Here is a 60,948-nt window from a genome sequence, read left to right as displayed (position 1 = left end):
AAAATGTTAAAAATAAAAACCCCTGACAAACATAATTGAACCACTACATAAAAATAACTTCAAATTCATTTCAATGTAACCCACATCACTTGGTATCCATAATGATTTTAAATAAACCCAGAAGTTCAATTCCTTCATCAAAGACTATATAATTACACAAAACATTTAAGCACCTCCACTTCCACCTCCACCATTTTTTTGTTCAATTGGTCAATACAACAATGTGTTCAAATCTAATTTGGGAAACCTAATATAATGCCCCACTGAGAAATAGGAAAATAAAAGAATACTTTGAGGGTACTACAAATAGAATTAAAAGCATGAACTTGGAATCATGGAAACACAAATGCCCAACAACACATCAAAAACTTCAAGACTACTATGACGGTTTGATTCATCGGACTTACAGCTTAAACCTGCTTAGGTGATACATTTATGAAATCAAGGATGCCCCTAAATGTGGAACAAAACTCAACATGAGGGAAAATAAGGTGGACAAATTAATATTCTTCTATAAACAATTCGATATGGCTTCAGAAATTGTTTAAATACAGAAATAGTAACCCTGCAAATATAAACTAACCACAAAATAAAGATAGCTTCTAATTCATGTTGCTAAGGTGGACAAATTAATATTTATCTACACAAGTATTTGCATCCTTGAAAGTGTGATGGGGAGCTCTACCATACCGTGTCAGTGAAATCAAAGTCTACTTCAGCATTTGTTTCTAGTTCCATAATCATGTTTCTTATACTCCTGTTGCAAGCCAATAATCAACCAACTAATACTCCTCCTCCTCCTACTCCTACTCCTCTTCTCCTTCTTCCTTTCCTTCTCAACCTCTACCCTTTCTCTGTTGAGCTTTAGAGTACAAAAGAAAAACAGTCATTTTGGTATAAGCTAAACAAGTAGTCATGAAAAAAAAAGCAATATCAAGCTAATTCCATGATTCCCATAATTTAGTAACTCCAAAGACGTAAGCCTTAGCATCATGTGTTAGCAATAGTTTCATAAATATTCCTTAATTTAAAAATAACAACATATGTTTCCTTTTCAGAATATGCATTCCATCTTAAGCAATATTCATTATTCAGTTTTCTCCCTGTCACCTCAGAATGATATTTCTGCCAACTAAATAGTTTCAAAAAACTCCTAAAGCATAACCGTCTCCTGATTTAGGACTAGTTACTATTACTTCAAATTCAAGAAGATCAATTGTCCAACTTTCTGCCATTATTCATGCTATAAACAAAAAAGCTATTAAAGCAAAGAGTTCATGGTAATATCTAAAATTGAGAATTCTATCTTTAATTGTTACTGTAAGGTCCATTTTTGTAACCCAAAAAAAAATATGGGTTCCCAAGGCCCAACGAACCCATAACAATGAATTTGTAGAGAGTGGATCGAAGGTTTAGGTGCTCGCCGGCCCTCACCAGGCATGAACTCCTTTTTTTATTGAAAGATACCAAGACCAATTTACAACTGGGGGATGCTCCTCGGCCTGTGGCCGAGGAGCTTGTTCTTTTTCCCCTCCTCCTCTTTACTTTACTCGCTCCCCTTATATAGTCTTCATCGTCCTATCTTGTTCTTCCATCTGTTGATCATCCATTTGCATTCCTTCTGACCGCCCGTCCCATCAGAGGCCTTATCAGCACTCAAGTGGTTCACCTTGATCAACGTCGCCCTGCTAAGGGGTTACATCCCTATTAATGCGGCCAAAGGAGTTAGGTGAATGCATTAAGTGTGGAGGTGACAACTTGCTCTGGGTTTGTCCCCCCCCCTTAAAATTATCCTCAATATGCCGAGGACGAAGAGGTCCTCGACGTGGATCCAAAAAAGAGTCTCTCCCTAAATTAACCTCGGATGGTCATCCTTCCTCGGTGTGGGCCTTGGGCCTACTACAAGATGGGCTGAGGCTATCAAGCCCACGGGCCCCACAATAGCCCCTCAAAATCCTGCTGCACGCTCCCTCGGACGGGGAAGAGGGTTTTGATATCTACGAGCCCTTTAGACAAATTGCCCCACTTCGGCCCGCACTAATGCTGGCGACTTTTCGACTGCCCGATGTATGTTTTGGTGTTTCGAGACTCAGTGTGCGCCTGCATTAAATTTTGGCAGCTCCACGTTTCCCACTTTCAACGGTGTGATGGTAATCGTTCGGTGAGGATCTCCTGCTTTTATGGGCAGGCGGTTACATTTGGGGAACCTAAGGGGGAGTATAAGTACTTGTTTGAACCGCCTGGTTTCCTCATAGTGTCGGGGGAGTGGCACAACGGTCTTCACTGCCCAACAGTAGAAGGGGAGCCAGGTAGGGTATCCGAAGTAGGAGACGGTCTAGGTTTTAGTATTTTTATTTTTTTTTCTTACAGTTGCATATCTGCTTTGATTGATTAACCACAGGAGTTTTGCTTTTCTTTTCGCAGATCCACATGCCTTCGCACGTCATTTCCACCTGGTCAACAAGGCGGATTTGGAGGCCGTTCTTAGGACGGAACTTTTCCTGAACGAAACTGATAACCAGGTTAGAGCTGCTCACAAAATCCTCGGATGCGACCCAGCCCAGAAATCATTCCCAGTCTCGAAGCACGTAATTAGAGCTCGTGACCCTCGGCTTAGGCAGATTACCGTGGTGGAGGATGGTTTTGCATTTTTCGAGGGATCTCACATACCTGAAGGCATTCCGCTAGCAGGTTCCTCCTCATCCCACCAAGTAACGGAGACCGAGGAAGGGCAATCTAAGAAGGCAGGGGAGGTGGTTGAACTGAGCTCTTCTGAGGACGAATATAGTGTGTTCAACCTAGCTGATTAGTCCGAGGATCCTTCTGGTAATCTAGGAGATCCTCATCTGTCCAAAGCCGATCTTCGGTCCCTAAGAGTTGGTACTCAGGCCGAGATGGGTTTAAAAAGACAGCCCCAAACCAATCTTCTTGACTTGCTTGAAGGCGGCTCCAAGAAGGGTGCACCGAAAGAGTCGCAACCCAAGCCCTCAACACTTCCGCCCTAATTTTTAACTGTGCACACCAGGTCATCCTCTACCCCTCCAGTATCAGACCCTCAGACCGAGTCTTATGACCTAAAAAGGAAGAGACCTTCCAAGGGTAAGGACCCAATGGATGGGAGCAAATCCCACTCCCCGCCCGAGGAGGGTGGATTCCGCAGGCCTCCGAAGCAACTGAAGCTCGGTGGTCAACACAAAGGTAGGGAGATCGTCCAGTAGTCTGGGGCCCAAGCTTGGTTGCCCGCTGCCATGCTCCATGATCAACCCCTGATGGATGACGCATCGATACGGGAATCTCAAGGAGTTGAGGGGGCTCTCGTAGCCAACGCCCTGAAGAAGTCTCTTCTCCTTCCCACCGACATGACCGAGCTAGGAAATATGAGTGGGCCAGAGGTTGTCCTTAACCTTAAGAAATATCTAGGCATGGTGTGTCCCTTGGCACCTATTTACTTTATTTGAACTTTGTTACTTAGCACCTTCCCTTCTCTTTACGGAGTTACTTGTTTTTATTGGCAGGCTATCCAGGCTCATTTCAGGTTGGACGAGGAGGTCGATGGCCAGAGTAGCGCCTTAGTGCAAGAGCGTGACAAGTTCTTGAAAGCTGCCAGTACCCTTAAGAGATCTGAGGCCGACCTAAAAAAGGCGACCAAGAATCTGGAAGAGATGACAAAGGCCAGGGACACTGCTGCCTCCGACTTAGCCGCGGCTAGGAAGCAAGCTGAGGATCAGACCAATCGCTTGCAAGACGTTGAGGACCACCTACAAGCTGCCAAAGAGGATATTGCCGACCTGAAGAAAAAGTTGGCCGAGGCAGTCAATGAGAAAGGTATTGCCGAGTATGCCAAGGACGAGGCTGTGAGAGCCAAAGATGAGGCGGTGTTTGCAAGAATAGACGCTGAGCACTCTATAGAACAGGCGGAGGAAGAGGCTTTCGCAGATGGGGTGGCTAAGACTGAAGCCACCCTTCAAGCTCAAGTTCCTGCAGTGTGCAGGCATTTTTGTTCTGAGACCTGGCATGAAGCCCTCAACCAAGCAGGGGTTGATGCCTCATCTGACCTTAGAAGGGAGGACAGGGTATATTACCCCATTGCAATTCGCAAGACTGCCCCTGCTGCTCCCGAGGAGAGGTCCGCATTACCAGCGAGTGAGAGCCATAATAAGACCGCCGAGGATACATTTTCAGCTGACAAACCCCTCGAGGAGGTTGAACCCCAGAGAGCGTTGGGGGGAGTTAGAACCGAGGGTCAGGAAATGCCCCAAGACGTGGCGAGACCTCCTGCGGACTCCCTAGCCATACCCGCGGACCCTCCAAGACAAGGCCCTTAGGCATTGGTTAAAGCCTTTTGATCAGCTTGTCGAGTTAATTTGCCTACTGAGTTGGGGAGACTGGCGTATGACATAGGATAATTCTGTTTACTTTCTCTTTTATTTCATTTTGTTTCTTGCCTCGGTGGCGTTGTAAGGAGACTGTATATTTTCTGTTTGAACTGAATGCTCAATATTTTGCTTCCAACTATGGATATTTTCTTTTACTTGCCTTACTCTAATATTCTGCTCAATACTTGTATTCTATTTCGGAGTTAGTCTCATGAGATCACCTGTTATCCTTCAAATATAAATCTAAGGACCGTATTATAGCTTGGCTCTAGGTAACGCTTTGGTTTTTCTACAGATAGTTATTTTCTCCATAGGTTCGAGTCCTTGGATCATGCAATACCTTGTTTCTGTCTAGTATCCAGATATAGCTGAGCGGTTAGTTTCCCCATAGGCTTGAGTCCGAGGACCATGCAATGCCTTGGTTCTGTCTAACGCTTTCATTTCTCTGTAAGTATCTAGTTTCCCCATAGGTTTGAGTTTGAGGACCATGCAATACCTTGGTTCTGTCTAGTGCTTTCATTTCTCTGTAAGTATCTAGTTTCCCCATAGGTTTGAGTCCGAGGACCATGCAATACCTTGGTTCTGTCTAGTACCCAAGTATAGCTGAGCGGTTAGTTTCCCCATAGGCTTGAGTCCGAGGACCATGCAATACCTTGGTTCTGTCTAGTACCCAAGTATAGCTGAGCGGTTAGTTTCCCCATAGGCTTGAGTCCGAGGACCATGCAATGCCTTGGTTCTGTCTAATGCTTTCATTTCTCTGTAAGTATCTAGTTTTCCCATAGGTTTGAGTCCAAGGACCATGCAATACCTTGGTTCTGTCTAGTACCCAGGTATAGCTGAGCGGTTAGTTTCCCCATAGGCTTGAGTCCGAGGACCATGTAATACCTTGGTTCTGTCTAACGCTTTCATTTCTCTGTAAGTATCTAGTTTCCCCATAGGTTTGAGTCCAAAGACCATGCAATACCTTGGTTCTGTCTAGTACCCAGGTATAGCTGAGCGGTTAGTTTTCCCATAGGCTTGAGTCCGAGGACCATGCAATGCCTTGATTCTGTCTAATGCTTTCATTTCTCTGTAAGTATCTAGTTTCCCCATAGGTTTGAGTCCTTGGACCATGCAATACCTTGGTTCTGTCTAGTACCCAGATATAATGGTGTGATTAGTTTTCCCATAGGCTTGAGTCTGAGGACCATACAGTGCCTTGATTCTGTCTATCACTTCTATTTTTCTGGTGTAAGGAGCTTGTCTTCGGCTCTAAGAGCCTTACTTTTGGTATAATGATGTCCTCTGACCGCTTTATTGGAAGTGGTTTCTCCTCGGGTCGGACTGTTAGCTCTATAGTGCTCTGGGCAGGGACGGTTTGAACTCTGATCTTACATATGGCATTGACCTCGCCTTCAACTCAAGTTCTTCTCCTCTTCAATTACGAGGCGTCCCTTGATTATTCGTTTTCCGCGCTTGACGTTTCAATGCCCGAGACGCGCCCTCATCACTGTCCTCGTGAATTGATAAAAATCCAGTGGTCCATGGTCTCCTTGGGATTTGGTTAGGATTAATACCGCTGATAATTCTCTTCTCGAACTCTGTGTGGATCAATTCCCACCACTTTTCACCCTCTATATAAGGCTTTCTGGGGGAAACGTTTCTCCACACTCCATGAACCTTCCAACCCAACTAGAAACATGCCCTTTCACCTCCCCGAGCCCTTTCAACAACCCTGCCAGGATTGTGACCAGAGTTGGGAGATATGCGGCCAAGAGCCGTCGTGGCCGCAGCCCCTGCCAGACTTCCGGCGCGGCAGAGCCTGGGCGTAACCCTGATAGTGCCCTGCATGGTGTTCAGGAGGGATGTCTTTGGAGTACCTAATGCTCCTCCCCAGGGCCCACCCCTGCCGAAGGAGACGCGCAAGATCACGTCACGATCGGTGCCCGAGTGTTGCCGTCTCCAGCGGCCAACGCTCGTGAGGATTGGAGAGAATCAAGGGAACATCACGGGGGAGGGCGTCCCAGAGCCCCTGCATCTGCTCCTCACTTTGTTCAAGCTCCGCTGCACCGAGAAAGGAGTTGTTGGTGGCCTTGAAGCAAGCTAGCCTCAGCCCCCTTCCCTCGTTATATTGTCAAGTTCTCCCATTCTCTTGATGCCAATAAGGGAACGGGTTGACACTTCCCTCTAGCTAGTTCTAGGACGGGTCCACTTGGGCCTCTGATTGTAGAATTAGCTTGTAAATTTGTTTGTAAAACACACCTGCCTGAGCCTCTAATTGTATTTTGTACTTTTCTTTTTATGAAATAATATTAAGCTTTCTCTCTTTGCTATTAAATCTTCCATTTTCCTGTGATTTTTTTTTTGATACGTCGCCAACCTACTGTGAAACGACCACTTAGAACAATCGCCTGGTGCGCTGGCCAGCACACTAATCCTCCCCACAGACGGCGCCAATTGTAAGGTCCGTTTTTGTAACCCAAAAAAAAATATGGGTTCCCAAGGCCCAACGAACCCATAACAATGAATTTGTAGAGAATGGATCGAAGGTTTAGGCGCTCGCCGGCCTTCACCAGGCATGAACTCCTTTTTTTATTGAAAGATACCAAGACCAATTTACAACTGGGGGATGCTCGTCGACCTATGGCCGAGGAGCTTGTTCTTTTTCCCCTCCTCCTCTTTACTTTACTCGCCCCTCTTATATAGTCTTTATCGTCCTATCTTGTTCTTCCATTTGTTGATCATCCATTTGCATTCCTTCTGACCGTCCGTCCCATCAGAGGCCTTATCTGCACTCAAGTGGTTCACCCTGATCAACGTCGCCCTGCTAAAGGGTTACATCCCCATTAATGCGGCCAGAGGAGTTAGGTGAATGCATTAAGTGTGGAGGTGACAACTTGCTCTGGGCTTGTCCCCCCCCCTTAAAATTATCCTCAGTATGCCGAGGACGAAGAGGTCCTCGGCGTGGATCCAAAAAAGAGTCTCTCCCTAAATTAACCTCGGATGGTCATCCTTCCTCGACGTGGGCCTTGGGCCTACTACAAGATGGGCTGAGGCTATCAGGCCCACGGGCCCCACAGTTACATTATGCTACTACTCTTAAAGTTTTGTCTAATTATGGCTGCTCACCCACGTTTTACCAGTGAAATTTCCTATAAATGTCACATAGATTCTCATTAGTTATTTTTCTTTTTTCTGCTTACAACAAGTGGGGAGAGGGCATTCAAACCCATGTTCTCCCATGGGAATGACCTGATAGTGTCATTGAAAAACAAGGCTCTGGTCTCATTAATTATTCCATAAATAATGCATGCAATTACACAGAAAATATTAGTATTATACTCTATCTTGCCACCTCCTTTTGCAAGACAAAAGCCACATATAACATCGCTTTGATATCAATGACATTTGAATTACCATTACAGAAAATTATGATTCAGAGCTTTTATGAGTGTAAATTCCCTGATTTAATAAGATTAGATTTATCTCTACAACAATATTTTCAATAGTACATTTTACTTGTATCTATAACTAGAATGCTTATAAACCCATTACCCAAGAAAATAAATTTATATTTAATCGATCTAATATCTCTAATTAAATTGTTGTTTCAATAAGCATCCTTAATATTATTATGCCTTATGAGGACTCAAACCTTCATGATTTTCAATCTTTTGTGTCTACCATTTCACCACCAAGATATCTTGAAAGTAAATCGTATTCCATGAAGCACAAATAGAAACTCTTTCCTATGTTTTCATGAAAATCATTAATAAAGGTTGCAAACAAACACCCTTTTAGGACTTCAAAACTTCAAAATTAGAACTATCAATCAACAACTACAACTCTCAGCTAAAAAGGTAAAGTCCATTAAAGCAGCAGTTGAAGGCATCAGCAATTAGCTGGGTTTTGGATCTTAGATAATATATACATATAGCCACCTGATAAATAACCTAAAAATCACCTTTCTTTCATGATTGGTCTTTTCAACTCTTTTTCTTATGTGTCTTGAAAATAAATCCACCTAACAAAAACAAAAGTTTCAGAAGTTAATGACAAAAGTGAGAATAAAAGATATCAAATTGAAAGGTTTAAGTACTCTATGAATTTACAAATACTTACTTGTAGGCATGATTATCACCAAATGGTCCCTTCAAAAACAACAACTCAGAAATGCTACAACGAAAAGGAATTTCTGCATTTGCGTTTACTGCAAAAGCCCTGATAATGGCATCAACCATGCAAGAATACACACCAGGAAATCTTTCTGTAATAATTGGTTCAAGTTCTGAATGCAAGGGTAGGGATTCCAGTTTAGGTTTCTCTAACTGTACTATAATCTGTTTAACAAAAAAAAAAAACCACATACAACAACAACAAAGAATTCAAAAGAGAAACAAAAGTTTGATAATAACCTAGATGATTCTACATATTTGGTAGATTGAGTTTGTATACTATTAGAGAATAAATGATAACAAGTGTAAAAGAAAGCTTGATGCTATTGCAGAAGAAAGCCAAAAAGAAAGGAAGCAAGTCAGATATCTAACTTCTTGCAATACAATAATAGCTTTAGTTGTATAGATAAAAGCTACAAGTCGTTTAGTGTTAGTATTAGTCATTTAGTTATGTTATTAGCCACATGTCTATTTGTTAGTGTCTATTTTTGCAGTTAGTTAGAGAAGGAATCCACATAGTTTGGAGCTGAATTAGGGACTTAGGGGCAATTAACCTAATTTATTTGTATAAATACTTTCCATGTACACATTATTCATTATTGCAATACAAGATACTTTTTTCATCAAACTTGAAGCTAATCCAAGAGTGTTCTTCAATGACATCGGCTTCCCAAACCATCACCATTGATGAAAATCATCCATTTTTTCTGCATCATGGAGAAAATCCAAGTACAATTTTAGTTTCACAACCTTTAGTTAGTGAAATATATCATGCTTAGGCAAAAACAATGCGAAGAGCATTGAGTGCCAAGAATAAGCTAGGGTTTATTGATGGTACTCTCACTTTGACTCCAACAATGGCGAAACCACCTATGTTGGTTCAAGCATGGACTAGGTGTAACAACATGGTTATTTCCTAGATTCTAAACTCAATTTCTCCAAAGATCCTTGCAAGTGTGGTTCATAGGGACACAACTTTGGAGGTTTGGGAGGATGTGAAGGAAAGATTTTCTCAAGGGAATGGACCAAGAATTTTTCAATTGCAAAAATATTTGGGTGGAATTAATCAAGGGGAGCTCTTAATCACATATCATTTCACTTAATTGAAGTTCTTGTGGGATGAGATTGATAACTACAAAGCCTTTACATGTTGCACATGTGGAAGATGTACTTGTGTAATCAATCAGAAATTGATTCAGCATCAACTCCAAGATTCTGTTATGCAATTCTTAATGGGGTTGAATGATAACTATAATCAAATTTGAAGCCAGATCTTACTAATGGAAACTCTTCCCTCCATTAATAAAGCTTACTCGTTGCTAATGGACCTTTTTCCTCCATTTATAAAGCTTACTCCTTGCTAATGGAACCTCCTTCCTCCATTAATAATGTTCTTAGTTACTATATGGGCCTTTGCCCCCCCTATAGTATAGCGTATGTTAAGAACCCGGTGGTTCCTAATGGGGATTGATGGGAATTATAGGGGAATGGATGGGGATTGTAGGGAAATTGACTTAATTCGAGGTAGTCACCCTCCATAGAGAAATAGAGAGATTAAGAGAGAGAGAGAGAGATATGCACTAATGCACTAACAAATTGGTTTATTCTTCATTGATATTCATATTGGATTACAATCATGTATTTATAGGAGACTAGCTCTAATCTCATTGGCCCACATGGCCTCATCCTATTGGTTCTATTATTCCCCATGTGCATTAATAATTCCAACATGTGCTAAATGTGATTAACATGCCTCATCCTATTGGTTCTATTATTCCCCATGTGCATTAATAATTCCAACATGTGCTAAATGTGATTAACATGTTTAGAATTGTAACTAACTAACTAAATCTCAATACAACAATTATTATCCATATGCTTATAGCATTCCTAACATTTCCTCCCCTTGAAAACACCTTGCCCACAAGGTGTTGTTGTGAAATAGCATCTTCATCAAAGGAGATCTTCCAATGGACCAATACCGTAGTGACATTTTGATCACCATATTCATGCATTTCTCTTTGACAAGCAATCCCGTGCATATGAAGGTTTCTTCTTCGTAGATCTTCAAAATTTGCTCGAATTCTTGAGCCTTCAATGGTTCTTCAATCTTCAAGGTCTCATTAGTTCTCTCAACCTTGAAATGTTCTTGTATCCTCAAGACCTCATTCGATTCTAGAACCATTAAATTGTTGGCGCTTGTATCTTGGATTCTTGGATCACCGACACTTGGATTGCCACTTCTTGAATCATAGACTCTTGAATGGAAGCCTCCATTGGTGCATCAAGAATGGGTTCTTGGAACTTGATTTGTTCTTCAACTTTCATTGAATCAAGAGATTGTAACTCTTCTTTGGACATGTTTTCAAGATCCTCTTGCACTCTTGAAAGTTCTTCCTTCATGGCCATGTTAGATTCAGCCAACGCCTTCATCTTCTTTGAAATATCCTTGGATTCTTCTAAGGCTTTGTTCAACAATTCTTGTATTTTTTTCAAAAGTTTTCTTTCATCACAATTGCTCATCTCAAGATCAACGGCTCTGATACCACTTGTTAGGAACCCGGTGGTTCCTAATGGGGATTGATGGGAATTATAGGTGAATGGATGGGATTGTAGGGAAATTGACTTAATTCGAGGTAGTCACCCTCCATAGAGAAATAGAGAGATTAAGAGAGAGAGAGAGAGAGATATGCACTAATGCACTAACAAATTGGTTTATTCTTCATTGATATTCATATTGGATTACAATCATGTATTTATAGGAGACTAGCTCTAATCTCATTGGCCCACATGGCCTCATCCTATTGGTTCTATTATTCCCCATGTGCATTAATAATTCCAACATGTGCTAAATGTGATTAACATGCCTCATCCTATTGGTTCTATTATTCCCCATGTGCATTAATAATTCCAACATGTGCTAAATGTGATTAACATGTTTAGAATTGTAACTAACTAACTAAATCTCAATACAACAATTATTACCCATTAGGAACCACCGGGTTCTTAACAGCGTATAGAGATCTGTGGGTACAAAACTGAATGCTAACTCTGAATTTAATCACAAACCCTCTGCCAAGAAAAGCACCTTTCCCTTTTTTTGTCTCTAATGCCATTGTGTAATATGATTATTGAAAAAGGAAAATACATCAATATCATCTGGAAAGAAATGGGTTAGTAATAGGCTATATGAATCTACTTTTAATTGATTTGGTCTTTATTAGTTGAACAATTTTTTATTCGACATTGATTTGTGGGACTCAAAACTATAGATAAAGCCTCTCCAAGTCTCCACATACATGATTCCTTATAGTCCTCACATAACATTGTGGGAATACATAAAAAGTAAAATAGTAGCCTCCAAGCCCAAGGTCAGATTAAGTTAATGTGCCAAGAAATGTTGGAAAAGTCGGTGACTGGTTCAATGTAAAATGCAAGGGAATGCACATAAAATATTCACGAAACTGAATTTTTGTACACTTCATATTTGGGTTGGGACCATTACATTTATTGGGTTAAGTAGCTCATTCTTATTGGATTTTAAAGCCAGATATTACTAATGGAACCTCTTCCCTCCATTAATAAAGCTTACTCCTTACTAATGAAACCTCTTCCATCCTGGTTTATACCTACTGCGAAAACCGGACAATTCTACCTCTATTCCATCATTGTCCAGCTTTCTTTCCAATCACAAGTTTTTCAATTCTATGAATTGTACTCTTGTTAATTCTGTTTCCAATTTGTCAAAACTATGGCATTTTAGACTAGGACATCTCTTAATCAAAAAAAGTGCAGTACATTTTTCATCTCAAACTTGTAACGACATTTGTTGCAATGTCTGTCCTTTAGCCAAACAAAAGAGATCACCTTTTCTTTTCAATAATAATGTTTGTTCTAATGCTTTTGACTTTATTCATGTTAATATTTGGGGTCCTTATTACATTTCTACTCATGAGGGCTTTAAATATTTTCTGTCCAAAGTTGATGATGCAACTAGGTCCACTTGGGTCTTCTTCTTGATGAAATATAAATTAGAAACTATGCATTTTCTCATCTCTTTCTTTACCATGATACATACTCAATTTGGAGTCAAAATCAAAGCTATTAGGTCTGATAATGGATCAGGATTTTGTATGATTGATTTTTATAACACTCACGATATCATACACCAAAAGACTTGTGTTTGTACTCCACAACAGAATTTTGTAGTGGAAAGAAAACAGCAGCATATACTTTCAATTACTATACCTCTTAGACTCCAATCTAACATCCCTTTCAAATATTGAGGTGATTGCACACTCATTGTAGTTCATCTTATTAATAGTTTACCATCTCCTCTTTTACAAGACAAAACTCCTTTTGAACTCCTATTTCTTAAGCCTCCTTATAGCCATTTAAGAACCTTTGGTTGTTTGTGCTATGCTTCAACTCTCCAAGTTCACATGCCTAAATTTGATCCTAGGGCAAGGGTTTGTGTTTTCTTAGGCTATCCTCATAATGTCAAGGGCCACAAATTCCTAGACTTACATTCTAGACATATTTTTATGTCTAGAGATGTGGTTTTCCAAGAACACAAGTTTCCCTTCTTGTCCAGTGCTTGTGCTCCTCAACCTATCTCAGTAACTACTTCACCTTCACCTTCCACTGTTAAAGTTGAAGAAGATAGGCAACGACATGATAACTTGTCGTTTAGACAAAAGACCTTCAGAAGAACGACTGTGTTCTATGATAATAAAAAAGCATGAAACGGGGTCGTTTCATTAAATGAAGACAAAACAAATTCAGCATGAAACGGCAGCGTCCTATTAATTGAAGATTGGGTTTGTTATTGAGAACAATGACGTTTCTAGCTAATGCATTAAGTCTTCTTGCACATGATAAATGTAAATAAGTCACTGTGTTGTGACATTTGTCATTTGGCAAAGTAAAAACATTTACCTTTTCAATCTAGTACTCATATTTCTATTGCTCCTTTTGATCTTTTGCATAGTGATCTATAGGGTCCCTTTTGTGTTCCTACTCTTGAAGGTTACAATTTTTTTAAAATATAATTGATGATTTTTCAAGATGTACTTGGGTTTATTTGTTGAAAGCTAAATTTGAAACTCAATCACTATTTGAGCAATTTTCAACAATGGTCAATATTCAATTCAATTCCAAAATCAAGTGTATAAGAAGCGACAATGGAACTGAATTCATTATGCAAGATTTTTTTAAATCAAAGGGGATTTTACATCAATTGACTTGTGTGGAAACACCTCAATAAAACTCTATTGCTGAAAGCATCAGCATATACTTAAAGTAGCAAGAATTTGAGGTTTCAGTCTTCCCCTTCCTTTACATTTCTAGGGGGATTGCATCTTAACATCTATATACCTTATTAATAGATTGCCATCATCTACTTTGTGCAACAAAAGTCCCTATGAGATGCTATTTGGTCAGTTCCCCACATATGCACATCTCAAAACCTTTGGCTGTTTGTGTTTTACTTCTACACTTACACATTAAAGCCACAAATTTGCACACCGAGCCCAAAAATGTATTTTTCCAAATTACCCTTCTGGTATCAAAGGTTACAAAGTTTTAGATTTCAATACAAATATCATGTTTGTGAGTAGAAACGTCATTTTTGATGATCACATATTTCCTTTTGCAACTGTTCCTTCTACAGTTGATCTGAATTTTGATCCTTTAGTCTTTACCACTTCTATACCTAATACATATTCCCCACCTATGGAGTCTTTACTTTCTACAAATTCAGTTAATCCAACATCAGAGGTCTTGCCTTCCAATCCTTCACTTGGCTCTAATCCTCCAATTCCTAATGTCCCTGAAGTTTTTTCCTTTACTGAACCACCATGTCCACCTGCTCCTCAATCTTTACCTCCTACCAAAACATCTTCTAGAGTTAGACATCATCCTTACCCTAGGGACTATTCTTGTCTCTCAGTTTTCACTTCATTCAACCCTTAATCTGCTAAACCCTATGACATCTCCGATTCTCTTTCTTACACTAAACTCAGTCCAACCGATCACTCTTTCCTTACTGCTACTTCTTACCATAGTCTTGAACCCACCATTCACCAAGCTACGAAATATCCTGAGTGGAGAGCTACTATGGACAAAGAAATTGCAGCCTTAGAGCAGAATCACACATGGACTTTGACTACTCTACCTCATGGTCATGTTCCTATTGGTGTAAATAAGTTTATGGGATTAAGTACAATTCAGATGGCAGCATTGAGAGATACAAAGCTGGGCTAGTTGCTAAAGTTATAGTATACTCAAAGGGAAGACCTTGACTATTCAAAAACTCTCTCCAGTTGCAAAATCAATTTCAATTAGGGTGGTTTTGGTCATTGCTGCCATGAAAAGTTGCCATTTACACCAAATGGATGTTAGCAATGCTTTCCTCCATGGAGATTTGAATGAAGAGGTTTACATGACCTTGCCTCCTAGATTTCACAGCAAGGTCGCCTTCTTTGGTATGCAAGTTGAACAAAAGCTTATATGGGCTCAAGCAAGGTTCAAGGCAATGGTTTGCAAAATTCAGTGCTACCATTTTCGACATTGGCTTTAGGCAGTCTAAAGGGGATTACTCCTTTTTTACTAAAACTTATGGGACATCATTTACTATATTGGTAGTGTATGTGGATGATATCTTGCTTACAGGTAATGATCTCATTGCAATTAGAGAATTGAAGCAACAACTTGATACCAAATTTGGTCTCAAAGATTTGGGATCATTGAAGTATTTTTTGGGACTAGAGGTTGCTAGAAATGAAAAGGGAATTAGTTTAAATCAGAGAAAGTATGCTTTGGAAATATTGGAAGATATTGGTCTAATGAGTTGTAAACCTGCTAAAATGCCTATGGAATAGAATCTGAGGATGTCCAAAGATGAAGGGAAGGTACTTTCAGACCCTACTCAATACAGAAGGTTAATAGGGAGATTAATGTATCTAACCTTGTCTAGGCTTGACATTACATTTTCAGTGCATAGACTAAGTCAATACCTTGCTAAACCAAGAGAACCTCACTTATTGGCAGCTCAAAGAATTGTTCAATATATCAAAGGTTCACTTGGGTAGATCATTTTCTTTTTCAGTAGTTCTAATCCAGTGAAGCAAGTCAAATATCTAACTTGTAATACGACAGTAGCAGCTACAATTAGTTTAGTGTGTGTGTTAGTAACTTAGTATTAGTCAGTCAGTTATATTATTAGCCACGTGTCTGTTGTTAGTGGCTGTTTTTGCAGTTTAGAGAAGGAATCCGCATAGTTTAGAGCTGAATTAGTAACTTAATTATAGGTTGTTAAGCCTAATTGATTTGTATAAATACTTTCTATGTTCAAATACATTATTCATCATTGCAATACAAGATAATTTTTCACCAAACTTTTATACATACCTTAGCTCTCAATTTTTCCTTAAGGGAATCATCATCTTTTAATTCAGCCATTTCAGCTTCAATAGAAGAGTTATAATCATAAATTTCATCCATTTTCTTTTTGAAGGAAGCCTCTGTTGCATCGTTGATTGCCTGTGTAGCTCCATCATAGTGTGCATGTAAATTCCTAAGGTATGTTGGCAAAGCACTCCCATTCTTAAAAGGACGTCCTTCATGCCTATATACGTGTCCCAGCATTGACTCAGGAGTTTCATTCTCAACCTTTTTCCACCAATATGAATACCCATATTTCTGAACTTGACATCCGAAAGAGTTATAGAAATGGGTTTTGTCCTGTATACGCATATCCACAAGTGCGTGGATGAGTTTGTACTTGTCCCAATCATTGTAGATAATAGGATGAAACAATTGGAACATGTAAAACTTCTTTACCACTTGAGGTTGAAGAAATAGCTCAGAGAAACCGAGGGTGAAGTATTCTGATATATCACATGGTTTTAGATACTTCTTTACCACAGAAGCCATCATGTACCTGTAATGAACTAAATCCCTCATTCTCCCAAGATTAGCCTCACCGTCCTTAAGCACTTTAGAGGGATGATAAACCATCAGATTCTCATGCCGAATACGTAAACGGTTGAGTAAATCCCCTGAAAAACCACCCATTTCAAAATGGCCATATGATAATTTTGCAATTCCCCCAAACAATCTTCTAAAATAAGGTCCAAATTGTAGAACTTTGTTACTACCTGGATCGAACTCCCAAAACGCTTCCTTAGAATCAGTAGGAAGATGACTAAGAAAGTATTTAAATGTCTGTAACATAAGACAATATGAAAAATAAATAAATATACACATGCATATAAATATTATAGCAAATTATTAACAAAAAAAATGCCATAGACTCGAACTCCAAAAAAGGCTCTTAGAATCAGTCGAAAGATGATTAAGAAAATATTTAAATGTCTGTAACATACTAACATGAGACAATATGAAAAATAAATAAATATACACATGCATATAAAATATTATAGCAAATCATTAACAAAAAAAAATACCATAGACTCAGGATGTGGTGGATCCTCCAAGCATTCTGGGGGCAGTGATGGATACGAAGTAGGCTCAACACTTCCAAAGGCTTCTATCACGTTCACTCCATCAATTTTTGGATAGTAGTCGACTTTGGACAATGGATATGGAGAGTCCATTTGAGGTTTCCAAGCTTTCTTTCTAGCCAAAAAGTACGATTTTTTCTGTTTCTGAAAAAACCCACTCTTACACCAATCAATTAGTGCACTAAGATGCTCCACTTCCTTTCTAGCCAAAAAGTTTCCTTTTTTATCTCTAAAAGAACCCACTCTCTTACACCAAAATTTTGAAATATTGTTGACTCGTTAAAAAATGAACAATAGTAGTCTGCTTTGGAAAATGCATATAAAGAGGCCATTTAAGGTTTCCAAGCTTTCTTTCTAGCCAAAAAGTCCCCTTTTTCTGTCTCTAGATTGTGTGTTTTCATCACTCAATACTCAGAAATGTGCTCCACCACATTTTTCTCTTTTTCTTGTTGATGCTTTCTTCTTTTTCTTTTCTTTCTTTCTTTCTTTTCTTCTTCACGCTGGTTTTTCTCATTTCTTTTATATAGATAGAGTGATCTTCACGCTGGGTTTTCTCTTTTTTTTTTTATATAGATAGAGTGACGAGAACCACACTTTTTCTCTTTTTCTTGTTCACTTTTTATCTTCCAACGTATTGAAGTTCTTCCTCTTTATTCTTTCTTCTTTCCTTTTTTTCTCTTTCTTTCTTTCTTTCTTTTCTTCTTCACGAAGGGTTTTTTTTTTTTTTTTCTCTTCTTCACAAGGGTTTTTGCTCTTAGTTTCTTTCTTGTTTTTTCTTCTCTCTTTTTTTTTCTTTTTTTTTTTTCTTTCTTTCTTTCTTCTTTACTCTGGTTTTCTTCTCCTCCCATGGTTAGACTACACATGTGCTCCACCACACTTTTTCTCTTTTTCTTGTTGATGCTTTCTTCTTTCTCTTTTCTTTCTTTCTTTCTTTTCTTCTTCGTGCTGGGTTTTCTCATTTTTTTTTTTTTATATAGATAGAGTGATCTTCACGCTGGGTTTTCTCTCTCTCTCTTTTTTTTTTTTAGAGATGGGTTCAAGTTACACTTAGTATAACTCTTGAAAAGTTACACTTTTTTTAGACCGTAGTTTACTAAGAAATCTAATGGTTAGAAAATCACTATAATCAATGTAATCTTTAAAATTTATTACTTTCTATATTAGCTAACCTAATTAATTTGAGAGAATAATATATTATATTATTTTCTACTTTCTTTCTCTCTCATAATTAAATCATCCCTAACCTTGCACAATGCCTATTCTCATCGTTTTTAAGTTGCAGATTTTTTTGAGTTGCAAACTTTTTTTTTTTTCTCTGGACAGATAGACTTGAATTTCCAAAGCCCAAAAAAAAAAAAAAATTCTCCAATATTCAAAGACAAAAAAACAACACAGCTAACTATCAAGCAACGTGCAGGTATGAAATGCTTCCGAGTTATCCTTGGCTTAAGATGTCAAATCTTGGCACAAATTGATATTTAGTACATCAAACATATAAAACTTTGTCCAAATTTCTCCATTCCCTCGGAGCCACCTTGAATATTTTATATTTGCTTAGACCAAGGGAAGACATGGCTTGTTCACACTGTAAATGGAGCAAATGTGTGGAGATCGCATGGATCTCATAAGGCCATGTGAGAGAGGGAGAGAAGATGAAGATGATGGAGAGCATAGAGTTAATGATGTTTTTTATTTTTCTATTTTTAATAAGAAGAATTAATGCCTTAATTAATAATTTCTAGGGAACAATAAATACATGATTATAAGTGTTTTTTTCACCCTTAGATCTAATATAAATCAATGGTCTAAAAAATGTGTAATTCTTTTGAAGTTACACCAAGTGTAACTAGAACCTATCTTTTTTTTTTATATAGATAGAGTGACAAGAATTGAGAACAAATTTTAATAACTTCCAAATCAAGGAAACTGACATATCAGGCACTTTCGTAAATATTAGGTGAAGTGTGGGACACACGGTCGGGACACACATGCTCCACAACACTTTTTCTCTTATTCTTATTCACTTTTTTTATTCCAACATGCTCAAGTCGGCAAAAATTGCAAAACAGTCTATTTTTGAGAAAAAATTAAGCGCGTGACATGCGTTTAAAATTATTTAGTAAGTTGGACTCTTTTTGAAAGTTGAGTTTGGCAAACTCGGCTTTGGGCTAGAAAACGAACACTATAACGGCGTTTTCTATAAACGCTACTATAGGCACTAAAAAACGCTACTATAGTGTTCGTTTTCCAACCCAAAGTCAAGTTTGCCAGACTTGACTTTAAAAAAGAATCCAACTTACTAAATAACTTTAAACGCATATCACGCTCGTAATTTTTTCCTAGAAATAGACTGTTTTGCAATTTTTGCCTGCTTTCTTCTTCTTTCTTTCTTTTCTTTTCTTCTTCTCTTATTCTTGTTCACTTTTTATATTCCAACGTGCTAAAGTCTGATGCTTTCTTCTTCACGAAGGGAGGGCTTGTTCACTTTTTATATTCCAACGTGCTAAAGTCTGATGCTTTTTTCTTCTTTCTTTCTTTTCTTTTCTTCTTCACGAAGGGAGGGGTTTTGCTCTTAGTTTCTTTTCTTCTTCTTATTCTTGTTCACTTTTGCTCTTAGTTTCCTTTCTTCTCTTATTCTTTCTTTTCTTCTTCACGAAGGGAGGGGTTTTGCTCTTAGTTTCTTTTCTTCTCTTATTCTTTCTTTTCTCTCTCTTCTCTGATTAAAATCGATTCTCTCTTTCTCAAAAAGAAAAAAAAAAAATCGATTCTCTCTTCTCACAGATACCTTTCTTCTCTATCTTCCTTCCTCTATATTCTCACAAACAACTACTCTGCTCTCTCTCCGATGGTGTTGTTTATGGTGACCGTGGATGGTAGTGGTGGTGGATTGTGGTGGCTGAGGTTGTGGCGGTGACGGTGGCGGCGGATCGTGGTGGCTAACCTCCATCTTTCCCGTTTTGAGATCTCCATCTTTTCGTTGTTCATCCAAATACTTGCCTCAAACTCATTTTCGCTCCGATCAAACTCCAATCTCTTCATTTGTGGTTGATTTCTGGTGTTGCTTGGTGGTGGTGGTGGTGAGTTATCGGTGTTAGTGGTGGGTTGTGGGTCTATTCAGATTTGATTGCTGGGCTGTGGCCTGTGGGTTGAGGGTCTTTCAATCTCTCTAATCCAAACTCTTAGCCGTCTCTTTTGTTTTGTCTCAATGGAGTCTCTGCCTTTTCAATCGAAACCCAATACTAGTGCGGCTCAGACTGTTTTGGTTTGTAAATCGAAACCAAATCCTATAGAGGCGGAGGCTGAGTGGGAGGTGGAGGAGGAGCTGCTGAAAAGTTGGGGGAAGGTAGATGTTGTTGACGGTGAGTTTGACGTCGCTTTCTGCACAACAAGCGAGTTGGATGAAGCAATGGTTTTTACGATCAAGATCCCAGACCCCGAAGCCTGTCCACCTCTTCTATACTTTATTGATCAACGTCCACGTCCACCTCCTCCTCCTTCTTCTATACTGAACCATATTAAGGGAGTGAAGAAAAAGAAAATCACCACCAACAACAACAGCAGCAGCTGCAGCTCTAGTTTCACCCCAAAGAAGATCAGTCCGGTTTCCAAAGTCGCCGAAGACGGGCCGCCGGGACCTTATCCCTCTCGCTACTACGCTGTGTTAGACGACCATCTGTATTCAGTCGGTGGCCGTGACCCTGATTTCTCAGCTTCAACTATTACAGATGTGTACGAAAATTACACACTCTCACCTGACAGCCCTCTCAATATAGTCAGCTCTATCCCCACTACCGAAGTCTGGATGCTAGACCTTAAATGTCCCGGCAAGGTTTGGGAGCGTGCTCCGTCCATGAAATATCGTAGACAAAACCCTCAGACCATTGTTGTCGATGGTAAGCTATATGTTTTTGGCGGTTTGGGTTGGTTGCAACCCAAAGATACTTTCTCTGGCTGGATGGAGGTTTATGACCCCAAACTGCGTACCTGGGAGACCTTGCCAAATCCCCCAACTTATAGCAAGATCGATATGGATGTCATTTTCGCACACTCGAATTTTAAAGGCGAGGATCAGATCATAATAAATGGGCCGCCGGTACTTGAAGAAGGAGATTCTAATGGGAAGGGTCATTACATTGCTTATGATGTGATGTCTCGTTCTTGGAATCATATGTTTCATGAGGCTCACCTTTCATGGGCAGAAGAAGTTCAGTGTAAAAGAGCTCAAGTTGTTTCTACTACTCTTTATTGGACTACCCTCCTAACTGAGGACACGGATATGATATATATCTACGGATATAATGCATATTCGAGAGGGTGGACTCGGAGAAAGGTCAATATTAGATCGATTTTAATTGAGGGTGAAGATTTCCTTCCTGATGGTAAGCTATATGTTTTTGGCGGTTTGGGTTGGTTGCAACCCAAAGATACTTTCTCTGGCTGGATGGAGGTTTATGACCCCAAACTGCGTACCTGGGAGACCTTGCCAAATCCCCCAACTTATAGCAAGATCGATATGGATGTCATTTTCGCACACTCGAATTTTAAAGGCGAGGATCAGATCATAATAAATGGGCCGCCGGTACTTGAAGAAGGAGATTCTAATGGGAAGGGTCATTACATTGCTTATGATGTGATGTCTCGTTCTTGGAATCATATGTTTCATGAGGCTCACCTTTCATGGGCAGAAGAAGTTCAGTGTAAAAGAGCTCAAGTTGTTTCTACTACTCTTTATTGGACTACCCTCCTAACTGAGGACACGGATATGATATATATCTACGGATATAATGCATATTCGAGAGGGTGGACTCGGAGAAAGGTCAATATTAGATCGATTTTAATTGAGGGTGAAGATTTCCTTCCAACCGGTCCTGGTTTTCTCCACTTAGCTGATTTTAAATTCTGCCTTCTGTTGTTTTCCTACCGCAGACCTCATTATTATCTTAATTGTCTCATATTTGACCTCTATGGTGAAGCGAGTAATACATCCATTCTTTCAGTTCAGAAATACTTATTGGATTCCTGTTTACAATTTCTGGACTGCATGATTATGTAGGTTTTCTCTTTTCTCTTTATATCCCTTTCATCTCTTATGCCATGCCACACACGCCCATATATTATTCTTCTCATTTTTTTATAATTAATTTTTGTACAAATTAATGGCAAAACACACAGCAATGGTCCATCCCGTTCTACATTTCGAATTGGGGAGTTCCGTTTTTCTTAGGATTGAGTATACAGGCATTCTTTATTCAATGTTCTTATTCTTTTTTTTTTTTTTTTTGATAAAAGGGAGAAAAAATATAAAGAAACTACACAAGCAAAAGATCAGCAGGACAGCGCCTACTTAAATAAAGCCCAGGACAGGTCATGGTTGAGAGGAGGGGCGTAGCCAAAAATTTTTGCTTGGAAGGCCAAGGTAAAACTATCGTTTTGATTCAATGAAAAACTCAAAGTACAGTATATCTATAACACAAGCTTATTGATAAAAAAATTTTGTCGGTATAATTCTAGAGCACTCAAAAATCAAAATACTAACAAGTTAATCGACCAATTAAGCAATTTAAATCTTTTTTTTCTCTTGAGTTTCTCCTATTTTTTTGAAAAGCAAGTCCATAACATTCATAGAAATCAAATAAAAGTATACAACAAAACTACTAAAGAAGAAGAAGAAAAAGAAGAAGTTGGTATTTTTCAATATTTGCTTAGCTTTAAATAAGAAAACTCTTTGTTAAAGAAGAGGGAGAAACTAATGAAAATGTGATTACGTGAGAGCATCTATGGAAGAATTAATGAAGAGAAACAGAAGAGAGGGCACCAAGTGATGAGGAGAGTCTTTTGTGAAATTGTAAAGTGGAAGGAGATATTATAATAGTTTTGAAAAAGTGTAAAACTTAAGTACAATGTCCTAAGTGTAATACATTAGGTTTTTCAATTAAATTCAAGCACATATTTAACATGTCCAATAAAATAAAAACAATGATATTATTTTTAAGGACAATTAAATTCAATAGGTATGAGTTTAATCAGGTAATCTAATGTACTAAACCTCAGTATTATCCTTTCACAAAAATTGAATAACTAAATCTAAAAAAATATGGATGTGGCTATCATGCTTTAGAGAAGAATGGGAAAGACAAGAGGAGTTAATTTTTATGATTGCACAATTGGGATTTGGGGTGGGGAGAATTTTATGAGTGATGCGTTGGAAGGGGGGGGGGGGCAATCTTTTAATCTTGTGGGGGCCAGCTCTTAACTCAAAATGATTGTAGCCTAGTTTTACTTATAATTAGAGAGGTTTTAAAAAAATTTAAGGTGGCTCTGCCCTTAGTTGAGAGCAGGGAGTTACTCCACAGGAGGATGATCAAAAATGTAGAAATCTTCATTTTGTTTCACACCCTTTCTTGCGAGGCAGTCAGCACATCTATTAGATTCACGGTAGCAATGGCTGAATCAAATCCGCAGGATCTAAGATGCCAGTTGCTTGCAGTCATCCAGAAGGGGGGGGGGGAATGATGGGATTTGTCTGATTGGGATTTTTAAGAACCTCTATTATGGCTTTTGCATCCAGCTCTACTTCAATGGCTCGAAAGTTTTTGTTCACACAGATGGTTAGGCCATCCCTTAACGCCCATAACTCCACTTTGAAGCTCGAAGTAACACCAATCCTTTTTGAAAAACCTACCACCCAATTACCGGACTCATCTCTGATCACACCTCCTCCACCAGCTAATCCCGGGTTGCCTAAGGAGGACCCATCCGTGTTTAGCTTTCTCTCCAATCATTTCTTGGCCTATCCCATCTAATGTTCTTCATTGTAAAATTGTTGGCTTTCTTCAATGTTCTTATGCATGCACTTCATAAAAAAGATGACATTGTCAATTTTTTTTTTTTTTATGTGGCTTTTGTCTTGCATAAGGAGGTGGCATGATAGAATATAATAATAATATTGTGTGTGTAATTGTATTTATTCTTTATGGAGTAATTAATGAGACCAGAGTCTTGTAGTTCAATAAGACTATCGGATCATTCACATGGGAGAAGTTGGGTTCGAATGCCCCCTCCTCACTTGTTGTAAGCAGAAAAAAGAACAATAACTGATGAGAATCTAGGTGATATTTATAGGAAATTTCAATGGTAAAACGTGGGTGAGCGGCCTTAATTAGACAAAACTTTTAGAGTAGTAGCATAATGTAACAATTAAAGATAGAATTCTCAATTTTAAATATTACCATGAACTCTTTGCTTTAATATCTTTTTTGTTCAGCATGAATAATGGGAGAAAGTTGGACAGTTGATCTTCTTGAATTTGAAGCAATAGTAACTAGTCCTAAATCAGGAGACGATTTAAGTTTTTGGAAACTATTTAGTTGACTGCAGAAATATCATTCAAAGGTGATAAGAAGAAAACTGAATAATGAATACTATTTAAGAGGGAATGCATACTTAGAAAAGGAAGCATATGTTGTTATCTTTAAATTAAGGAATATTTATGAAACTGTTGATAATACATGTTGCTAAGGCTTACATTTTTGGAGTTAGGGACTCAAGGAATTTGCTTGATAATGCTTTTTTTTCTTGACTACTTGTTTAGCTCATCCCAAAATGACTATTTTTCTTTTATACTCTGAAGCTCAACGGAGAAAGAGTAGAGGCTTAGAAGGAAAGGAAGAACGAGAAGAGGAGGAGGATGAGGAAAGAGAAGAAGGGGAGATGGTGAGGTTGGGCAGGAAATGCAGAAATATAAACATAGGCACAATGATGGCAGGAACAATGTTCAATTTTCATGTTTATAAATTATATATATTGCTTCCTGTAGTACAGTCATGGTCTGCCTGCTCAATTCAATTATCTACATTGTCTATGCTCAATACTTCAAGATGTTTTTCCCCCTCTTCTTTGGGTTTGTATCAATTTATATATATGTGTGATGTATGTTTTATTCTAGAATTATTTTTTCTTTGTTTAATCTTCAAGTGAAAATAGAAAGCTTGGGTGAGAAAAATCTTACACCAGTAATATTCTAATAGCCGTCATTTTCTATCTTTTGTTTTGATAAGTGCCTTCATCTATTTTTGTATTTTTCTTTCTTAAACAGCAAAGTTTTGTTTAGATTAGAAACCTCTGCCATTAGATTAGGCTGCATGCACTATAAATATTTGTGGATCTGGTCTTTTTTCTCCTGAGATTAATTTAAGGTTCAAGCTCATTCTACGTTGGCTGTCGCCAATAAAATCATAAACTGGATTGGAAACTTGGAATTGGCACTGTGCGATGTGCTTTAATTGAAGAATATAATGTGATTTTTATACAGCTAAAATTCTTTGGTTCTCACTACAATGGTAGATTGATGCTTGAGCTTTTTCATTGTAGCAGAGGATTTTTGCATTCTTATTGCCTTATTGAAGCTTAATTGGCAAGCCAGTTGCAAGCTAATGCAAGGTATAATTTCATCTGTTATAAATGATACCTTAATTTCAATTCTTTGTGCTTTCAAGTGTGTAGAAGTTGTTAACTAAATGGAATCAGGTGGTCAATGTAACATTGGTTGTTGAAGCTTTCTTGCAGCTGCCAGCACCTTTGTTTTTTTGTTTTTTTGTTTTTTTTTTTATAAATGGTCATTAAATATGATTTAGGCTTCGTTATTTTGGTTGGACTGGCTAAGCTCTCTGCCATCAATATACGCAAACCATCCATCATGGATTATGGAAAAATAGGCTAGTGCTTTTGAGGTGTTATTTGCTTCAAAATAACCTCTATAGCATAATTATTAAATACTCTCTGAGTATCATAAATGTATACTCCCCCATCTCACAATAATTGTGAATTTCATTAATTCAATTCATGGTAGAACCCACAATTCATGTAAAAGGGGGGAGTACGCATTTATTGTACTCCCGAAATATTCAATAATTTTCCTCCATGTATAGCCAACATATGTCTTGCTCCCTTATGATTTGTTTGAACAAGACCAAGAAGACGATGGGAGAGAGAGAGGGGGGAAGAAGATGATGACGTGAAAAGCAAAGTTAATGCTATATTTTTTCTTTAAGAGCATTCTCATCAACAATTGTAAAAATTTTAACATTTACAATCTCAAAATACTATTTTTACAATTTTAACACCTCATTTTATAATATACCAAACATCAAATATTCTATTTATTTTTTTTACAATTTCATTTAAATATTCTTTCTTTAATATTTTTATTCATTTTTTTCCTCACTCTCCCTCTATCTCTCTCTCCCACCGTCTCTCCATCTTTCTCAACCTGGTCTAGAAGCTTCTCCCTCTCTTTGATATTTGCTCTAAAAACCTCCATGGCCTGAGCTTTTCAAGCTCATCACCTCTAACCACGACCACACCCAGTCCAAGCAACTCCACAGCTATTCTTCTCAGTCCAAGCAACTCTAGTCACACCCACACCCACACCCACACCCATGGCTAGCCACTGCCAGCCACCACTGCAGCCCAGCCTCACCCCAATACCAATAGCCACCACAAATCCCACCACCCCAATCTCAACCCCAACCAAAACCCACCACCACCCATCCACCCCGTTCTCAACCCCAACTAAAACCCACCACCACCCATACCCAACTTAACTCAACCAAACCCATGACCTATCACCATCAATGGTCAAAAACCCATCACCAAAACCACACCCACGGCCAAACACTACAGCCACGACGAGAATCAAACCCAAACGAAAACTCGAATAAAAACCACGACCCATACCCAGATGGACCAAACACCTACCAAACATTACAGCCACAACTTCGATCACAACAAGAACCACCAAGAAACCACCACGACAAGAACCACAAGACACTGGCCACAACAACCACAAGAAAACACACAACACGCCGATTCCACATTGGTCTCCACGTCGATCTCCTCCATGCCGATCTCACGCCATCACGCTGTTCTCTGCGCCACCAAGCCGATCTCAAACATACGATCTTGTTGTGGGAGGGAGGGAGAGAGAGAGAGAGAGAGAGGGAGTGAAGAAATGAGAGAGATGCGGGAGACGGAGAGAGAACAAGAGAAATCAGAAGGCGAGAAATGTAGGAGACAGAGAGACAGAGAGCTGGAGAGAGAATAAATAAATTAATAAAATATTGTACAATCTTGTTACAGTGCGCTCTCAAAAATGAGAGTGCACTTTAGCAAGATTGCAAATTTTATAGCATATACAAGCTTTAATAGAGTGGGTCTTTTAGGTTTCATATGCTAAAAAATAGCATTTATAGCATTTAGCATTCTTGATAAGAATGTTCTAATAAAAAAAAGTTAATGCTTTTAAATCACTAATTTTTAGAGAACAATAATGACTTGAGTATGAGTGTTTTTTCACCGTTAAATCTAATATAAATCAATGGTCAGAAAAATGTACAACTCTTACTAAGTTTTTTTCTTTTTTCTTTTTTCTTTTTTCTTTTTTTTGAGAAATCTGACAGGGAGTTTTATTATGAAAACAGAAAACTTCTATCTTTCGTTACAAGAAGAGAGACATCAACTGGGATATCCTCTAACCAATACTGAGGTGCATACAAAATTTTAGCATTTTTTTTTGCTAACTTGTCAGTAACTGAATTGCCAATCCTGCATACATGATTAAACGTCCACGTCCACCTCCTCCTCCTTCTATACTGAACCATATTAAGGGAGTAAAGAAAAAGAAAATCACCACCAACAACAACAGCAGCAGCTGCAGCTCTAGCTTCACCCCAAAAAAGATCAGTCCGGTTTCCAAAGTCGCCGAAGACAGGCCGCCGGGGCCTTACCCGTCTCGCTACTACGCTGTGTTAGACGACCATCTGTATTCAGTCGGTGGCCCTGACCCTGATTTCTCAGCTTCAACTATTCCAGATGTCTACGAAAATTACACGCTCTCACCTGACAGCCCTCTCAATATAGTCAGCTCTATCCCCACTACCGAAGTCTGGATGCTCGACCTTAAATGTCCCGGCAAGGGTTGGGAGCGTGCTCCGTCCATGAAATATCGTAGACAAAACCCTCAGACCATTGTTGTTGATGGTAAGCTATATGTTTTTGGCGGTTTGGGTTGGTTGCAACCCAAAGATACTTTCTCTGGCTGGATGGAGTTTTATGACCCCAAACTGCGTACCTGGGAGACCTTGCCAAATCCCCCAACTTATAGCAAGATCGATATGGATGTCATTTTCGCACACTCGAGTTTTAAAGGCAAGGATCAGATCATAATAAATGGGCCGCCGGTACTTGAAGAAGGAGATTCTAATGGGAAGGGTCATTACATTGCTTATGATGTGATATCTCTTTCTTTTATAATGCATATTCGAGAGGGTGGACTCGGAGAAAGGTCAATATTAGATCGATTTTAATTGAGGGTGAAGATTTCCTTCCAACCGGTCCTGGTTTTCTCCACTTAGCTGATTTTAAATTCTGCCTTCTGTTGTTTTCCTACCGCAGACCTCATTATTATCTTAATTGTCTCATATTTGACCTCTATGGTGAAGCGAGTAATACATCCATTCTTTCAGTTCAGAAATACTTATTGGATTCCTGTTTACAATTTCTGGACTGCATGATTATGTAGGTTTTCTCTTCTCTTTTCTCTTTATATCCCTTTCAACACTTAAGCCATGCCACCCACGCCCATATATTATTCTTCTCATTTTTTATAATTATTCTTTGTACTAGTAGCGAAACACACAGCGATGGTCCGTCCCGTTCTACACATCGAATTGGGGAGTTCTGGTTTTCTAAGGATTGAGTATACAGGTATTCTTTATTCAATGTTCTTATGCATGCACTTCATAAAAAAGATGACATTGTCAAAAAATTTCTTTTTTTCTTTTTTTGTTTTGTTTTATGTGGTGGCTTTTGTCTTGCATAAGGTGGTGGCAGGATAGAATATAATAATAATATTGTGTGTGTAATTACATGTATTCTTTATGGAGTAATTAAAGAGACCAGAGTTGAGGTTCAATGACACTATCAGATCAATCCCATGGGAGAACTTGGGTTTGAATGCCCTCTCCCCACTTGTTGTAAGCAGAAAAAAGAACAATAACTGATAAGAATTTAGATGACATTTATAGGAAATTTCACTTGTAAAACATGGGTAAGTAGCCCTAATTAAACAAAGAGAATAAATTCGGGTTCGAATGCCCTCTCCTCACTTGTTGTAAGTAGAAAAAAGAACAATAATTGATAAGAATCTAGGTGACATTTATAGAAAATTTCACTGGTAAAACATGGGTAAGTGGCCCTAATTAAACAAAGAGAATAAATTCAATCTGGATGTAGCGTAAAAGGCCACTATTACGCCCTCCAATAATGATGTGACACGTCATATTTTTGCAAATAAAAGAGTAAGCACTTCCACACTAAATCAAATCCTCTTCAATACAGAAAACCAAATCCACACTTCTTCCCTAAATAGAGATGCTATCGAGAATCTCCAGTTACGGCCATCGAAGGTGGAGGACAATTAGCGATGGAGGAAGTGGACCACAGAGGAGCCTTCAGGGGTGCCGCTGACAACCCTCCAAACCCAAGGTGGACACTACCTAAGACAATATCGATCTCTTAATCCGTAAGAACAAAAGCCATCAATCTTTCTGTGGTGGAATTTCACCACCAATTACATGAAAAAAATTTAGAAAGAACGAAACCCACAAAACCAAATCTAAAAAAAATATAAAAAAAGCTACTCCAGCGATAAGATTTTAAAAAAAAACTTTTATTTTTGAGTTGGGTTTTTATCTGGGTTGGCAACTCAGGGAGTGGTTGTTGAAGTGAGCTTGTATGGGTTGGTGTTATGGTGCCATTTGGTTGTTGAAGTGGGCTCATGTGAATCAGAGAGAAAGGGAGCTAGTGAGAGAGAGAAGCAAGTTTCTAAGCTGCTAACAGTGGTTGTGGGTGGCAGGAGTCGTGGAGCTTGACCAACAACTGGAGATGAGGGAGCTTGAGAAGATTGGCTATAGGCTGGTCTGATTAGAGAGAGAGCTGAAGCAGATGGTTGTTGCCTTGTTGGTAAGCCTTGCAAAAATGTAACGCGGCACATTATTATTGGAGGGCTTAAAAGTGGCTTTTTACACCACATCCGGACCAAATTTATTCTCTTAAACAAAACTTTAAGAGTAGCAGCATAATGTAACAATTAAAGATAGAATTCTCAATTTTAAATATTACCATGAACTCTTTGCTTTAATATCTTTTTTGTTCATAGCATGAATAATGGCAAAAAGTTGGACAGTTGATCTTCTTGAATTTGAAGTAATAGTAACTAGTCTTAAATCAGGAGACGGTTATGCTTAAAGAGTTTTTGGAAACTATATAGTTGACTGCAAAAATATCATTCAGAGGTGAGAGGGAGAAAACTAAATAATGAATATTGTTTAAGAGGGAATGCGTACTCAAAAAAGGAAGCATATGTTGTTATTTTTAAATTAAGGAATATTTATGAAACTGTTGATAATACATGTCGCTAAGGCTTACGTCTTTGGAGTTAGGAATCAAGGAATTTGCTTGATAATTTTTTACTTGACTACTTGTGTAGGAGGCAAAAAATTATCGAGCCAATTACAAAATGCCACATCAAAAATTTAATGACAAATTCTAGATTAATATGTCATTAAATTAATTAAATCAAATGATGACATGTGTCATCCAAATGGATATTACATTGGCATATTGAAATTTGCCACATGTCAATTGGCTCACAAGATAAAGATAAATCCAATATTCAAAGTTTATGGATAATTATTTTTATTAAAATAAATAAAATAAAATAAAGATAAATTTTTTTTATTCAAAATTGACGGATAATTATCTTTATTAAAATAAATAAATTAAATAGAGATAATTATTTATCGTTGTTGATTGTTATCTTTATCAACATGTGATATTTATCAAAATAAATAAATAGAAATAATTATCCCTAAGCAAAATTTGGGCCAATCAGGAGCCTACTACATATTTTCAAGCATATCAATTCAAAGGGGAGCTCATCCTCTGAAATCACTATAAATAGAGGACATTTTTTCTCATTTACACAATTTTTTCTAAGACGTCAAATTTCTAGAGAAATTTTGCCTCAAGAACACATGAAGAACATTCAAATAAGTTCTTTGAAGTTCTATTGGAATTAAGCTGAAAAGGCCTCCATAAACTTCAACAAACCTCAAATCCTTAAAGCTCAACGGATCAAGTCTCTAAAGCCCCGAAGAACTTCACTCTAGAAGTCTTTATATTCAAAGACTTGAAGAACAATAAATCTCTAATAAGCTCAAAGTTAGAGATTTGTTGTGGAGACCGTTCAACCCATCTTTCAGTTAAATGAAGATAGAATAAAAGGATATTCTTTTGTAAAAGAATTGAAATAGAGATTGTACTCATTATTCATCAATATAAATTTATATTTGCAAACCATATTTCTTTTCAATTGTTTGATTTTCTACTATTGAGAAAAAATTTGTGTTTACAACTTGTTTAGCTCATATCAAAATGACTGTTTTTCTTTTGTACTTTGAAGCTCAACAAAGAAAGAGTAGAGGCTTAGAAGGAAAGGAAGAAGGAGGAGAGGAGGAGGAGGAAAGAGAAGAAGGGGAGATGGTGAGGTTGGGCAGGAAATGCAGAAATGTAAACATAGGCACAAGGATGGCAGGAACAATGTTCATTTTTCATGTTTATAAATTATATATATTGCTTCCTGTAGTACAGTCATGGTCTGCCTGCTCAATTCAATTATCTACATTGTCTATGCTCAATACTTCAAGATGTTTTTCCCCCTCTTCTTTGGGTTTGCATCAATTATTTATATGTGTGGTGTATGTTTTGTTCTAGAATTATTTTTTCTTTGTTTAATCTTCAAGTCAAAATAGAAGCTTAGGTGAGAAAAATCTAACACCAGTAATGCTCTATTAGCCGTCATTTTCTATCTTTTGTTTTGATAAGTGCTTTCATCTATTTTTGTATTTTTCTTTCTTAAACAGCAAAGTTTTGTTTAGATTAGAAACCTCTGCCATTAGATTAGGCTGCATGCACTATAAATATTTGTGGATCTGGTCTTTTTTCTCCTAAGATTAATTTAAGGTGCATGCTCATTCTACGTTGGCTGTCCCCAATAAAATCATAAACTGGATTGGAAACTTGGAATTGGCACTGTGCGATGTGCTTTAATTGAAGAATATAATGTGATTTTTATACAGCTAAAAGTCTTTGGTTCTCACGACAATGGTAAATTGATGTTTGAGCTTTTCCATTGTAGCAGAGGATTCTTGCATTCTTATTGTCTTATTGTAGCTAAGCTTAATTGGCAAGCCAGTTGCAAGCTAATGCAAGGTATAATTTTTGGTAAACATTTCAAGGTATAATGTCATCTGTTATAAATGATACCTTAATTTCAATTCTTTGTGCTTTCAAGTGTGTAGAAGTTGTTAACTAAATGGAATCAGGTGGTCAATGTAACATAACATCGGTTGTTGTAGCTTTCTTGCCGCTACCAGCACCTTTGTTTTTTTTTTTTTTTTAAATAAATGGTCATTAAATATGATTTAGGCTTGGTTATTTTGGTTGGGTTGGCTCTCTGCCATCAATATACGCAAACCATCCATCATGGTTTATGGAAAAATAGGCTAGTGCTTTTGAGGTGTTATTTGCTTCAAAATAACCTCTACAGCATAATTATTGAATATTCTCAGTGTATCATAAATATATACTCCCCCTCTCACATAATTGTCGTTTTCATTAATTAAATTCATGGTAGGACTCATAATTCATGTGAAGAGAGGAGTACGCATTTATAATACTCCTAAAGTATTCAATAATTATCCTCCAGATACAGCCAACATATGTCTTTCTCCCTTATGATTTGTTTGAACAAGAGCAAAAAGAAGATGTGAGAGAGAGGGGAAGAAGATGATGACGTGAAAAGCAAAGAGTTAATGCTATATTTTTCCTTTAATAAGAAGAGTTAATGCTTTTAAATCAATAATTTTTAGAGAATAATAATGACTTGAGCATGAGTGTTTTTTCACCGTTAAATCTAATATAAATCAATAGTCAGAAAAATGTGCAACTCTTACTAAGTTTTTTTTCTTTTTTCTTTTTTTTTGAGAAATCTGACAGGGAGTTTTATTATGAAAACAGAAAACTTCTGTCTTTCGTTACAAGAAGAGAGTCATCAACTGGGATATTCTCTAACCAATTCTGAGGTGCATACAAAAATTTAGCATTTTTTTGCTAACTTGTCAGTAACTAAATTGCCAATCCTGCATACATGATTAAAAGCAACAGTTCTCAAACTTGAAGCAGCGACCCGCGAATCTTCGATGAGGTGACCAAAATGGGCGAGACAAACCCCATTTGAAATTAGAGACTTAATAATAACCTCAGCATCGCCCTCAAAAACCAGACCTATTTCAGATGCAAAGGCTATAGCTCTTCGACAGGCAAGAGCTTCCATATCAATATATGATTTCATCAACTGATGGAGGCAGATTGATTTTTTCTAACAAAGCCCCAATGACCTGCCCTTCACTGTCCCGAATAATGACTCTGATACCTGCTGCTGCGATGTCCTCAAAATTGCCATATTAACAAGAAGGCAGAGGGTGATACCACTGTTTGGCCGAGCAACAGATTTGGGGGAGTGCTAAGAATCCGTAACAGCAAAGAACTCAAGTAGCAGGCTAGACATGGCAGTGGAATAAACCTGGGAGTATGGCAGTGAAGCTTGCTGCAACCGGGTAGCATTTCTCTTATGCCATATGCTCCAACCAATCATGGCGAAACACTCAGCAAGGTTTGGCTCTCCAATCTTCAGGATACCCATGAATAAGTCACTGAATGTTGCAAATTGGTCTAGAAGGCGAGACCAACAAAATTTACCCTCCCACCATATTTCCTTGACCATCTAGCATCCCCAAATGGCATGCACTGAATCTTCCAGCTCCGAGTTGCAAATATCACTAGTGGCATTTTTGGTGATGTGTCTTCTAAACAAGTTCTTTTTAGTGGGTAAGGACTCATTACATGCCCTCCAAATAAAATGCTTGACTTTGGCCGGGACCTTCAGACCCCAGATATTGTTCCAAAACACCGAATGGGCTGCTCGATTAGACGTACCTGGTTGCAGGGAAGCCTCTTTAGCCAAAAGCAATTTATAGGCACAGCTAGTCGTGTAATTTCCATTGGTTGTTCCTCGCCATATTAGCTTATCTGGGATGCATCTGTTACTTAGGGGCAAACTCAGAATAGACTTTGCTTCGTGAGGTAGGAATTCAACAGAAATCCTGTCCTCCAACCAACGTGGACCTTCCTCATCCATAAGAGCACAGACTCGGGCATTGAGTGGCAGGCTTTTCTGAGGGGATATGACCTTACCCTCTGGTAACCATGAATCACCCCGAATTTTTGGTATCAACTGTCTAATTTGAGGATTTTGTTTATAGAGAGGCAAACAGAGCAACGAGCTAGAAAGGCAGAGAAGCAAACGTGATACGGGAGAAAGGGCTGAAGCGTGATGAATGTTTTAGTTTTTTTGTTTATATAATAAAACCTGTTTAACCGGTAACCCAAAACCCTTAAAATTATATCAACGGACAAGATCAAAACTACAATAAATCAACGGCTCAGATATAGGTGGGTACCGTACCCCCCCTTTTTTTGGGGGGGTACGGTAGAATGACCCCTCTTATTAAAATCGATTCTCTCTTTATCAAAAAGAAGAAAAAATCGATTCTCTCTTCTCACAGATACCTTTCTTCTCTATCTTCCTTCCTCTATATTCTCACAAACAACTACTCTGCTCTCTCTCCGATGGTGTTGTTTATGGTGACCGTGGATGGTAGTGGTGGTGGCTGTGGTGGCTGAGGTTGTGGCGGTGACGGTGGCGGCGGATCGTGGTGGCTAACCTCCATCTTTTCGTTGTTCATCCAAATACTTGCCTCAAACTCATTCGCACCGATTAAACTCCAATCTCTTCATTTTTGGATGATTTTTGGTGTTGCTTGGTGGTGGTGGTGGTGAGCTATCGGTGTTAGTGGTGGGTTGTGGGTCTATTCAGATTTGATTTCTGGGCTGTGGTTGGTGGCTGTAGATTGGCTTTGATTGGTTGATTTGTGTTTGATCTATTGGATTTAACTGATTTGAGTTTTGAGAGGAAGAAAAAACTAACCCTCACCCTAACCCTTTCAATCTCTCTAATCCAAACTCTTAGCCGTCTCTTTTCTCTTTTTTTGTCTCAATGGAGTCTCTTTTGCCTTTTCAATCGAAACACAATACTATTACTAGGGCGGGTCAGTCTGTTTTGGTTTGTAAATCGAAACCAAATCCTATAGAGGCGGAGGCTGAGTGGGAGGTGGAGGAGGAGCTGCTGAAAAGTTGGGGGAAGGTAGATGTTGTTGACGGTGAGTTTGACGTCGCTTTCTGTACAACAAGCGAGTTGGATGAAGCAATGGTTTTTACGATCAAGATCCCAGACCCCGAAGCCTGTCCACCTCTTCTATACTTTATTGATCAACGTCCACGTCCACCTCCTCCTCCTTCTATACTGAACCATATTAAGGGAGTGAAGAAAAAGAAAATCACCACCAACAACAACAGCAGCAGCTGCAGCTCTAGCTTCACCCCAAAAAAGATCAGTCCGGTTTCCAAAGTCGCCGAAGACGGGCCGCCGGGACCTTATCCCTCTCGCTACTACGCTGTGTTAGACGACCATCTGTACTCAGTCGGTGGCCGTGACCCTGATTTCTCAGCTTCAACTATTACAGATGTGTACGAAAATTACACACTCTCACCTGACAGCCCTCTCAATATAGTCAGCTCTATCCCCACTACCGAAGTCTGGATGCTAGACCTTAAATGTCCCGGCAAGGGTTGGGAGCGTGCTCCGTCCATGAAATATCGTAGACAAAACCCTCAGACCATTGTTGTTGATGGTAAGCTCTATGTTTTTGGCGGTTTGGGTTGGTTGCAACCCAAAGATACTTTCTCTGGCTGGATGGAGGTTTATGACCCCAAACTGCGTACCTGGGAGACCTTGCCAAATCCCCCAACTTATAGCAAGATCGATATGGATGTCATTTTCGCACACTCGAGTTTTAAAGGCAAGGATCAGATCATAATAAATGGGCCGCCGGTACTTGAAGAAGGAGATTCTAATGGGAAGGGTTATTACATTGCTTATGATGTGATATCTCTTTCTTGGAATCATATGTTTCATGAGGCTCACCTTTCATGGGCAGAAGAAGTTCAGTGTAAAAGAGCTCAAGTTGTTTCTACTACTCTTTATTGGACTACCCTCCTAACTGAGTACACTGATATGATATTTATCTACGGATATAATGCATATTCGAGAGGGTGGACTCGGAGAAAGGTCAATATTAGGTCGATTTTAATTGAGGGTGAAGATTTCCTTCCAACCGGTCCTGGTTTTCTCCACTTAGCTGATTTTAAATTCTGCCTTCTGTTGTTTTCCTACCGCAGACCTCATTATTATCTTAATTGTCTCATATTTGACCTCTATGGTGAAGCGAGTAATACATCCATTCTTTCAGTTCAGAAATACTTATTGGATTCCTGTTTACAATTTCTGGACTGCATGATTATGTAGGTTTTCTCTTCTCTTTTCTCTTTATATCCCTTTCATCTCTTATGCCATGCCACCCACGCCCATATATTATTCTTCTCATTTTTTATAATTATTCTTTGTACTAGTAGCGAAACAGACAGCGATGGTCCGTCCCGTTCTACATATTGAATTGGGGAGTTCTGGTTTTCTAAGGATTGAGAATACAGGTATTCTTTATTCAATGTTCTTATGCATGCACTTCATAAAAAAGATGACATTGTCAAAAATTTTCTTTTTTTCTTTTTTTGTTTTGTTTTATGTGGTGGCTTTTGTCTTGCATAAGGTGGTGGCAAGATAGAATATAATAATAATATTGTGTGTGTAATTACATGTATTCTTTATGGAGTAATTAAAGAGACCAGAGTTGAGGTTCAATGACACTATCGGATCATTCCCATGGGAGAACTTGGGTTTGAATGCCCTCTCCCCACTTGTTGGAAGCAGAAAAAAGAACAATAACTGATAAGAATTTAGATGACATTTATAGAAAATTTCACTTGTAAAACATGGGTAAGTGGCCCTAATTAAACAAAGAGAATAAATTCGGGTTCGAATGCCCTCTCCCCACTTGTTGTGAGTAGAAAAGAGAACAATAATTGATAAGAATTTAGGTGACATTTATAGAAAATTTCACTGGTAAAACATGGGTAAGTGGCCCTAATTAAACAAAGAGAATAAATTCAGTCTGGATGTAGCATAAAAGGCCACTATTACGCCCTCCAATAATGATGTGACACGTCATATTTTTGCAAATAAAAGAGTAAGCACTTCCACACTAAATCAAATCCTCTTCAATACAGAAAACCAAATCCACACTTCTTCCCTAAATAGAGATGCTATCGAGAATCTCCAGTTACGGCCATCGAAGGTGGAGGACAATTAGCGGTGGAGGAAGTGGACCACAGAGGAGCCTTCAGGGGTGCCGCTGACAACCCTCTAAACCCAAGGTGGACACTGCCTAAGACAATATCGATCTCTTAATCCGTAAGAACAAAAGCCATCAATCTTTCTGTGGTGGAATTTCACCACCAATTACATGAAAAAAATTTAGAAAGAACGAAACCCACAAAACCAAATCTAAAAAAAATATAAAAAAAGCTACTCCAGCGATAAGATTTTAAAAAAAACTTTTATTTTTGAGTTGGGTTTTTATCTGGGTTGGCAACTCAGGGAGTGGTTGTTGAAGTGAGCTTGTATGGGTTGGTGTTATGGTGCCATTTGGTTGTTGAAGTGGGCTCATGTGAATCAGAGAGAAAGGGAGCTAGTGAGAGAGAGAAGCGAGTTTCTAAGCTGCTAACAGTGGTTGTGGGTGGCAGGAGTCGTGGAGCTTGACCAACAACTGGAGATGAGGGAGCTTGAGAAGATTGGCTATAGGCTGGTCTGATTAGAGAAAGAGCTGAAGCAGATGGTTGTTGCCTTGTTGGTAAGCCTTGCAAAAATGTAACGCGGCACATTATTATTGGAGGGCTTAAAAGTGGCTTTTTACGCCACATCCGGACCAAATTTATTCTCTTAAACAAAACTTTAAGAGTAGCAGCATAATGTAATAATTAAAGATAGAATTCTCAATTTTAAATATTACCATGAACTCTTTGCTTTAATATCTTTTTTGTTCATAGCATGAATAATGGCAAAAAGTTGGACAGTTGATCTTCTTGAATTTGAAGTAATAGTAACTAGTCCTAAATCAGGAGACGGTTATGCTTAAAGAGTTTTTGGAAACTATATAGTTGACTGCAAAAATATCATTCAGAGGTGAGAGGGAGAAAACTAAATAATGAATATTGTTTAAGAGGGAATGCATACTCAAAAAAGGAAGCATATGTTGTTATTTTTAAATTAAGGAATATTTATGAAACTGTTGATAATACATGTTGCTAAGGCTTACGTCTTTGGAGTTAGGAATTAAGGAATTTGCTTGATAATTTTTTACTTGACTACTTGTGTAGGAGGCAAAAAATTATCGAGCCAATTACAAAATGCCACATCAAAAATTTAATGACAAATTCTAGATTAATATGTCATTAAATTAATTAAATCAAATGATGACATGTGTCATCCAAATGGATATTACATTGGCATATTGAAATTTGCCACATGTCAATTGGCTCACAAGATAAAGATAAATCCAATATTCAAAGTTTATGGATAATTATTTTTATTAAAATAAATAAAATAAAATAAAGATAAATTTTTTTTATTCAAAATTGACGGATAATTATCTTTATTAAAATAAATAAATTAAATAGAGATAATTATTTATCGTTGTTATTCAAAGTTTATGGATAATTATTTTTATTAAAATAAATAAAATAAAATAAAGATAAATTTTTTTATTCAGAATTGATGGATAATTATCTTTATTAAAATAAATAAATTAAATAGAGATAATAATTTATCTTTGTTGATTATTATCTTTATCAACATGTGATATTTATCAAAATAAATAAATAGAAATAATTATCCCTAAGCAAAATTTGGGCCAATCAAGAGCCTACTACATATTTTCAAGTATATCAATTCAAATGGGAGCTCATCCTCTAAAATTACTATAAATAGAGGACATTCTCTCTCATTTACACAATTTTTTCTAAGACGTCAAATTTCTAGAGAAATTTTGCCTCAAGAACACATGAAGAACATTCAAATAAGTTCTTTGAAGTTCTATTGGAATTAAGCTGAAAAGGCCTCCATAAACTTCAACAAACCTCAAATTCTTAAAGCTCAACGGATCAAGTCTCTAAAGCCTCGAAGAACTTCACTCTAAAAGTCTTCATATTCAAAGACTTGAAGAACAATAAATCTCTAATAAGCTCAAAGTTAGAGATTTGTTGTGGAGACCGTTCAACCCATCTTTCCGTTAAATGAAGATAGAATAAAAGGATATTCTTTTGTAAAAGAATTGAAACAGAGATTGTACTCATTATTCATCAATATAAATTTATATTTGCAAACCATATTTCTTTTCAATTGTTTGATTTTCTACGATTGAGAAAAAATTTGTGTTTACAACTTGTTTAGCTCATATCAAAATGACTGTTTTTCTTTTGTACTTTGAAGCTCAACAAAGAAAGAGTAGAGGCTTAGAAGGAAAGGAAGAAGGAGGAGAGGAGGAGGAGGAAAGAGAAGAAGGGGAGATGGTGAGGTTGGGCAGGAAATGCAGAAATGTAAACATAGGCACAAGGATGGCAGGAACAATGTTCATTTTTCATGTTTATAAATTATATATATTGCTTCCTGTAGTACAGTCATGGTCTGCCTGCTCAATTCAATTATCTGCATTGTCTATGCTCAAGACTTCAAGATGTTTTTCCCCCTCTTCTTTGGGTTTGCATCAATTATTTATATGTGTGGTGTATGTTTTATTCTAGAATTATTTTTTCTTTGTTTAATCTTCAAGTGAAAATAGAAGCTTAGGTGAGAAAAATCTAACACCAGTAATGCTCTATTAGCAGTCATTTTCTATCTTTTGTTTTGATAAGTGCCTTCATCTATTTTTGTATTTTTCTTTCTTAAACAGAAAAGTTTTGTTTAGATTAGAAACCTCTGCCATTAGATTAGGCTGCATGCACTATAAATATTTGTGGATCTGGTCTTTTTTCTCCTGAGATTAATTTAAGGTGCATGCTCATTCTACGTTGGCTGTCCCCAATAAAATCATAAACTGGATTGGAAACTTGGAATTGGCACTGTGCGATGTGCTTTAATTGAAGAATATAATGTGATTTTTATACAGCTAAAAGTCTTTGGTTCTCACGACAATGGTAAATTGATGTTTGAGCTTTTTCATTGTAGCAGAGGATTCTTGCATTCTTATTGTCTTATTGTAGCTAAGCTTAATTCGCAAGCCAGTTGCAAGCTAATGCAAGGTATAATTTTTGGTAAACATTGCAAGGTATAATTTCATCTGTTATAAATGATACCTTAATTTCAATTCTTTGTGCTTTCAAGTGTGTAGAAGTTGTTAACTAAATGGAATCAGGTGGTCAATGTAACATCGGTTGTTGTAGCTTTCTTGCCGCTACCAGCACCTTTGTTTTTTTTTTTTTTTTTTTATAATAAATGGTCATTAAATATGATTTAGGCTTGGTTATTTTGGTTGGATTGGCTCTCTGCCATCAATATACGCAAACCATCCATCATAGTTTATGGAAAAATAGGCTAGTGCTTTTGAGGTGTTTTTGCTTCAAAATAACCTCTACAGCATAATTATTGAATACTCTCAGAGTATCATATATATATATATATATATACTCTCTCTCTCACATAATTGTGGTTTTTATTAATTAGTGGAACTTATAATTCTTGTGAGAAGGGGAATACGTATTTATTATACTCCTAGAGTATTCAATAATTTTCCTCCATATATAGCCAACATATGTCTTGCTCCCTTATGATTTGTTTGAACGAGAGCAAAAAGACGATGGGAGAGAGAGGGGGAAGAAGATGATGACGTGAAAAGCAAAGAGTTAATGCTATATTTTTCCTTTAATAAGAAGAGTTAATGCTTGTAAATAACTAATTTTTAGAGAATAATAATGACTTGAGCGTGAGTGTTTTTTCACCATTAGATTTAGAGTTTAAATTCTGTCTGGATGTGGCGTAAACTAAGGGGTTTACGCCACCAATCATATAATGCCACGTCAACACCCAATTAAAAATCTCATTAAAAAAACAAAAAAAAAAAAAAACAATAAACTTTCTGTGTTGATGTTAGCAACAGTGATGTTATCGGAGGCACACAGAAGCTGAAAAAGTCACCACCATCGGTGATTTTTTTCTTTTTCTTTTTTTTTTGAAAATGAATATTCATTCGTAAAAGAAAGAAACGCAACAGCCAAAAACAAAGCAAGAGGAAAGAACAGAGGAAGAGCAGGACACAAGTACCAAAAGAGACCATGAACAAAGACACAAGCCAAGAGGACTGGAGATTTGAGAAGTTGGGTTGGAACAACTTTAGAGATAGTTAATGACCAGGTCAATGATTTGGTCATCAATCTTCCTCCTAAATTTTACCTTACCAAACCTTAAAAATAAAAATAAACCCCACAACCACAACAGACCAAGAACCCAAGTTCCAAAACACACATGCAAAAGCAAAAGCTTCAAAATTTAATCACCTACAAACAGCGGAGACACCAAATCCTTGTCTTCCCCCACCAAAATCTACACCTTTATCCCATATGCAAATCTTGAGCCAAACCCACAAACTTGCACACAACCCAAATTGGATATGTATATCTTAAAAAGATTGTACCTTGGATAATGAAAATTGGGAAAAAGAAAAGAGAAATCGAGAGAAAAGTAACTTAAGTCAGTAGCGACTTCTCCAGAGGTTTTTGGGTAGCATCTCCGGCGGCAGGGGCTGTGTCTTAGCTGGCTTGGAGGTTTGGTTGGTTCTGACTTTTGATGAAGATACAATTTTGGTACGTGAATTTTTAGAGGCAAGATTATGTGTGATAAGTTTTATTCTTTAGTTTGCAATCGGCTGATGTGGCGCAATGCATGCGACTGATGGGTTACGCCCCATCCGGACAGAATTGGCACTCTTAGATTTAATAGAAATCAATGATCAGAAAAATATGCAACTCTTACTCAGTTTTTTTCTTTTCTTTTTTTTGAGAAATCTGACAGGGACAGGGGCGGCTCCACTTGGAGCCCTAGGAGTTCAAATAAACCCCCTGAATTGAACCCTAAAAAAAAATTATTATAATATTTTTTATTTTATTTTTCCTATTTTGACATTTAAAATAAAAATTTGAACACCTTAACCTTAAGCGCAATTGAAATAAACTTAAATATAATCATCTTAACAATATCTTAATCTTTTTAAACACAGAAAAATTTTAATAACAAATCAATTTGATCTAAAATCTGGGAAAAAACTTTAATTAGCCCAACAACAAAAGTAGAATTTGCTAATCTTAAACCTTAGAAAAAAACTCATTTAGATCATAAAAAATTTTAAACAAATCAATCAAATGGAAAATTAGTAGATGAATGATTGCGTGACTATATACATTGAAACAAATGTAGCTAGTAAGATTGATAATGAAGATATTAAGCAACAATTTCAAAATACGAAACATCGTAAAGGCAATTGTAAAACTTAATATATTAAAGATTTTTTACTTTTTTTTGGTGATGTCGATATTTTTAATTTATCTTTTATTTAAAATTTTGTATAATTTATATTTTTTATTGAACCCCTTAGAAAATAATCCTAAGTTGCTACTGGACAGGGAGTTTTATTATGAAAACAGAAAACTTCTGTCTTTCGTTACAAGAAGAGAGACATCAACTGGGATATCCTCTAACCAATACTGAGGTGCATACAAAAATTTAGAATTTTTTTGCTAACTTGTCAGTAACTGAATTGCCAATCCTGCATACATGATTAAAAGCAACAGTTCTCAGACTTGAAGCAGCGACACGCGAATCTTCTTCGATGAGGTGACCAAAATGGGCGAGACAAACCCCATTTGAAATTAGAGACTTAATAATAATCTCAGCATCGCCCTCAAAAACCACGTCTTGGAGACCTATTTCAGATGCAAGGGCTATAGCTCTTCGACAGGCAAGAGCTTCCACTTCTTCAACTGATGGAGGCAGATTAATTTTTTCTGACAAAGCTCCAACGACCTGCTCTTCACTGTCCCGAATAATGACTCTGATACCTGCTGCTGAGATGTCCTTAAACAAAGCTCCGTCAAAATTTGCCTTATAACAAGAAGGCAGAGGGGGATATACCACTGTTTGGCCGAGCAACAGATTTGGGGGAGTGCTAAGAATCCGTAACAGCAAAGAACTCAAGTAGCAGGCTAGACATGGCAGTGGAATAAACCTGGGTGTATGGCAGTGAAGCTTGCTGCAACCGGGTAGCATTTCTCTTATGCCATATGCTCCAACCAATCATGGCGAAACACTCAGCAAGGTTTGGCTCTCCAATCTTCAGGATACCCATGAATAAGTCACTGAATGTTGCAAATTGGTCCAGAAGGCGAGACCAACAAAATTTACCCTCCCACCATATTTCCTTGACCATCTAGCATCCCCAAATGGCATGCACTGAATCTTCAAGCTCCGAGTTGCAAATATCACTAGTGGCATTTTTGGTGATGTGTCTTCTAAACAAGTTCTTTTTAGTGGGTAAGGACTCATTACATGCCCTCCAAATAAAATGCTTGACTTTGGCCGAGACCTTCAGACCCCAGATATTGTTCCAAAACACCGAATGGGCTGCTGGATTAGACGTACCTGGTTGCAGGGAAGCCTCTTTAGCCAAAAGCAATTTATAGGCACAGCTAGTCGTGTAATTTCCATTGGTTGTTCCTCGCCATATTAGCTTATCTGGGATGCATCTGTTACTTAGGGGCAAACTCAGAATAGACTTTGCTTCGTGAGGTAGGAATTCAACAGAAATCCTGTCCTCCAACCAACGTGGACCTTCCTCATCCATAAGAGCACAGACTCGGGCATTGAGTGGCAGGCTTTTCTGAGGGGATATGACCTTACCCTCTGGTAACCATGAATCACCCCGAATTTTTGATTAGACGTACCTGGTTGCAGGGAAGCCTCTTTAGCCAAAAGCAATTTATAGGCACAGCTAGTCGTGTAATTTCCATTGGTTGTTCCTCGCCATATTAGCTTATCTGGGATGCATCTGTTACTTAGGGGCAAACTCAGAATAGACTTTGCTTCGTGAGGTAGGAATTCAACAGAAATCCTGTCCTCCAACCAACGTGGACCTTCCTCATCCATAAGAGCACAGACTCGGGCATTGAGTGGCAGGCTTTTCTGAGGGGATATGACCTTACCCTCTGGTAACCATGAATCACCCCGAATTTTTACTTTCCGACCATCACCTATACGCCAAGTAGAAATCTAGACCAACTACATTCCTAGCCTTCAAAATGCTTTGCCAAGCATACGAACCTCCAGTCTCGACATCCTCATCCATGATTGAGCAATTGGGAAAATACTTAGCTTTGAAATGTATACGTAACATTAATTTATATAGTCATGTGGCACAATAAAAAATGATTAACAAAAAGTCAAACGTTTCGGTTTTATATTATACTAGCCACTAACCCATACAATACACGGAAAAATTCATCAAAAAAATATTTATACATGATATATAAATTGATATTAGAGAATTTGTAGAAAAGAGTAACATAATTAAATTAAATTTTGTTTAGAAATGAGTTGTAACGTAATTGAATCATATTTTTTTGTTTATTATAATTAAATGTGGAAAAATGCTCAACAACTTCATGTTTTTTTTCTTTTACTTCTTCCCCTAGATTGATAGAAGTTGTAAGATAAATTCCCTAATATTTGAGCACTTAAACATTGAATTTGAATGCTTTAATGTGTAAGTTCTATAAATCCATAATCATAGTTTTAAATAATATTTCATCCTACCAAAAGTCTTGTAGTTCAATTAGTATGTTCAGGTGTTGTTTTCAACTGAGATATTCAAGTTTTAATCCCTCTACATTCAAGCTTACGCATATTAGCAAAATGGATATCTTGCATTATTTTAATGATGCTGCTACTCTGTATAGCTTAAATGATTGTGTATCCAAGTGTTTGTTGTAAACTATTACAAAAAGCAGTAAAAACAACAAAATTTGCAGCCCTAGGAATAAAAAATGTTTTTACTTGCAAAAAAAAAGACCCCCATTCTAGACTCACAGAGCAAATTTATGAATCCTTGATCCTCTTTTGACAAACAAATTTATTGTCCTATCTATGATGACGTCTAATAGTGCTTGGATAAAAGTTGAATGCCACTTAAAAGAAATGGGGAAAAGGAGAATAAAATGTGAATAAAAAAGGAGGATGATTTAGAAAATTAGAATTGCAAGAAGACATTTCCAACCAAAGTCAGGTTGGTATTAGCATGCCGCATCTTATGAAGTAGAGATAATGCAACAAAAAATATAAGTATGGGGTTGCAACATAAAATGCATAAGGTTAGGCTAATTCACTAACAACTAAAGGCATGAGAGTTGAAGAAAAATACTAACCAATTCAATTGGTCTATGTTTATTTTAAAATGTTAGATGTTTTATAATTTTATTGATGAAACGAAATTAAGTATGCAAATATAAGACATCTCTTAAGCGCAAGTATGACACCTAGTTTAAGTTGCCTGGTGGGTCTACCACAGTAATACAACACAAATTCAATAACAGACTACACTTCACAATTTTCACCCCACACTCCTCTCACCAATTCAAATAGGATCACTCACTCCCAACAATCTCAAACCCTTGATCCTCTAATGACCTTCCACTCCCACCTCACCGTTAACTCAACCACAAATCTACCGTTCCTTGGTATCCCAACCTAGAATCCATGAATCCCTTGGAACCTAGCAGAAATAAGTCAATAACAGAGAAATAACCCATTGGAAATTTTTTATTTCGTATCAGTGCAAGCCCAAAGAATTACAGAATAACAACAACAACAACAACAACAACAAAAAAACAAAAACAAAAAATATCTCCATGAAATAGGATCGAGTTCACAAAACTAAGTATCCGTTTGGATATGGATGAAAATGGTGCATTTTGCGTTTCACATTTCCTTTTTTTTTTTTTTTTTTTTTAATACCAGAAGCGCATTCATATCGGACACAAACCTGCCAGTGGGTCCCGTGCACAGTGCATGGGGCCACTACTCTTTAAACGTCTACACATTTCATTGGAATGGCACTATTAGTGGATCTCGTGTACTGTTTATGGGACCCACAAATATCTTTTTTCACCAAACTTTAATTGAAAATGGGTCTCACGGCATTATTCACACATTTAAAAATTATTTTACTACAGTGTTTTCAGTTTTCAGCAAAATAAGCGGTATCCAAACGGACCCTAAATCAAGATTATTATCCATTAAACACAACTAAATACTGAAACTTCCTTCTAACTATGATTATTTTGAAGTTTAGTTGCTTATGGAGGCTCAGGGCTACTAAGCTTTGTAATGATTGTTGGGGCTTGTGATTGTTACAGGTCCTTAGATTTTGGGGATGTTTAGGCTGATTGTGGTATTGGTTGGGATCTAAAAGTGGGGTTTGTGACAAAGGCAATCGAACATGATGGTGGGAAATTAGCTCGACAATGGTTGTTTGGTTTTTGGTTATTCATGGATTAAGTCAAAGGAGGTGGCAGATTAAGGGGTGTTGATTGCTGTTCAAATTGTTAAAGTTAAAAAAATCATCTGAATTTTAATGTTAGAGAAAAGGCCAAAGAGAGAGAAAGAGGAGTCACAAAATAGATAACCAAAGAGAAGAGAGGAGTGGCATAAGAGTTCGGGTACAAATTCTAGTTAAAAAAAAAGTTAAATAATTTTGTTTAAAAATAATAATAATGATGTGGCAAGTTCTAAAGAGGTCAACAAAAAGTTAAAGGTTTCGGTTATATATATATATATATATAAGCATGAAACAGGGTCGTTTCATTAAAGAAAGACAAAACAAATTTATCATGAAACGACTCCTATTAAATGAAGATTGGGTTTGTTATTGAGAACGGCGATGTTTCCAACCAATGTATTAAGTCTTCTTGCACATGATAAACACGTGGGTTTATTACCTACTAAAGCTGGATTTAATTTTTTGTGAATTGTTGTTATTAGTTAGTTAGAGTTTCATGATTTCACGATTAGTAGATATTTTTAGTTGGATATTTTTCTGAAGGTTTTGTAAAGTGCATATAAGTCTTTGTATAGTGTTTTGTAATTATTCACTTTCATTCAATATGATATTACATATTCATATTTAGAGAAAGTGTTCAGAGAGAGAGAAAGAAAGAGAGAATTTCAAATTCTAACACACTACAATGTTTGATCATATCCCTACTCCACGTCCACTTTCATCTATCCCCTCTGCTCCATTTGATTCCAATTCAGATGTTCCTTCTACAAGTGAATTTGAACATTTTACTCCCTAGACCTTGATTCAGATTCAGATACTGAACTAGAACCAATTCTTGATCCAATTCATGAACCCATTCCTGCACTAGAACCTGTACCAGATAAGGACCCTCCTATTCTTGATGTTAGGAGATCCACTAGAATTCCGAGTCCTATTCCTAATCCAATTCATTTTAGGAGACTTGTTAACTAAAGCACTTGGTTTTATCAATTTTCTTTCTTACTATCCAAGATGAGCTTGATTAACATTCATTTCCCTGCTCATCTTGAGGGGGAGTATCAAAGAATAGAAGATAACAAGTGAGAAGCAAGTCGAATATCTAACTTCTTGTAATACAACAATAGCTGGTAGATGTGCAGTGGACAAGTACATAGCAGAGTATAGAGATCGTGCAATTCATGACCTAGTCACCCCCTAAGGTCGCGAGTTGGTCGTGAGGTGCATGTCTGCACTCTCATCCAAAATACCTGCCACCTGGATCTTGCACGCAAGCTAGGTCGTAAGCAGGTCACCTCCAAGTCATGAGATGACTAGCTAATGCTACTTCAAATTTTCAAGAAGAGGCTCAAGTACTTTACCCCAAAATACATGAAAACCTAGAAAAACAGTACATCAACATTAATCACATAACTCATTGCTTCATCCAACTTGATTTTTGCACAAAAATAGATGTCAAATTCACCATCAACAACATCTACCTTCTCCCAAGTTTTCAGCATCTCCACATCCACCTCCACCTCCACCTCCATAGGATTGGGTTTTGATTGACAAAACAAAAGAGATCGATAAAGGTTATGGTTTGGAATGCGAGAGAGAATAAAAATAACACAGTTTGAGAGAGTAGGGAATATATATAAAAGGGTTAGAGGATGTCCGAATTTACTACTCCTAGTCAAAGTCCATTTGCCCTTTACATGGGCCTTTAAGCCCATTTTAAGGACATGGGCTCCTTTCTATATTCTTTGGGCTCTTCTAGCCTAATTTGCCATCATTAATTGTGTTTTTTTCAATAGCATGTATTTTTGGATTAGCTTTTTCGCTTCATTGCTTATATGCAACTTTTCAAATCCTTTTTAGCAAATCAACAAAAAGCTTAGTATCAAAGAGTTGTTTATCCTTGGATGAGGAACTTTTTGGCTAGCCTAGACTACAAGGCCCACTCATCCGAAAAGGCCCACTCGTCCCAAATGGAGGACTCATTGCAACAAATGTAACCCATGTCTACTCTCATGACTCATCCATCACACACACAAAGACGGACAGGGAAAGCACTTGTGCCAACACCGCACTGGTAACCATCCGTCACCCCCCAAAGACAGACGAGTGAAGGTGGCTATACGAAGCCTACCACCCTACTACACTCATATATAAACTATTAAATTAGACTCTCCTACATTCTCGCAACTGTCAGCAAATGGATAACTCTCATCTCCTACAAATAAGCTGAACAATAACTCCTATTCCCTACAATTCAGCTAAGGTGGTTATTCATAGACCCCTATCTAAACACCAAGACACCACAATTTCAAGGTACGTGAAAAAAACTCAATTCTCAAGCTCTTTCTTTTGAGTTCATTGAGATTATTGTGAGTTTCTAACTTAATCTTTGAAGAGTCTTTGGCCAACACCACACTGTTGCACTCTGAGGGTATCTCCATTCTTCAAGTTTCCTGATTTTTCACCTTTTTCTAACAACTACAAGTTTGGACGATCAACTTACTGACAATTTTGTACATCATCATCCTTCAAAAAATTAATCAACTTTGTAGTTTGTTATATTTAATTATACTATGGTTTCTATTATGTAGTATGTTTACTTTTAAGACGGTCCTTCTACTACAGAAATAATTTTTGGGTTTTGTTGTTGATGTAAAATATTATCAAGGTGTATAATTTATAGATGACATCATTAGATTTGGACTTGTTAGTTTTTGGAAGTATTTAAAATTTTAAATGAAGTTCACTTGAAACAAGGGAAGCATAGGATAGCTTTGTGACCTTTTGAAATGGAAAAAACAAGCACCTAAAACTTTTAAGTGCTGTAAAGAAAGGTTTCAGTTATCTCTAGCTCAAAATATGATTTAAATTCAAAACCATGTAAAAATAGATCATTTTTGTATTACGCGGCTTACTTTTATTAGTTCTATGAGTATCATGTGTATCATGTTAATTATGCTCCGAGAATATTTAATAATTTTCCCTGCCTAAATTGGATGAGAAATGGTATCAAGGGAACTAAAAAAGAGAGGCTTAATTGGATGACTCTATAAAACCATGCACATTGGCAGAGCGGCTTATGCATACAAATATCAACCATCTTTGCTGCTTTCCTATAACAATGTATAAACTACAAACAAGCCAAAGCAATGCCTCAATGAGATTTTAAATGCAATATCAAAAGCTATGGAGGTTTAAATCACAACTATAGTTATTATTACAACCATGTACATGACAAAATAACAAAGCGATATAGAATGAATCTAACAAAAACAAAAGAAATGTCTCTTTGTCATGCACTACCTAAACTCAGCAAAGTCTTTAGAGAGGGGAATGTGTATAAAAAGAAAAGAAAAAAGAAAATAAAATCCGCAGTTCATGAAGTCCTCCATTGCAACTCAATTTGAATACGCCCATTCTTCGAGTCTATAAGATGGTACTTCTCATTTATTCGTTTGTTGGAGATAACATCTGAAAGATTGATGTCAATATAACCCAGAGATTCCTGATTCAAATGAAAACAGTGTCAATCACATCTGAAAAACAAAACTATAATAACTACATTACAGTACCCAAAAAACAAAAACATACTATTATATTCGGGTAAAGCATGTTGATGAAGAACTGGATTTATTAATAAATTGTCATCAACCAACCAAATTAACGATAATCGAGAAGTAAATTATGTACCTTTGGGTGCAGCAGGCCCATCCTTGATGAGGTGCTGACCACCTCTACATGCAGTCTGTCATTAGTGGGAGGCTCTTCCAGCATAAACGTGAATTCCTCCTCCCATCTTGGATCTCTGTTCTTCTTTACATGCTGTTCCATAAAAATAAAAAATCATAATCCGTAGACCATGAAGCAATCATATCATCACTACTGACCCCAAACAACCCATCTTAAAGGTGAGGGTAGTAAATTTATAGAACCATATTGTTTTTACCTAACCACTGTGCAGCATATACAGAAATGAAATACGTGCACAAGTCTAATGACCTATTTTAGAAACCGTGCTTTCCCAAAGACATAGAAGATAGCTGCTTTTAAAGGGTATTAATTGAATGGTCCCACTATCTTCATACCTTAGTCTTTCTCTCCTCCCCTCTGAATAGAATCCGTGCATATGGATTAGTATGGTGCTTCCCTTCAACATCTTGAGCTTCATGAACTACAACTACCAGCATACCTCCACCAGCAGGTGTCCCATCTGGAGCCTTCTTTATCGACTTTGATTCTTCAAAACTTTTTGGTAATTCTTCCTCTTTGAAAGGTTTGTATGTCAATTCCAATACAATCTGCCCACGTGACTTCTCATTCTGAGGATCATTCAAGTCCATATTCTTAAGAAGGTCAAGTGTCAGAACTTGTGGCTCATCAGGGGTGAGGTCTTTCAGAGGGACAACATTCATGCCCATCTTGTCAGGTTTGCCAACCTGAGAATAGGAAATAAAAAGCTTCAGACACAGCAACATAGAAACAGGAAATACCACTTACCTGCTATTTCAGTGTAATATACCTGCTCCCAATCATAAACATGAAGCTCTAAAGCCTGGGATTGTGGATCTTTAACAACCATATTGAACTCCTCATTCCATTCAGGGTTCAGGTTTTTGTGCTTCACAGTTGTCTTCTTTGATGGAAGCTTATCCTCTGTGAGTTTTAGTTTCACATATGGGTCCGATCCACCTAAGAGATCTTTCTTTTTTAGTTTCATAGCCCTCAGAACCTTGACGTGGAGAATTCCAACTGGCCTCTTTAAAGCTCTATAATTTCCAACCAGTATTGTTAGCAAAAAAATAGAATTGACAATGGAATGGAACAAATACACAGAAGAATGCAGAAACCTACTTCGTTGGATCCAAAATAGGCACATCCAGGGTTTTGGGCCACAGATACATATTGGCAACCTGATCTTTTATAAGTTCCTGCAGAAAAATCTCTTCCAACAAAGTTAAAACCATAGATCATAAAAAACAACAAAAACAAAGCCTTAGTCCCAAAATGGATCATAAATACCATAAAAAACATAATTGATCGTTATACTTGATTAAACAACCATCTACAGCATTAAACACCACTTTTTTTTTGTGCTGTTCAACGGAACACCACTGCCCAGTGATATAAAGTAGAAATAATTAACAAAGCTGTTCCTTTATCTACTAGGATAGTTAAAAGGAGAGAAGAGTTAAATGAAATATGGATGTACCTGGACAAACCTGTAAAGGCCAGGTATTGACATAAGATCAGCCCCAATAAGCCTTAGTCCAAAGTCAACATGTGGCTGCAAAACAAAAGAAAATATAATTGAGCTTTAGTCCACATAAAAAGCATTGATTCTAGTATTCTGCGATGAATAATCCCACGGCAGTCTAAAAGCCAATTACCCAAAAAGATGATTCCAAATTAAAGATCACCCAAGACACCCAATATTAGAATTTTTTCTGAATGCTAAATGTTTAAAAATTATCATGGTATGGCACTTTCAGCTGGGGCTACAATGCCAAAGCCATCAACTATGTGGTACCAACACTGGCAAATTATACACTAATAAAACAGATAAAAAAGAAATGTTGTTTTACTTTTATCCAGTTCCCACAACTAAACTGACTGCCCCAATCTTTGAGTACAAAAAAAAATTCTTTGGCGTGAGACCTTGGAGTACCTCATATTCAAACTACATCAACACCTCTAAATGTGGCAAAACTTTTTGAAAGTATCCCTGAAACTTTAGAAGGGGCTCGTAAACCAACAAAAATAACAGGATATTTAAGTTCCTAAATAAGCAGATTGGGAATGAAACTTGCAGGGGTAATTTAGTTATTACCTTATGCCAACTAATAATTTGAAAGCTCTATTTACCAAACTATATATGGGGTGACTATGTTCCATGTACACTCTAATGCAGTTTCTCACACATCTAACATCTAAATCTCCAAGGGCTCAAGTATGCATGTAAACAGTAACGTGCAGCTATAAGTAAAGTTTTCAGACCCATATAACACCTAAATGTCCAAATATTAGGAGACCAGGCAACAACCAAATTCTAGCAACTTTATGAAAGTCGCTCAACTTAGTGTTTCAAAACAGAGGAAGACATAAAAAAGAGTTATCAAAGGAACTTCAACCAAAAGACATTTTCAACTCCTCCTATTTAAGCTGCCTATTAAATAAGGACCCAAGAACACTGTCCCATAACCGTAAAGCCATTACACCTCCTGTATATGACAAGGATACCCCGTCATTAAGCATAATTGTTGCATGGACTTGAGCAATATAGACCCAATGGTAAATAATTATACACATCATCACAAACCTTATCCATGAGAGACACATGGATATTGGCAAAACAAGGAAAGCTTGGAACCAAGGGCTTCAGAGTAATACGTGGAGCAGCAAATACTTGCAAATCCACCACCTGAAATCATTGAGACTAAACAGTGTAAAGAAGCAGTAAAACTCTCTCTCTCTCTCTCTCTCTCTCACACACACACACACACATAAACTCACACACAAGTAATAGAAATTCTTCCTTGCACAGTAGACTAAACCAATCACCTGGGCAGTTGCTTTCAAACCGAATGCTTTAACAGCAACAGTGACATTGGGATTTCCAGCCCATTTTATGGATGGTTCCATAATCAACTCCTTTTCATCAGTTAAATAAACTTTCATTCCTGACATTACAAAATTAGATGAAAAGAATTAGAAAAGAGTTCTAGAAATACAGAATACAAAATAAATAATGAAGATATACAACTAATCGATCAAATATATATACAGAAAAAAAAAAAAAAGGGACTTCAAAGGTGCTACTGATATATAAAAGCACTATGGATCTCATAGTAAATGCTGGTAGAGTATAACGACCCCGCCCCAACTGTGTAGATATTGTCCGCTTTGAGACCCCCAACTGCGTAGATATTGTCCGCTTTGAGACCCATACCCCTCACAGTTTTGTTCTTCTCCAGGTCGCGCTGGGGAAAAGGCTTTTACACATTGAAGGAAGGTCATTTCTTATAAACACGTTCCTATGTGTTTCCCTAGGCGATGTGGGATTATATGGAATGCAAGACCCCCCTTTTTGAGTCACTACATAGAGAGTGGGAAAACTAAGTTTGGTTACATAAAAGGTTGTAAACAAGGCGAGGTGAGCCGAGTATTAAAATTTTTAGAATTGTTCATTTAATTTATTTCGAACACAAGCCAAGTTTGAACGCATCAAAAAACTTTTATTTTTTAGAAACAACACATCAACAAACTAGAATACATGTTCAATCTTGGTACATTTTCTTGTTGAGCAAACTCAAGCTTGATTAGCTTATTCTTTTCCTATATACGGTAAACACTACAACTAGAAAATTTTACCCCTTTACAAATATATGCTAATAATTAATAACTAAATTATAGCTGAAACTAAATTACTTGAGTTAATTAGCTAGAATGATTTTCGTTTATAAATTCAATAAAAATTAGATTCACCAACCTTGTATTGTTAAAAACTATATATAATAACTAAGAAATTGACTATTTATATTAATAATCAATCACAAATAATAATATGATATTTTATGAACTTGTTTACAAACTTAGACAATCCACTATCAAGCCTGTAAACAACAAGAAGCCCTAATCCCAAATTATTTAGGGTTGGCCACATGTATTCTTTTCCTCCATTCTATTTTATCTTAAGTCTTACACAATCCACTATCAAGTCTTCTTTTTTATTTTTTATAATTTGATAGTTGGGAGAGAGAATTTGAACCCTAGATATCTTTGTTAGAGACACCAGGAGGTGCCAACCAATTAAGAAAATTAAGCTAAGAGCCAAGCCAATTAAGCTAAAAGAATCTTGGCCACTATCAAGTCTATACAAGAACATTTTTATACATGTATAAATATAAACATATAGTTTTATATATATTTAAATCAAGTCTTATACTTGCTAGATTGTTCACAAAAACATTATTATATTTGAGCTTGACTCGTTTTATAGTTGAGCCTCAATTTGGGATTCATCTTGCCTCGTTTGCTAAATAAACTAACATTATAAAAATAAAAAAAAATAAAATAAAAAAAAAAAACCCTTTCCCCCAAGACGAGCCCAAACTATTAATAAAAAACTTGTTTCATTTACAATTACAAAGTAATACCAGATTCTTGAAGCCTAAAAAATCTCTAACAAATATAAGATCAGAATATCCATCAACCATGTAAATAGGAAATTATGACGAAAAAGAAACATACTGCAAACAAACAGGAGAGACTTTTCTTTTCTTTTTTCGACTACTAGCATTTATTTCAAAAACTGAAGATGGAACAAACAGTGAGTCATGTATGCTAAACTTTCCAGATTGTTGGGCATAAGAACGCAAGAGATGAATCCAAAAACAAACAAACAAACAAAATTTCTCAGCAATTCCAGTGATTAAAAAGTTACAATAGCAGTTCCCAACAAAACAGAGTCCCAATAAGATTTTAAATGTAAAATGTATATGTACATGAAGGCATCTTTAATATCCTTTCAAAAATCTTCAAATATCAATACCCCAATAACACTAATCAGTCTTTCTTTGACAATGTTTTTCCTCCATACAAAAGCTAGCTACAACATAAGAGTTTAAATGACAAGTTTCAATGAAATAGAAAAACTATAAAATCAGGTGCATCATATCTACGAACCTTGAAAAGTTGGTGGTAGGGACCCTAATGTAAGACTTTCAAATTCAACAGACTCGATTTTATATTTCGGAATTTGCTCAGCAATTATAGGCTTCGCAATGTTCTTTGCAGTCTTGCAAATTGCCTATGTAAGATAAATTAAAGAGTCTCAAATAATCAATACGAACAGATAAGTAGAAGCAATAAGGTATTTGAAAAGGAGAAAAATCAGGAGTAGTCACACAGATACAAAACCTTGTCAAGATAAGGCCACATATACAGTATAAACTTGTTTAGCCAGTCAACCTTCAGAAAAACAAAAAAAGATAAAAATAAGAATGAGATTGTCTAAATACAAAACAAATCAAGACCCAGAAAACATTGTAGCCTGAGGAAGTTACAAATAGTATTTACATACACGATCATAGTCTGGATTTTTCACCCATAGTGGTATCTCAGGAAGCATCCGCTGCAAAGTTTCTGAGTCATGCTGAACCAAGGGACGGATTTCAGGATCCTGACCAGGCCAATCAGAAACCAATTAAACTTAACCTCACATGTTAACGTGAGTTAGATTCCAAACTTTAGGCAAGGTTATACCCAAAACCACCCACATTTTCTCTTCGTTTTCTTATAGATGAGATGCCCTTTCATGTATTATAGAAGCATTAAATTGGCTAGAATGCTAAATATTGAACTGAAAAGTATCATGCCAGAATTAAGCAAAATCACCAACTTATTTGTGTGCGTGTGTACGAGTTTACTAGGAAGCCAAATAGTCTGCAAACTGCATTTCATGCATAAAAGAAAGCCACACAATATATATCATTCTTGGTCTAGCAGAGATCAAGATTGCCACACTGATATACAAGCTAGGAACAAGAGAATTCAAATTCATCAAATTAGTAATAAACCTTAACACTATAACATATCTACTACAAGAAGCCAATGATAATTATCCTCAAAATTTTCCCATAAATGGTAACATATTATATCCCTTTCCTTCTCTTAGTCACAACCATTCTCTAGGCAACAACAAACCAAAACAAAAGACCAAACCAAATCACCTACATTGGCAAATAACAAAAGTCACACCATGTATTCATATGCATTAGGACTCCACTTCTTTTTCTTTCACTTTGTTTTGCTTTCTCATCAACCCAACACAGCATCCAAATTTTTTTTTTTTTTAAATCTATAACTGCAACCAATAACCAAATACACCCAAAAAAAACGTAATAATCTTGATTAACACAACACAAACCAATCCATATATCTTTCTTAGTACATGTCCATACATACATAAAAACATTCAGAGAGAAACAGAGAGATAGAGAGGGACCTCAACATTAATGGGCTGGAAATATATGAAGAGGAAATAACCAGCAACAAGACCTATAGAAATCCCAAATCCAAATCCACAAAAACCCAATATAGTACTGAAAAACCCCATCTCAAATCTCCTCCAAAAAAAAAAAAAGCTTAAAAACCAAAACTTTCCCACAAACCAAACAACCCCAGATCACAAATTCCCTCTCTTTCTGTTTCCCAATACAGAAAACTCCTCAAACCCCCATTTTCCTGTTTCCTCGAGCTCTCCTCAGATCACCGATCCTCTAGCCATATAAGCCAATATTAAAATAATATAAACCAAACAAAGTGTCATTAAAATATATACTAAATATATAATATTAATTATACAATAATGACTTATATGTCCTTGTCGATTGAGATCAAAAAGTGGAAGAAAGCTGAAGAGGTTCGTGGCACTTGTCACTCACTGAAGCAGAAACGGCGAGACAACGCAAAGCATAGAATTTAATTAAAAATTAAATTAAAAATATATAAACATAAATCAAAATCAAAAGTAATAAAGTACTAATAAATATTTAAGTATTTAGTAAAAGCGTGTTAAAGAAGGTTTTTTCCCCTTAACTTTTCACGTAGGATACGTTATTGTTGGCGCTTAGTGTCGGGACGAAGAGGAGTGATCCAGTGAAACTCGGATTTGGTGCGCTCGTCCGCGTGGAAGGATTCTATTGGCAGGGTGGCGGAGTTCGAGAGATACGGAGTTTTTAAGGGAAAAGTAAGATTTGGAACAGGGAAGCGGGAACTGCGGGGGGGATGCCACGTGGACAAATAGTAGTTGGTAGGTTGGGATTTGCTATAGTGGGCGTGTACTAGTACTATGTAGTAGCTTGGCTAAGCCTAAGAGGGTTTAGAATTTTCATTTTTGACTCCTCAAAAAAAAAAAAAAAATTTCAATTTTGAATATGTGTTGTTGTGTTCGAGCTTATCTTAGGCTGGGGCCCCTTGGGATCAACTGTCGCATGTCGGTAACGGAAATAAGGAAACTGGGATAGCGACATCAATTGTGATGTAAGTTTGAAAATTGGTTCCAAAAGGATAATAAGGTCGTAAGGACATAATGTTGGACACATTTTTTAGGTTTTTATTGCAGATCTTATATGAGTTAGGACAACCCAATAGTACTCAAATTTATTTTAGATCTTATGAGTTATGACATAATCAATACAAAAATCCAACAAACACCAAATCAAGAGAATCCAAGCGGTTCATTGATTGTAGTTTGAAATTACAATTCTACTCAATATCTTTTTATTAGACGTGAATTTTAACAAATTTACTATAAGATTACTTTCTTTTTCTTATATCCTCTATGCTTACAAAATTTTTAAAAAAATTAAAGATCAATAGTTATATCATCAGTCAGATATTTAAATTTCAAGTTTTTGTAGTCTTCATTGTGCATAAAAAATAAGTTTATAAATTAAATAGTAAATAATATCAAACTAATACAAAATTTGACACATGTGTTAAGAATCTAAAAAGTATGCAATCTAATGGTTTGATTTTCTAAATATGTAACCATGTTAATTTTTTAGTAGAAGTTGTAGTCAAATTTTGTCCTTTAAGAAAACTCTCATACCCATAAGAACTTTCCCATGTAGACCTAACCAAGTCATCCATTATCATTAACCTATAAAGATTTGGTATGATATCAAATAAAATGACTTTTTGTTGATTGTTTTTTTTTTTACTAGAAGTGGATTAAAGTATATTTGTATTTGAGAAGTGAGGTTTTAAAAAGCTATATATAAGCAAAGCAAGCCAAAAACTAAATATAAAAAACTCATGGCAAACGAACACATTACTAGTCACCAAATTTGTTGTCATCTCCACCAACCTCAAGCCCTGACAAACCAAAGTAGAGAAAATGAGAAACATATAAAAAGGTGAGGAGAGAAAGCCCAAGGGTTAGGGCTGGTCACTAGAAGGGTGGAGTGGATTAATAGGTCAATGGATGTTGGTCGCAACTCATAAGTTACTAGGGATGAGATGCAAGTTGATGGGGGCATTAATTATCAATAGGGGGAAGGTTGGTTGGTTGGTTCATGAGTTTGTGGCAATTAGGGGTGTGTAACTATGCATCAAACCCACCAACCCAACGTCTAGAGTTGGGCTTTGTGGGTTGGGTTAGGTTGGATTGATTTTGAGCGTTGGGGTCGGGTTAGATTTAGGTTGATAATTTTTCAACCCAACTCACCATGTATATAAGTTTACTTTATTATCCTTATTTCAAATTTTTTTTCGTAGATTGATTTTGGTACTTTGAGAATTAGTTTTGATGAATTTGAAAATTTAGAATATAATTTAAGTGTATTTATGACCTGTAATTTTTTTTAAAATGTTTAATTAATTGAAGAAAACTCAATTTTTTACAAGGTCTAAAACATGCATGTACAATCCACCAACTCAACCTAACCTAGACTGACCCATGTGGGTTGGTAATTTCTCAACTTGACAAGGTTAGGTTAGGTTAAAAAAATGCTATCCAGCCCGACCTATGCACACCCCTAGCAACAGTGGCTATGCAATGAATGAGATGGGTAGATGGGGGTATGTTGTGAATGATGGGGAATTTTTTTTTTAGGCGTCATAAAGTGTTTGGCTTGACTTGCATTCTTAGAGCATCTCCAACGATAGAGGCATCCCCCAAATCTTAGCTATAATAGAGAATGTGAGCAAAAAAAACCACTTTTAGCGGATTAGGCATACCCAAATTTTTTCTTTTTTATTTTTTTTGGGTTTATGAACAGTAGCCCATCAAGTTTTATGGGCTACTGTTCATTAGCCATTGAATTTATTGAATAAAATATTATACCCACTCTTTTTTATATTAATTCTTTCTCTCTCCTCCAGATTTCTTTTTCTTTCTCATTCTCTCTGTTGCTTTTTTTTTTTCCTCTCCTTCTCTCATTCACTCTGTTGTCGTTACTTTTTTTTTTCTCATAAACCAAATGAAATCAGAAAAAAAAAAAAAAGAAGAAGAGAAAAGAGAGAGACTTGTTCATGAGCAAAAGAATTAATCCAAACACAAAACACAAAACAAATCTAATTCTTAAAATAAAGTTGAATCAGAACATGCAAATATGAAAAAAGAAAAAAAGAAAAAAAAGAAAGAACAAGCCGATCTGACCCAGCGGCGGTGGAGATGCTAGAGCGGCGGCTGGAGGACGACAACTCTCTCTCTCTCTCTCTCTCTCTCTCTCTCTCTCTCTCTCTCTCTCTCTCTCTCTCTCTCTCTCTCTCTCTCTCTCTAATGTGAAGCAAAGAGATGCTGGAATGTTCTTGATGAGGTGAAAAAGAAAGTAAAAAGGAGGGGACTGGACACTTGTGTGGAGGAGAAAAACAAGAAAAAAGAAAAAAGAAAAAATGAAAGGAACGTGGATGAAAATGAAATGGTTGGAAGAAAAATAATAAAAAAAAATCCTAATTGAAAAATTTTACCATAATATTTTTACAATATTTTCCCAATAAATTTTAAGTAACAGATTATTATTAATTAATATTGGCGAGTAAAAAAATAATTTAAGTGGTGAGTTCAAATTAGAATTAGTAACAACTTTCCACATAAATTTTGTTGTGAAATATTGCGTAAAATGTTATGAACATAACACTTCTCATTAAAAAATATAGTTGTTAAAAAAAGAATAAATGATGATTAAAAAAAGAATAAACAATGAATGAAGAAATAAAAATTTAAATGAGATAAAGAATGGGATAGAGAATCTGTTGAAAGTGTATTTGAAAAAGTGAGTAGGCAAAAGCTAAATGTCACTGTTCATTAGTCAAACAGTATAAAAATTTGGCTATTCTACTGAATATGCTCTTAGTCAAGTCAAATACTATTAAAAAAAAAACTTCTTTAATGTAAATGGCTTCGTGTCAATTGTGTTCATTTAACTGACAATGACCTTCTTCTAAACATACCCGAAAAAAGGGTCTTAATCTCAAAGAAATTCCTTTAAAAAGTCAAAAAGTCTAGTGTTCTACCACCTCACATGCATAGACCTTTCAGATTTTGAACTCAAACTCAAATCGTGAGCTCATATGTGTAAGGTGGTATGACACGTCAAACCTT

At 36.9% G+C, this 60,948-nt stretch overlaps 3 protein-coding genes, 1 long non-coding RNA gene and 1 other non-coding gene across 8 annotated transcripts; 3 read left to right on the top strand and 2 right to left on the bottom strand.

Annotated features, from left to right (window-relative positions):
• Positions 1-477: 477 nt before the first annotated feature.
• On the bottom strand, positions 478-17,612 carry LOC112009751 (uncharacterized). 2 transcript variants are annotated; one of them, XM_065772599.1, is made up of 6 exons: positions 16,999-17,612; positions 16,690-16,756; positions 15,941-16,590; positions 8,478-8,695; positions 8,320-8,379; positions 478-862 (listed from the first exon to the last, which is right to left on the bottom strand). In XM_065772599.1, the coding sequence occupies exons 1-5, from the start codon at positions 17,146-17,148 to the stop codon at positions 8,355-8,357; spliced, it is 1,110 nt and encodes a 369-aa protein (XP_065628671.1). In that variant the 5' UTR covers positions 17,149-17,612; the 3' UTR covers positions 478-862; positions 8,320-8,354. The 2 variants fall into 2 exon arrangements, with proteins under 2 accessions (XP_065628671.1, XP_065628666.1); XM_065772594.1 differs by having other exon boundaries at positions 15,941-16,756.
• A 3,823-nt stretch (positions 17,613-21,435) lies between these two features.
• On the top strand, positions 21,436-28,341 carry LOC112009762 (uncharacterized). The gene is made up of 4 exons (XR_010628283.1): positions 21,436-22,104; positions 22,345-22,471; positions 24,686-25,494; positions 27,534-28,341. It is a non-coding gene; the product is annotated as an uncharacterized LOC112009762 (transcript).
• A 25-nt stretch (positions 28,342-28,366) lies between these two features.
• LOC136066803 (uncharacterized) lies at positions 28,367-31,832 on the top strand. Its single transcript, XR_010628282.1, has 3 exons — positions 28,367-28,629; positions 28,738-28,818; positions 31,577-31,832. It is a non-coding gene; the product is annotated as an uncharacterized LOC136066803 (long non-coding RNA).
• Positions 31,833-34,731: 2,899 nt separating this feature from the next.
• Positions 34,732-39,972, top strand: LOC136066797 (uncharacterized). 3 transcript variants are annotated; one of them, XM_065771688.1, is made up of 3 exons: positions 34,732-36,654; positions 36,766-36,843; positions 39,737-39,972. In XM_065771688.1, exons 1-2 carry the CDS (start codon positions 35,291-35,293, stop codon positions 36,803-36,805), a joined length of 1,404 nt encoding a protein of 467 aa, XP_065627760.1. In that variant the 5' UTR covers positions 34,732-35,290; the 3' UTR covers positions 36,806-36,843; positions 39,737-39,972. The 3 variants fall into 3 exon arrangements, with proteins under 3 accessions (XP_065627760.1, XP_065627751.1, XP_065627756.1); XM_065771679.1 differs by having other exon boundaries at positions 36,763-36,843; XM_065771684.1 differs by lacking the exon at positions 39,737-39,972 and adding an exon at positions 37,993-38,162 and having other exon boundaries at positions 36,763-36,843.
• A 10,019-nt stretch (positions 39,973-49,991) lies between these two features.
• On the bottom strand, positions 49,992-57,253 carry LOC112009749 (synaptotagmin-1). Its single transcript, XM_024042081.2, has 12 exons — positions 56,845-57,253; positions 55,921-56,019; positions 55,758-55,808; positions 55,524-55,647; positions 53,400-53,518; positions 53,158-53,259; positions 52,051-52,125; positions 51,693-51,769; positions 51,361-51,607; positions 50,927-51,277; positions 50,532-50,663; positions 49,992-50,346 (listed from the first exon to the last, which is right to left on the bottom strand). The coding sequence occupies exons 1-12, from the start codon at positions 56,953-56,955 to the stop codon at positions 50,218-50,220; spliced, it is 1,617 nt and encodes a 538-aa protein (XP_023897849.2). The 5' UTR covers positions 56,956-57,253; the 3' UTR covers positions 49,992-50,217.
• Positions 57,254-60,948: the final 3,695 nt, after the last annotated feature.

The sequence above is a fragment of the Quercus suber genome, unplaced genomic scaffold (genome assembly GCF_002906115.3).
Source record: "Quercus suber isolate HL8 unplaced genomic scaffold, Cork oak 2.0 scaffold_5, whole genome shotgun sequence".
NCBI classification, from domain to species: domain Eukaryota; kingdom Viridiplantae; phylum Streptophyta; class Magnoliopsida; order Fagales; family Fagaceae; genus Quercus; species Quercus suber.
The sequence above is the reverse complement of the archived record's forward strand: the minus strand, read 5'-3'. Positions and strand labels throughout refer to the sequence as shown.

Bases quoted from the DNA above. Each gene is read 5' to 3' on its own strand.
- LOC112009749 (XM_024042081.2), bottom strand. From the start codon at position 56,955: ATGGGGTTTTTCAGTACTATATTGGGTTTTTGTGGATTTGGATTTGGG. The intron at 53,260-53,399 runs GTGATTGGTTTA...CAATGATTTCAG, and splicing joins GTTTGAAAGCAACTGCCCAG to GTGGTGGATTTGCAAGTATT. The intron at 50,347-50,531 runs GTACATAATTTA...CATTTGAATCAG, and splicing joins TGGGCCTGCTGCACCCAAAG to GAATCTCTGGGTTATATTGA.
- LOC112009751 (XM_065772594.1), bottom strand. From the start codon at position 17,148: ATGGACTCTCCATATCCATTGTCCAAAGTCGACTACTATCCAAAAATT. The intron at 8,696-15,940 runs GTATGTATAAAA...TTTGTTAAACAG, and splicing joins AGGAAAAATTGAGAGCTAAG to ATTATAGTACAGTTAGAGAA. The intron at 8,380-8,477 runs GTAAGTATTTGT...TGTTTTTGTTAG, and splicing joins GGTGATAATCATGCCTACAA to GTGGATTTATTTTCAAGACA.
- LOC136066797 (XM_065771679.1), top strand. From the start codon at position 35,291: ATGGAGTCTCTTTTGCCTTTTCAATCGAAACACAATACTATTACTAGG. The intron at 36,655-36,762 runs GTAGGTTTTCTC...TCTTTGTACTAG, and splicing joins TTTCTGGACTGCATGATTAT to TAGCGAAACAGACAGCGATG.